Source organism: Chenopodium quinoa, unplaced genomic scaffold (assembly GCF_001683475.1).
Source record: "Chenopodium quinoa cultivar QQ74 unplaced genomic scaffold, ASM168347v1, whole genome shotgun sequence".
Classification (NCBI taxonomy): Eukaryota; Viridiplantae; Streptophyta; class Magnoliopsida; order Caryophyllales; family Amaranthaceae; genus Chenopodium; species Chenopodium quinoa.
In genome coordinates, this window is record NW_018742726.1 from 1,922,416 (window position 1) to 1,994,504 (window position 72,089).

At 34.2% G+C, this 72,089-nt stretch overlaps 6 protein-coding genes across 6 annotated transcripts; 1 reads left to right on the forward strand and 5 right to left on the reverse strand.

The window, feature by feature from the left end:
- Positions 1-12,403: 12,403 nt before the first annotated feature.
- LOC110723352 lies at positions 12,404-13,465 on the reverse strand. Its single transcript, XM_021902703.1, has one exon. The coding sequence runs from the start codon at positions 13,463-13,465 to the stop codon at positions 12,404-12,406; it is 1,062 nt and encodes a 353-aa protein (XP_021758395.1).
- Positions 13,466-21,968: 8,503 nt separating this feature from the next.
- LOC110723262 (transcription factor bHLH110-like) lies at positions 21,969-26,464 on the reverse strand. The gene is made up of 7 exons (XM_021902606.1): positions 26,040-26,464; positions 24,760-25,468; positions 23,935-24,066; positions 23,570-23,635; positions 22,643-22,708; positions 22,491-22,553; positions 21,969-22,367 (listed from the first exon to the last, which is right to left on the reverse strand). The coding sequence occupies exons 1-7, from the start codon at positions 26,213-26,215 to the stop codon at positions 22,194-22,196; spliced, it is 1,386 nt and encodes a 461-aa protein (XP_021758298.1). The 5' UTR covers positions 26,216-26,464; the 3' UTR covers positions 21,969-22,193.
- A 3,463-nt stretch (positions 26,465-29,927) lies between these two features.
- On the reverse strand, positions 29,928-36,613 carry LOC110723263 (cyclin-T1-3-like). Its single transcript, XM_021902607.1, has 7 exons — positions 36,293-36,613; positions 35,049-35,356; positions 34,731-34,812; positions 33,137-33,271; positions 32,868-33,043; positions 32,613-32,764; positions 29,928-30,869 (listed from the first exon to the last, which is right to left on the reverse strand). Exons 3-7 carry the CDS (start codon positions 34,782-34,784, stop codon positions 30,325-30,327), a joined length of 1,062 nt encoding a protein of 353 aa, XP_021758299.1. The 5' UTR covers positions 34,785-34,812; positions 35,049-35,356; positions 36,293-36,613; the 3' UTR covers positions 29,928-30,324.
- A 1,260-nt stretch (positions 36,614-37,873) lies between these two features.
- On the forward strand, positions 37,874-42,031 carry LOC110723264. Its single transcript, XM_021902608.1, has 2 exons — positions 37,874-38,694; positions 40,836-42,031. The coding sequence occupies exon 2, from the start codon at positions 40,839-40,841 to the stop codon at positions 41,625-41,627; it is 789 nt and encodes a 262-aa protein (XP_021758300.1). The 5' UTR covers positions 37,874-38,694; positions 40,836-40,838; the 3' UTR covers positions 41,628-42,031.
- Positions 42,032-44,963: 2,932 nt separating this feature from the next.
- Positions 44,964-56,945, reverse strand: LOC110723265 (fatty alcohol:caffeoyl-CoA acyltransferase-like). Its single transcript, XM_021902609.1, has 2 exons — positions 56,149-56,945; positions 44,964-46,169 (listed from the first exon to the last, which is right to left on the reverse strand). Exons 1-2 carry the CDS (start codon positions 56,611-56,613, stop codon positions 45,234-45,236), a joined length of 1,401 nt encoding a protein of 466 aa, XP_021758301.1. The 5' UTR covers positions 56,614-56,945; the 3' UTR covers positions 44,964-45,233.
- Positions 56,946-63,828: 6,883 nt separating this feature from the next.
- On the reverse strand, positions 63,829-67,935 carry LOC110723267 (putative disease resistance protein RGA3). Its single transcript, XM_021902610.1, has one exon. The coding sequence runs from the start codon at positions 67,692-67,694 to the stop codon at positions 64,119-64,121; it is 3,576 nt and encodes a 1,191-aa protein (XP_021758302.1). The 5' UTR covers positions 67,695-67,935; the 3' UTR covers positions 63,829-64,118.
- Between the last annotated feature and the right edge of the window lie 4,154 nt (positions 67,936-72,089).

Below are 72,089 nucleotides of genomic sequence, written 5' to 3' on the forward strand. Positions count from 1 at the left end.
GTCAGGCCAATCCCAGTGCGCGGGCGCGCAGGCAAATATCGCGGGCGCGCACGAGCAGCTACGGGTCTTTTAAACGCTTCTTCCTCTCCTCTTTTTGAAAGTTTGATGGTGGGTTTCTTTGGGTTTTCTCTCTCCTCTTTGAGGGGTTAAACCCTAACATCTCTCCATCAATCTTCACATAAATTAGGCTTAGATTTAGTTTTAATCTTTGTTTTTATACTTTGTAATGTAGATTAAGAGTAATTTAGGGTATTTTAGAGAGAGAAAGTGAAGAGCTTCAATGGTGGATTGAAGAAGATGAAGATGCAAAGTGACATTGTTTTGGATTCCTTTTCAATACTTCAATGAGCATTCTAAACTCTATCTCATTTATTGTTCTTTCTTAATTTCTTGCTTGATTAGAGTAGTTGTTTAGTTTAATTGCTTCTCTTTGTTCTTCTTGCTGGGTTTTGTGTTAGTTGTTCATGATTAGTGAGTAATTCCCTTTACTAAGGGATTGGTGATAGCATGTGGTGAATCTTGAATGTATTAGGCTAGACAAATGTTGGTTATATGTGATTAAATATACCTTGTAACCATGTTTTACTAATTACTCCATGTGAATGGCCAATCATGTGTTGTAATTGGGTGGATTGAACTAAGTTATGACGATAGTGTAACTTAGGGATATCCATTAGGTGATCGATTCTATGCAAAAAACCTTAACTTTCACAGCTTATGACGATAGTATGAGCATGTGTTAAGTTGGGAAAGCCTTTGACCCCGATAGGTGGTTAGATGGTATTGTTGGTATTGCCTTATATGAGATATTTGGTTTGCATGTAAACTCATTTCCATTGCCTAACTTTATTGAAGATCATTGTCATGTTTGACCCTCTCCCTTGGTGTTAGTTTAACTTAATATTAATCTCATTTGTTTATTGTTCTATCCATCCTATCTCTTTGACCTAGCTTAATTGGTGGTGGTGTTGATAGTGTTTATGTCGTCTCCGTGGTTCGACCCTCTACTTACCACTAAACTTGTTTAGTGTAGGTGTAGGTTTATAAATATTGTTTGGTTGAGGGTAGTTAGTCCAACGACCTAATTATCCTTCACCAAAATGGCGCCGTTGCCGGGGACGCTTCCATTATTGTTGTATTACCTTATTGAGTCTAGGTCTTTGCGAATATTTTCTTTTCTTTTTGTTTATTTTTTGTTTAAAAAAAAAAAGAAAAAAAAAGGGGAAATTCCAAAAATATTTGAGCTTTCTTATTTGGTTGCTATTTGTTTTGCCTCATTGAGTCATGGATCAATTTGTCCAAAATGAAATGTCATGTCCTTCTTTGCTCAATTTGAATATGAGCCCTTTTGGGTATACTTTAATAGGTTTGAAGACTTCTCTAATTACCTTGGTTGTACTTTATGGGAGTCTTGTGAGATAATTTATTGGGGTTTGAATGAGTACACTAGGGGGGTGGTTGAAAACATATTTAATGGTGAATTTCGAGCCACATCTTCGGATGAGGCTTGGGATTTCTATTTGTGGTTTGCTCGGGATAGCAATGAGCAAGATAATTATGATAATTGTCGTGATTTTTCTAACTCTTGCATAAACTCTAATGATGATTCTTATGTTCCCCATGATGATCCCTTGATGCATGATGGCAACCCTTCCCTTTTGTATGCTAATTGTGATGAGATGCATCCCAATGTTGATAATGTTCATGATATTTTTCAATGTTCATCAATTATGTGCATGAATTCCAATGATGCTTCACACACCCCAAATTCTCAAATGCATAATTCTTCATCTTCCTTTCCTTTTTCATACACGATTCCTAATGAGTTCCCCTATGTGTCTAATGAGCCTTTTTGTGAGGGTAATTCAGTGGGGAGATCGAAGGAAGAAGAGTGTATGGAGATGCTTAAGGAGTTTATGAGAAAACAAGATGAAGAGAGGAATGAAAGGGAAGCTTGGATTAAAATGATGGAAAGTAAAATTTCCCAACTAGCCTCATCCCAAGAGGATGCCTTTCCTTCTTCTCCCTCCTCCCATTTGAGTGAGCCTAAGGGTAATCAAGAGAGTGAGACAACTCATTTGGAATTTGAGAATGTGATTGAGGATGATGATTTTGAAAGTGATGGAGGGAGTATGGATGGTGAGATTTTTCATGACTTCGTGAATACCAACCCCTCCACCCAATTTGAGCCTCAAAACTCTTCGCAACCCATTGACGATACAAAATTGATGCAATTAAACATTGATTTGAGGTTGCTTAGAGAAAAGTTTGGTTTAGGTGATGATGAGATACCGATGTTCATTCATGGTGACTTGGGGAATGTTAACAATGATGATCATGCTCTTGTTGAGAGTGAAATATCCCAATTGGTGATTGAGAATACATCGAAAATCTTTGAGGGTATTGAAGATGAGTTGGAAGAGAAAGCTTGTGATTCAATGCTAGGTGGTGTAATTGAGGTGGTGAGTGCGATCCCAATTCAAACCCCTTCAACTTACATCCCTTTTTCAAGGAAGTTTAGCAATATTCCTTCTTTTCCCATCTCACTACCATATTTTCTCAAAAATAAACCAATTGAGGAGCCCCTTGCCTCTCTATACCACCATGCCTTACTTTTGATTTCAATGATGAGCTTTCACCTTCCAAAATGCAACTAAATGAGTTTGTTCCCTCTTTTTCTTTTTCTTATTTTAATTTTTCTTTTGATTTTTCTTTTGATTCTTTTATTTTTCTTTTCCCCCTCCCCTCAAGCATAGAGTTTCTTTCAACTTTGTGCTTGCTTGTCATATGAGCATCACTTATGCTCTTTTCATGAAATATTTTCCGATGCATATGACAAGCTTTTGCGTTCTTTGTCCGGTTATTTACTAATAAGGTCAATCTTGGACCTTAAACAAGACTTTCTCGGGAAGTAACCCGTGTTTTTATTGCTTTTACTTTTCTTTTATATCTTTTAATTTTGTTTTCCTCTTGTTTATCTTTGTATATAGTTACTTGATGTCTATACTTTTGCGCATGACCTTGGACCGGGAACCATAAGAAGTAACAAACCAAGGAATATTTGTAAATGGAAGTTGAAGCATCAAAGAAGAGTAATTTAATGGAAATGAGGAAAATGACTTAATTTGCGGGTTTCTACACCCACCTAACATTTTGGTTCACTCTTTCCATTCTCTTTTTTTTGTTGCTTTACCCTTTTATTTTCATATGGTTTGAAAGATAAATGTTTGTGGTTTTGTTGTTTCCTTCTTCCCTTTCTTGGTCTCTTGATTGCTTGATTTACCCCCCATACATACCAAGGTTTATTTTTGACTTTGGTTATTCTATATTTGGATGGCCATGAGTGCCTTATTGACTTGACTTTTGGTATGCATGGCTTTGTCGTTGATCATGCTCTCTTCTAGCGCAATTTGTATATACATTCTCAAGTTGTTCTTGTTTGTGAATATTTGTTTGTATGGAGTCTTTTCCTTTGAAAACAAGGCAAGTTTGCATATGTGTTTTATTCATTCTTGTTTTGGTCTTACTACTTTTGAGCTTATGTCCTTGAATGTTTTCCTTCCTAATTGGTAATGGTATGCACGGTTTGAGAGTGTTTTGGGTTGAGTTAAACATATTTTAATGCTAAGGTAGCGGTTTTAAGAACTTTGGGATACTTGTAGCCTTAATCCATGGTTGTGGTAAGACGGTGTCGCTCTCCATAGTGGATATGAACCCCTTAGGTCGGTAATTGCTATACAAATCCCGTGTGAGGTTTATTTGTTCTAGCCTTCATCAACTTTGTTGAGTGGCATATTTGGATCCTTGGTTATGCATTTTTCAATCCAGAGTTTGACTTCTATCTACCCGAGATCGTGACCGAACCCTTTAAGGGAGGACATAGGCATTTTTCATTTTCTTATCCTTCTTTTTGTTTTGTTACAAAATTGGTTTTCTTTTAAATTTGCCCCTCTTGCTAACCCTTTGAGCCTATTTCCCTTTCTTGATTTTGAGCCACATTACAAACCGAATGACCTTTTGTTCCCCTAAACCTTTTGTTTATGTGAAGCATGTTGGTTTGAGAATTGTTTTGTGTTGATTTTGAACGCAAATGAGAAAGTTGTAGTTCTTTGGTCAAGCAAGTGAGTAAACTGTGTTTCTATTCAGTGAAATAAGAGCAAATGCTTATGAAAAGTCGTCCTTACTCAAATAAGGTAAGGACCAAAAAAAAAAAAAAAAAAAACTTCATATCCCTCGTGTTTGAGCATTGAGGACAATGCTCCGTTCAAGTGTGGGGGAGTCCTGTTTCTTAGTCTTGTTAGTGTGTGTTTATTGAATAAGTGTGGGGGAATACCACCAAATTTTTAAATTTTTCAAAATTTTTCCCACCTTACACCCCAAGCATTACCCTTACAACCAATAAAAGACCTTTAGACCCTATAGAGTTTAGTCTTTATCGATGGAGGAAGATAGTTGTCAAGCTTATAGAGAGAGAGTGCATAGCCAAGACGTCGGGATAACCTTCTCATCGTTTTCATTTCTTTATCTTTTTCCGGTTCCTTCGAGAACCATGAGAAGCCCACCTAATGGTTGACTTGAAGCTAGTGGAGAGAACGCGGCTAGCTAGTTTGGGATGAAAGGTGAATTGTACGGCTCTTAGTTCTCTATGCTTAGCTTAGTCTATGTTTCTTTCAACCCTAAACATCTTGGAACGTGCATACCCTTATTTGTTTAGAAAGTTGTGCATTCATTGGTGCTTGTTTCGTTCCAAAAAGTCCACCAAGAACGTCTTGTTTTTGTGTTTATTTTATTTGTCTATGCATTGCCTTGTTTGTGTTGCTTTATGTGTAGAGTTATGGGTTAAACTCTTTGGAAACCCTTACGAGAGCACACTCGTCCTCATAGGCGACTTTGAGGTTTAAATGGCTTGTTGTTTACGCTAAAAACAACCGTGATTCATACGAAAGTGAGTTAGTGTATATTCTTTTTCACCCCTCTCCTTTTAGTGTTATTAGATCCTTTTTCTTTCTTTTTGTTTCTGCTTTTGTTCTTGCTTGAGGACAAGCAAGAGGCAAGTGTGGGGGAATTTGATAAGTGACATTTATGCCACTATTTAGATCCTCTAATCGCGGTATTTTTCTACGTTTGTCCCTTGTTTGTACCCCTTTTGCTCCGTTTCTCTCTTTATTATGTTTTGTGCTTTTCCTCGTGTTTTGTAGGCTTTTGGAGTTGATTTTGAGAGAATGAAGAGCTTGGAGAATTGGAGTTCATTTGAAGAGCTACAAAGGAAGTTAAGGAGCAAGCAAGCAAGGCCATGCGGACAGCGCGGGTCGCGCTTTCAGAATGGCGCGGGCGCGCCAAACCCAGCGCGGGCGTGCCTAACATTGGGGTCAAAAATATTGGAGGCAGAATGTAGGCGCGATTTGGGCGCGGCTTAGGCGCGGCGCTCCTAACATAGGCGCGGCGCTCCTAAGATAGGTGCGGGCGCTCAAGGGCCTGAACTCCAAAACTAACCTTTGTTCACTCTTTTAGCCATAACATTTGATCTACAAATTGGATTGAGGTGATTCAAGTTGCATTGGAAACTAGACTTAAAGAGCTTTCCAACGGTAGGTCGCACGCCCACAGAAGCCTCCTAGAACAGAAGTTATGCCGTTTGAAAATGAATGTCGCTGTCAGGCCAATCCCAGTGCGCGGGCGCGCAGGCAAATATCGCGGGCGCGCACGAGCAGCTACGGGTCTTTTAAACGCTTCTTCCTCTCCTCTTTTTAAAAGTTTGGATGGTGGGTTTCTTTGGGTTTTCTCTCTCCTCTTTGAGGGGTTAAACCCTAACATCTCTCCATCAATCTTCACATAAATTAGGCTTAGATTTAGTTTTAATCTTTGTTTTTATACTTTGTAATGTAGATTAAGAGTAATTTAGGGTATTTTAGAGAGAGAAAGTGAAGAGCTTCAATGGTGGATTGAAGAAGATGAAGATGCAAAGTGACATTGTTTTGGATTCCTTTTCAATACTTCAATGAGCATTCTAAACTCTATCTCATTTATTGTTCTTTCTTAATTTCTTGCTTGATTAGAGTAGTTGTTTAGTTTAATTGCTTCTCTTTGTTCTTCTTGCTGGGTTTTGTGTTAGTTGTTCATGATTAGTGAGTAATTCCCTTTACTAAGGGATTGGTGATAGCATGTGGTGAATCTTGAATGTATTAGGCTAGACAAATGTTGGTTATATGTGATTAAATATACCTTGTAACCATGTTTTACTAATTACTCCATGTGAATGGCCAATCATGTGTTGTAATTGGGTGGATTGAACTAAGTTATGACGATAGTGTAACTTAGGGATATCCATTAGGTGATCGATTCTATGCAAAAACCTTAACTTTCACAGCTTATGACGATAGTATGAGCATGTGTTAAGTTGGGAAAGCCTTTGACCCCGATAGGTGGTTAGATGGTATTGTTGGTATTGCCTTATATGAGATATTTGGTTTGCATGTAAACTCATTTCCATTGCCTAACTTTATTGAAGATCATTGTCATGTTTGACCCTCTCCCTTGGTGTTAGTTTAACTTAATATTAATCTCATTTGTTTATTGTTCTATCCATCCTATCTCTTTGACCTAGCTTAATTGGTGGTGGTGTTGATAGTGTTTATGTCGTCTCCGTGGTTCGACCCTCTACTTACCACTAAACTTGTTTAGTGTAGGTGTAGGTTTATAAATATTGTTTGGTTGAGGGTAGTTAGTCCAACGACCTAATTATCCTTCACCAAAATGGCGCCGTTGCCGGGGACGGCTTCCATTATTGTTGTATTACCTTATTGAGTCTAGGTCTTTGCGAATATTTTCTTTTCTTTTTGTTTATTTTTTGTTTTAAAAAAAAAAAGAAAAAAAAGGGGAAATTCCAAAAATATTTGAGCTTTCTTATTTGGTTGCTATTTGTTTTGCCTCATTGAGTCATGGATCAATTTGTCCAAAATGAAATGTCATGTCCTTCTTTGCCTCAATTTGAATATGAGCCCTTTTGGGTATACTTTAATAGGTTTGAAGACTTCTCTAATTACCTTGGTTGTACTTTATGGGAGTCTTGTGAGATAATTTATTGGGGTTTAAATGAGTACACTAGGGGGGTGGTTGAAAACATATTTAATGGTGAATTTCGAGCCACATCTTCGGATGAGGCTTGGGATTTCTATTTGTGGTTTGCTCGGGATAGCAATGAGCAAGATAATTATGATAATTGTCGTGATTTTTCTAACTCTTGCATAAACTCTAATGATGATTCTTATGTTCCCCATGATGATCCCTTGATGCATGATGGCAACCCTTCCCTTTTGTATGCTAATTGTGATGAGATGCATCCCAATGTTGATAATGTTCATGATATTTTTCAATGTTCATCAATTATATGCATGAATTCCAATGATGCTTCACACACCCCAAATTCTCAAATGCATAATTCTTCATCTTCCTTTCCTTTTTCATACACGATTCCTAATGAGTTCCCCTATGTGTCTAATGAGCCTTTTTGTGAGGGTAATTCAGTGGGGAGATCGAAGGAAGAAGAGTGTATGGAGATGCTTAAGGAGTTTATGAGAAAACAAGATGAAGAGAGGAATGAAAGGGAAGCTTGGATTAAAATGATGGAAAGTAAAATTTCCCAACTAGCCTCATCCCAAGAGGATGCCTTTTCTTCTTCTCCCTCCTCCCATTTGAGTGAGCCTAAGGGTAATCAAGAGAGTGAGACAACTCATTTGGAATTTGAGAATGTGATTGAGGATGATGATTTTGAAAGTGATGGAGGGAGTATGGATGGTGAGATTTTTCATGACTTCGTGAATACCAACCCCTCCACCCAATTTGAGCCTCAAAACTCTTCGCAACCCATTGACGATACAAAATTGATGCAATTAAACATTGATTTGAGGTTGCTTAGAGAAAAGTTTGGTTTAGGTGATGATGAGATATCGATGTTCATTCATGGTGACTTGGGGAATGTTAACAATGATGATCATGCTCTTGTTGAGAGTGAAATATCCCAATTGGTGATTGAGAATACATCGAAAATCTTTGAGGGTATTGAAGATGAGTTGGAAGAGAAAGCTTGTGATTCAATGCTAGGTGGTGTAATTGAGGTGGTGAGTGCGATCCCAATTCAAACCCCTTCAACTTACATCCCTTTTTCAAGGAAGTTTAGCAATATTCCTTCTTTTCCCATCTCACTACCATATTTTCTCAAAAATAAACCAATTGAGGAGCCCCTTGCCTCTCTATACCACCATGGCCTTACTTTTGATTTCAATGATGAGCTTTCACCTTCCAAAATGCAACTAAATGAGTTTGTTCCCTCTTTTTCTTTTTCTTATTTTAATTTTTCTTTTGATTTTTCTTTTGATTCTTTTTATTTTTCTTTTCCCCCTCCCCTCAAGCATAGAGTTTCTTTCAACTTTGTGCTTGCTTGTCATATGAGCATCACTTATGCTCTTTTTCATGAAATATTTTCCGATGCATATGACAAGCTTTTGCGTTCTTTGTCCGGTTATTTACTAATAAGGTCAATCTTGGACCTTAAACAAGACTTTCTCGGGAAGTAACCCGTGTTTTTATTGATTTTACTTTTCCTTATTTCTTTTAATTTTGTTTTCCTCTTGTTTCTCTTTGTATATAGTTACTTGATGTCTATACTTTTGCGCATGACCTTGGATCGGGAACCATAAGAAGAAACAAACCAAGGAATGCTTGTGATTGGAAGTTGAAGCATCAAAGAAGAGTAATTAGATGGAAATGATGAAAATGAGTTCATTTGCGGGTTTCACACCCACCTATCATTTGGTTCACTCTTTCCATTTTCTTTTTTTTTATTGCTTTACCTTCTTATTTGCATGTGGTTTGAAAGATACATGTTTGTGGTTTTGTTGTTTCCTTCTTCCCTTTCTTGGTCTCTTGATTGCTGATTTACCCCCTCCATACATACCAAGGTTTATTTTTGACTTTGGTTATCTATATTTGGATGGCCATGAGCGCCTTATTGATTTGACTTTTGGTATACATGGATTTGTTGATCATGCTCTCATCTTGCGCAACTGTATAAACATTCTCAAGTTGTTCTTGTCTTGTGAATATTTGCTTGTATGGAGTCTTTTCCTTTAAAAACAAGGCAAGTTTTCGTATGTGTTTTATTCATTCTTGTTTTGGACTTAATGTTTTTGAGCTTATGTCCTTGAAGGCTTTCCTTCCTAATTGGTAATGGTATGCACGGTTTGAGAGTGTTTTGGGTTCAGTTAAACATATTTTAATGCTAAGGTAGCGGTTTTAAGAACTTTGGGATACTTGTAGCCTTAATCCATGGTTGTGGTAAGACGGTGTCGCTCTCCATAGTGGATATGAATCCCTTAGGTCGGTAATTGCTATACAAATCCCGTGTGAGGTTTATTTGTTCTAGCCTTCATCAACTTTGTTGAGTGGCATATTTGGATCCTTGGTTATGCATTTTTCAATCCAGAGTTTGACTTCTATCTACCCGAGATCGTGACCGAACCCTTTAAGGGAGGACATAGGCATTTTTCATTTTCTTATCCTTCTTTTTGTTTTGTTACAAAATTGGTTTTCTTTTAAATTTGCCCCTCTTGCTAACCCTTTGAGCCTATTTCCCTTTCTTGATTTTGAGCCACATTACAAACCGAATGACCTTTTGTTCCCCTAAACCTTTTGTTTATGTGAAGCATGTTGGTTTGAGAATCATTTTGTGTTGATTTTGAACGCAAATGAGAAAGTTGTAGTTCTTTGGTCAAGCAAGTGAGTAAACTGTGTTTCTATTCAGTGAAATAAGAGCAAATGCTTATGAAAAGTCGTCCTTACTCAAATAAGGTAAGGACCAAAAAAAAAAAAAAAAAACTTCATATCCCTCGTGTTTGAGCATTGAGGACAATGCTCCGTTCAAGTGTGGGGGAGTCCTGTTTCTTAGTCTTGTTAGTGTGTGTTTATTGAATAAGTGTGGGGGAATACCACCAAATTTTTAAATTTTTCAAAATATTTCCCACCTTACACCCCAAGCATACCCTTACAACCAATAAAAGACCTTTAGACCCTATAGAGTTTAGTCTTTATCGATGGAGGAAGATAGTTGTCAAGCTTATAGAGAGAGAGTGCATAGCCAAGACGTCGGGATAACCTTCTCATCGTTTTCATTTCTTTATCTTTTTCCGGTTCCTTCGAGGAACCATGAGAAGCCCACCTAATGGTTGACTTGAAGCTAGTGGAGAGAACGCGGCTAGCTAGTTTGGGATGAAAGGTGAATTGTACGGCTCTTAGTTCTCTATACTTAGCTTAGTCTATGTTTCTTTCAACCCTAAACATCTTGGAATGTGCATACCCTTATTTGTTTAGAAAGTTGTGCATTCATTGGTGCTTGTTTCGTTCCAAAAAGTCCACCAAGAACGTCTTGTTTTTGTGTTTATTTTATTTGTCTATGCATTGCCTTGTTTGTGTTGCTTTATGTGTAGAGTTATGGGTTAAACTCTTTGGAAACCCTTACGAGAGAACACTCGTCCTCATAGGCGACTTTGAGGTTTAAATAGCTTGTTGTTTACGCTAAAAACAACCGTCATTCATACGAAAGTGAGTTAGTGTATATTCTTTTTAACCCCTCTCCTTTTAATGTTTTTAGATCCTTTTTCTTTCTTTTTGTTTCTGCTTTTGTTCTTGCTTGAGGACAAGCAAGAGGCAAGTGTGGGGGAATTTGATAAGTGACATTTATGCCACTATTTAGATCCTCTAATCGCGGTATTTTTCTACGTTTGTCCCTTGTTTGTACCCCTTTTGCTCCGTTTCTCTCTTTATTATGTTTGTGTGCTTTTCCTCGTGTTTTGTAGGCTTTTGGAGTTGATTTTGAGAGAATGAAGAGCTTGGAGAATTGGAGTTCATTTGAAGAGCTACAAAGGAAGTTAAGGAGCAAGCAAGCAAGGCCATGCGAACAGCGCGGGTCGCGCTTTCAGAATGGCGCGGGCGCGCCAAACCCAGCGCGGGCGTGCCTAACATTGGGGTCAAAAATATTGGAGGCAGAATGTAGGCGCGATTTGGGCGCGGCTTAGGCGCGGCGCTCCTAACATAGGCGCGGGCGCTCCTAAGATAGGTGCGGGCGCTCAAGGGCCTGAACTCCAAAACTAACCTTTGTTCACTCTTTTAGCCATAACATTTGATCTACAAATTGGATTGAGGTGATTCAAGTTGCATTGGAAACTAGACTTAAAGAGCTTTCCAACGGTAGGTCGCACGCCCACAGAAGCCTCTTAGAACAGAAGTTATGGCCGTTTGAAAATGAATGTCGCTGTCAGGCCAATCCCAGTGCGCGGGCGCGCAGGCAAATATCGCGGGCGCGCACGAGCAGCTACGGGTCTTTTAAACGCTTCTTCCTCTCCTCTTTTAAAAAGTTTTTGATGGTGGGTTTTCTTTGGGGTTTTCTCTCTCCTCTTTGAGGGGTTAAACCCTAACATCTCTCCATCAATCTTCACATAAATTAGGCTTAGATTTAGTTTTAATCTTTGTTTTTATACTTTGTAATGTAGATTAAGAGTAATTTAGGGTATTTTAGAGAGAGAAAGTGAAGAGCTTCAATGGTGGATTGAAGAAGATGAAGATGCAAAGTGACATTGTTTTGGATTCCTTTTCAATACTTCAATGAGCATTCTAAACTCTATCTCATTTATTGTTCTTTCTTAATTTCTTGCTTGATTAGAGTAGTTGTTTAGTTTAATTGCTTCTCTTTGTTCTTCTTGCTGGGTTTTGTGTTAGTTGTTCATGATTAGTGAGTAATTCCCTTTACTAAGGGATTGGTGATAGCATGTGGTGAATCTTGAATGTATTAGGCTAGACAAATGTTGGTTATATGTGATTAAATATACCTTGTAACCATGTTTTACTAATTACTCCATGTGAATGGCCAATCATGTGTTGTAATTGGGTGGATTGAACTAAGTTATGACGATAGTGTAACTTAGGGATATCCATTAGGTGATCGATTCTATGCAAAAACCTTAACTTTCACAGCTTATGACGATAGTATGAGCATGTGTTAAGTTGGGAAAGCCTTTGACCCCGATAGGTGGTTAGATGGTATTGTTGGTATTGCCTTATATGAGATATTTGGTTTGCATGTAAACTCATTTCCATTGCCTAACTTTATTGAAGATCATTGTCATGTTTGACCCTCTCCCTTGGTGTTAGTTTAACTTAATATTAATCTCATTTTGTTTATTGTTCTATCCATCCTATCTCTTTGACCTAGCTTAATTGGTGGTGGTGTTGATAGTGTTTATGTCGTCTCCGTGGTTCGACCCTCTACTTACCACTAAACTTGTTTAGTGTAGGTGTAGGTTTATAAATATTGTTTGGTTGAGGGTAGTTAGTCCAACGACCTAATTATCCTTCACCAATTGGTTGTTTTTTGTTGGAAACCAGGTGGTGGTTGGTTGTAGGTGTTGGATAAAGGTGGTGGTGGAGGGTTTTGTTGTGCTTGGGAATTTTTGTATGAGAAGTTAGGATGGTGTTTCCATCCTTCATTGTAGGTGTTGGAATAAGGGTCATAAGGTCTCTTTGGGTTAGAGGAGTAGAAAGCATTGGCTTGCTCGATTGACATCTCTTCTGTATTCTGCGAAATCTGTGGGCAATCTGGAGCAACATGACCCTGCACATGACATAACTGACACAACTCCTGTGGGGTGTTAGAAGTTCCTGCTTGGAACTTATCAAACCTGCTTGTTAGTGCTTGAACAGAACTAGTTAGCATAGTTAAAGCATCAACATCAAGTTTACCTCCCTTTTTCACAATGTTTCGGCCTCCAGGATGATAGTTATCATTAGCCGCCATCTTCTCTATGAGCTCCCTAGCTTCGGTGGGGTTCTTTGTCAAGAGAGAACCTCCTGACGCAGCATCTATATAAATACGGAACTCATGAGTCATGCCATTGTAAAAGGTTTGCATCAAAATCCAATCTGGAATGCCATGGTGAGGGCATTGTCTCTGCAATCTTTTAAATCTCCTCCAAGCCTCATAGAGAGACTCATCATCTGACTGCTTAAAAGTTTGTAGCTCATTCCTCAATCTTGCAGTCTTCTCATTCCCTAAAAACTTCACTAGGAAGGCTTCCACTAACTTGTCCCATGTATCGAACGAGCTAGTACCTTCATCTCTTAACCACTCCTTTGCCCTGTCTCGAAGTGAGAAGGGGAAAAGGCGTAGTCTGATTGCATCATCTGTAACACCATTCAACTTCATAGTGTCACATTTCTCCAAAAAGCTATCTATATGGCTTACGGGGCAATCGTGTGGTAGCCCTGCAAATGAATAATTGGAGATGAACTGTATGAATTGTGGCTTGAGCTCGAAATGTTGAGCCGTGACTGGTGGTCTTATGATGCTTGAAAGGACTCCGGTAGTCGTATCAGGAATACCGTACTCCAAAAGGGATTTTGTTGGTTGGTCTACCATGTTTCTATTGGCTTGATTTCTCCTTCTTTTTCTACCTGCCCGTCTTCTTGCGGTTGCTTCGATTTCAGAATCAAAAGGTGCTAGATCTTCTGAACCTGAGCTTCGTGTGGGCATGCAACAAGAAAACTAGAGAAAGAGTATCAAAAACACAAGAGAAAATAGCCGAAGCAACGAAATAAGCCTAGCAAAAATGAATCACAATTAATCTAATGAAACCGTTAGTCCCCGGCAACGGCGCCAAAATTTGGTAGGCGTGTCTCGTACCTATAAAAAATAACCTAACAGACCAATACTAATGTAGACTGGCAAGCAAGGGTCGGATCCCAAGAAACTAAGGTTCAAAAATAATTAAATAGACTCGAATTTCTACTAAGCAAGAATCAATTATAATCAATAACTAAGGGTCTAAAATATAGGGAAAATTCAAAAATAAACTAATTAAGATGATTAAATCAAGCAATTAAAAACATCCAAGATCTAGCTTCACCACAACTATTATTGATGCAATTGTAATTCTACCCTTAACATACGATTTCAATCGAACGGGGAAAAGTAAACCCTAATAATTACCAAGGATCTCTCTCGAGTATCAATGGCTTCCCTAACATACAATCAATCCTATTCTCATGGTATCATGCATATTAGAGACATTAAACACGTTACTCTCACTTTCCAATTATCAAACATAACTACTCTCGTGTTAAGAATCAAACCCTAAATTGATTTACTCAAACCCGTTTATACCCAACTCTCGTTGTGATAAAAACAATAGAATAATCGCAATACTATAGTTACGTCTAACCTAGCATCGACATAGTCACAATCAATAGAATTTAAAGATTTAATTCATGCATCAATAATAATAGGGCTACACCAGATCTTGAATTAAGGAATCTACTCACGCATGATTAAAGAAACAAAAACAATAATAAATAATGAAAACATAATTAAATAACAAAGGATGAAAAATAAATACCAAATCTTGAATAAAATTGAAGGTAGAAACCTTGAATCTTGAATATTGAATTACAAAACTTAGAAAAATAGATGGAGAACTAGTTCTTAATGAGAGAATAAAATATAATATGGCTTAATGAATATTCAAGAAAAACAAGGCTAAAAAGTATTTATATGAGCCTAAAAAAAGATAAGAAAAACGGCTAAGCCTTGGCGCACAAGAATCCCAGGAGGCACGGACGTGCCTCTTCATAGGCACAGACGTGCGTCTTTACGTAGCAAAATTGCTGCAGTTTCTGTCTTCCAGGCACGGACGTGCCTGATGCTGGGCACGGACGTGCCTGCTTCTTTACCTAGGCACGGACGTGCCTCTTCTGCTAGGCACGGACGTGCCTAGGGTCTTCCTTTGGCGCAGCTTCTGGCACAGAGGCACGGACATGCCTAATGGGGAGGCACGGCCGTGCCTAATGGGGAGGCACGGCCGTGCCTACCTCTAAAATGCCATTTTCTTGACTTTTCTTCAATCTCCAAACTCCATGGGCTTTGACTTACTTCGTGGATCTATAATTCATCCAAATTAGCTCCATTATTCCTGAAAATCATCAAAAACAACAAAACTACCCATAAAAGCATCGGATTATCCAAAGTAGAGCAAAATACGCCAAAACGGACTCAAATACTCAACTAAACTAACAAAACTAACTAAAAACCAACCAAATAACATACACAAAACACGACTTATAAAAAAAAAAGTCAATTAAATTTGTATAAAACATGGTGTTGGTTGAAGTATGCCAACAAAATAGGGATGGATGGGGTATATAAAGACATTGAACGATAGTAATTAACATAAATTATCATTTTTAAATAAAACCCCTATAATCATTAAATTTCTTTTCTTTTTTAAAAATATTTCATGAACAATAACTTTTGACATCAATATACATATAAAATCAATTTTTTTTTGAAAAGAAATTCAAGTTATTTTTCATTGTTTCAATTGATAATTATTGTTAAACTAACATCGTAATTCATAATTAGGTAAATTACTAAACCTCTTTACAACCTGGATTTGTAAATTACTTAATTTACCCTGTCATGTCAAATTCTCTCTCCTCTCCAGCTTTTTTCTCCCTAGATTTCCAATTTCTCTCTCCATTGAAGTAGATTAGCGAGCTCTTTCCTCCATTAAAGTTCTCTCTCATGCGTGGAAGTGTACTTTCAATTATCAATTGAAGCAGCGGCGCGTGTGAGCTCTCTTCTCCTCCAATGAATCAGCTCTGAGGTAGAACTATTACTGAAATTCGAACTTACACCAAGTTTAAATGGGATGGAGGAAAGAAGATGCTTGCTGATTGGTTTATGTACTGTATGTATGCTTCATTTCATACGTACTGCAAATCTGAAAATGCCTTACTAATTGCACCTTTATGTTCTTTCATTCTCCCTTCTTTCATTTTCTGTTCTTTCATTTTGAATGTGTGCTTGAATATCTTGTACGGAGTAATTCTGGTTGGTTCTACTGTTGGATGTCGTTGCTAGCTAATCTGAATCTAGTTGTGTTTCTTGATCTTTCATTTTCTGCTTATAGTTTGCCTTACATTGATTTTGATTATTGGTAATGTAGGAAGTTCCCCAAGCCACTGCTGCCCCAAATCTCCCTCTACTGAAATACTAGTATAATACGTATAATTATATCGTAGACATAGACTTAAGCGTATTACCGCAGCGTGATTACGCAAGGCTACTCAAAATACTTAACTCAATAACAAAACTTGTAGAGGAAACTCAACTTTCTTTTATTAATACTTTTAAAAATAGTAACATTGTTATGAGTACTCAAAATAAAGACGAGACCAACATTCCTAAACTAGGTGAAGCAAATTACGGGACTCCCATATGCTCATTTATGACTCCACCTGAAAATAGTCAACACTGCTTACCATTACGGTAAACAGGGCGAACCAAAACAAATAGGAAATACGGTTTAGAAAAATATGCTAAGTACGATAAGTGCAAGATAAGTAAATTCAATTTATTTGCAAACATGCTTTTAAAACCAATTCCAATAATTAATCCAATGAATTCCAAAAATCATGTTTCAAAACCAATTCTCAATAATTCAATAATTTGATGAAACGATTTATAACCAATAATTCAATATTTCAATAATCAATTCAATAAAACTCATTCCTCTTTTTAAAACCAATTCCTCTCCTAAGTGTACACACCCCCAAGCTAGTCTCCTTATATTGCAAGGCTATTCTTGAGGAAAGACTCGTTCATACAAAGTTCAAAGTCTTATCAACCAAATCCGCATAGTGGGATTACTAACAACATGCTTGTAAAGCTTTAATAAATAATTCAATAAAATTCCTCTTTGAATAAAATCAACCTTTATAATAGGTTAACTCAAAACTCCTTTTTATTTAATTCAACGTGCTTTCAAAATCAACCTTCTAATAAATACTTGAGAATTAAATCTCATATAAATAACTTTTCAAAATCAATAACTTTTCCTTTGAAAAACCTTTTTAAAAACTCTTTAAAACAATCCAACATATTTTTTTTTTAAAACCAAATTCCTTTAAACATAATAAATAATTTCAAAACATGATATTAAAATCAATCCTTAAAAGTACATTTATTAAAACAAATATTAAAATCAATACCTCCAAACGTACTTTATTTCATAAATCATGATTCAAATCAATTTAATTCAATCGCCAATAAAATCATATAAAACATGCTATTAAAACCAATCACTTTCAAAAGTATCTAGCCACCTAAACATACCTTGATTCCGAATATCAATCAACACTTCGCACTTTCAAAGTTCAATCACGAATACACCTTGCAATTAACATAACCATAAGATTATCACAACATCTTTAGACATAAACCCAAATCTAATGTGCATGAAATGTAAAACTCTTCTAAAAATAATACTTTAATATAAAATATAACTTTGAAATAGGTATTTACATTTTAGAAAACTAACCATGAAGAAAATAAGTGAATAGGATTAAAGAGAAATTGAATTTGCATTGGAAAGAATAGGCAGAACTTGCAGAGGTCACAACTCCTTCGATATAACTTCTAATTGGGTGAAATCTCAAGGTTTTTTTGAGAGAAACAATTTTCTGTGAAATAGAAAAACCCCAAAATTGACCAGAAGTGCCCGAAAATAGGCTCCAAAGATATACGGGTAGATTTTCTTTTAGAAAGAGGAGAAGAAAAGTAGGAAAAGGTTGAGGGAGAAGAAGAGTAAAAGAGAAGAAGAGAATTGAGTTTTTGGTGTGAAGAATATGAGAGGTATGAGGGGGTATTTATAGGCTAGTTCATGCAAGAATTATGGTAGGAGAATGTAGGAAGAATTATTGTAAAAAGAATTAAGGAATTATTTGAAGAAGAGAATGAAATAAATATGGAAAGTTTTGATATTAAGGTGATTAAGAATAATAGAATTAAGGAAAGTGTGTTGTCATGAAAAATAATATGGCAAAAAAAGATTAATTGGAGAATAGTCAAGGAAGATATAAGGTAGGAAAATAAGATGATAAAATATTTAGGAGATGGAGAAATAAAACTAAGGAAAATAAGAGATTTTAAGGAGAAAATTAAAAATACAATTTTCCAAAATAAATCACCCAAAATTTGACCATGAAGGCCAAAAATATTGAGCTTCCATAGCTCAAATTTTCGGATCCTATTAGTATATTATAGGGAGTCATTTTGCTAGATTTACAGAATTAAAAATAATCGTGTAAATAATATTTATTGTATAAAATAATTAATTAAAAAGATACCAATTATTCACTAAATAAATTAACCTAGAAAATTATATTTTCCACACTAGGAAAATCTGAAAATCTTAGTCAATAATTAGGAATTTTTGGACCTTATTAATTAAATAATAAAATATAGTTTAGCTTTAATTAAAATATCCGAAATATATAAATAATTCGGTTTTAAAAATAAAATAAATGGATAAATCTTATCCAAAATCCAAAACAGTTATTGAGTTTTAAAATTTATTTGGCGCCCAAATTCAAATATCATTTTGGCTTCAAAATTCAAATAGTAAAATAAATTACTAAGATACCCTTTTTAGAAAATATTAATTAATTAATTAGAAAATACGTTTCAAAAATACGGGGTATTATAACTGCATATTAGAAAAAATTTATTGAGAATTGGGAAGATATTTGTACTTTGTTTGCATCGGATAGAGCAACTGGTGACGGGGCTGAGCATCATGATGAGGCTGCTGCTGCAATGGACACTGAAATTGAAGGGGTTGGTACCTCCGAGAATTCTTCCGGATGATCAAACAAGAGGTTCAAGAGATCATCTAGCAGATGCAGTGAGTTGTTTTGCAGAGTCGTTCAAGGAGTATGTGAGCAGAGCGCAAGGGCCACCGAAACCAAGTTCACAAGAGATCTACAAGGTAGTCTCTAGTGTACTTGGGATCTCGCGTCACCAAGTCCTAAAAGTGTTGAAAAGGTTCATGAATGGGACGGTTGATGAGTTTGAAATATTAAAAAATCTACCGGAGGGGGAAAAATTAGATTGGGTTCTATTATGTATTAATGATTAGCAACTTTATTTAGATATTTGTGAACTAAAATTACTAGCTAGATCTAGATGTTGATATGTTGTCTTTTTGTTCAGAGTTTGCTAGCAATATATACCTGGTTTGAAATTTCTTGTATTGCCAAACAACTATTAGAATTTGAAATTCAGGATTTGAAATTCCTTGTCTTGCCAAACAACTTTTAGAATTTGAAATTCTAAATTTGAAATTCTCTTTCCCAAACACGGGACTCGGAATTGAAATCTAGAAATTGAAATTCTGGAATTGAATTCAACTATTTGAAATGAAATAAGTGTGTCCAAACACAACCTAAAGTAATTTAAGATAAATGTAATAAAATTGTGCTTTATAATTTATAAGGGAAAGATTATGTAATTACCAAAACAGAGTACAATTAGTTAAAGCTTTTCTCCTAGGTGCTTTATAATTTATAAGGGCAAAGGTAATAATCATAATAGAGTACAATTAGTTAGAGCGTTCCTTCCACTAGTAGAAAACATAATTGGGTACCGATTTTTAAAAATCGGTACCAAAAACACAAATTAATTATAGTTTTTCTACTACAACCAGTATTGAGGTTCAAATTGTTTCCCTTCATACAAGATCTTACTTCCTTAATATGGATCAATAAATCTATTGAATATAAACAAATATTATTCCACTATATACAGTAATATTTTAGAGAGAGAATAAAGAATGAAGTATACATCACTCCATTGATAAACATTAATTTACTATCAATTTTTCAAAGTGTTTTTGGGTGAATATTTCATTTGCCAAAATTTTCTACTATTAGTTCAAAATAGATGATATTGAAAAAAAATAATTATTAATATTTGGATTTATATATATATATATAAAAAAAATTGGTTTCATATATTCCCAGAAATTGATTTTGAAAACCGAATAAAAAAAATAAAATTAAAGCTTATCTTTTCAAGAACTAGCAACAAACTCAATTTGAAATTAGGTCTTATCTTCTAAATATTCTAGAGCAATTAAACCTAAGATTTCTAAGTTATATATATATATTCTAAATCCCAAAATTGATCTGCCGTATATCAACACTCAATAATAATACCCATCTCTTTTAACCTTTCACAAGTCATCATTCTCGATCGATCTTTCAACGGTAAGCCATGGTTCTTCTTCACCTTCATCCTTCTTGATAACAATTGTCAGCCAACCCATTACGAACTACACCTTCGTTCATTGACCTTGAGTTATATTTCTATGGCTTCTTCCGATTCATAGTTTTCCATAGCTGTAACTATAAGACGATTCTCACAATTATAGACATATGGTTAGGCGAGCAAAACCATGGTGGAAAAGATGAGAAACTATCTTATAAAGTGACAAAGAGTTTGCAGACTTCTTTTTGTTTTTTTTTTAAAAAAAATAAAATAGTTTGTCAGTAAGTTGGGAAGAGTAAAATTGTTTTACTCGTAATATATATACTCATGATATTGGTTTTATAAAAACAAAAAAAAAAAAATTAGGCATTTGTACTTTTTTATTGATCCTAATTTTGTTTAGTACTCCGTAGAATATCTCACCAATATATATTTCCTAACAAATATTAGGCATTTGTACAATAAAGAATTTGACAAATAATTTGAGATTTTCAATCATTTTTTTTTGAAACCGGATTTTCAATCATTTGATGTAGGTGATATTATTACTCTAATCTTTTCTTCTCTTGTTTTGTAATTTTAATTAATTTTTTGAATAGTTCATGTTTTGTTATTTAGTGTACGAGTAAAATGTAAAATCATTTGTGGCAAACACAAATAGGTAAAAGTTCGTGTAACAGAAATTAACAAAAGGGAGGAAAATTAAATATACTTCAATCAAATGAATATCTTAATAGCTTGCCAAAAGCTTGAAATCCTTTCACAACATTATACACATTGCTTGACCACTTCGTAATTATAATGCCTTTAACCTCTTTAATGTATGGCTACAACTAAGCCACTTAGTTTTTATTTATTTATTTATTATTTTTTTTAAATGGAACCTTTTTTTTTTTTTTTTTTTTTGAAATGAAACTATGCTACTTAGTTTATGCTCTATATACCTATCCAAAATATCTTACTCCGTATTACAAGCACTAATGTATATACAAGAACCTTCGGCTACTTTTTTTTTTTCCTTCCATATTAAAGGTTATTATCTAAAGTTCTAACGCTTGGGTTCTTTAATCCTACCTCTGCTTTTTTTTACATGAAATAAATTAAGGGGATATTTTTATGTGAGACATAAAAAATATATTTGTACAAAAAAAAAAAGAAAAATTGAAACGGAGATAATATGTATGAATTGTACCAATTTAGCTAGATCTTTCTCATGCTTGTCTTAAGACATATGGTTTATCACAAATAGTAATTTTCAAGGCCCATTGGGGTGGCCCATACTTTTCAGTCTTATGTAATTTGGCCCAATTTTCTGTTTTAATTAATATACAGTACAAGTGTACAATTCCATTATTTTAACGTGCGTGACATACTTGTAACATACAAGTAAAAATTATATAAATATCAAGGCAGATCTATCAACCATGTTTTAACTCACATATAAATCACAATATATCAATATTCATCAAAGGGAGTATATAAATGTTGCTAAATTTTATGTGTTATATTATTTAAAGTGTTATATTTTTTAAAGAATGAGAGAAGTATATGCTTTCGGCACAAATAAGCATGCATATCATCTTTACGAAAATGTTGTATGAGGGACATATGAGGTGTCCTTATGGACAACACTGCGAAATTACTTAATAGACATTGATCGATGGGGCAGAAAATGAGCCTTGACAATAGACCTAATCTTATGGTTAATGAGTTATATATTTTGTACAATTGCTACCATTCTTATTAAAATTATACGAGTATTTAAGCAAACTATACGAGTATTTAAGTATCTAGCCTCCATTGACTAATTAAACAGTAATAAAAAAGAATTTGTACTTTACATTGAGATAAAAATTTGACAATAGTAACACATTAATTATATATTATGCCTTAGAAAAATGGATCAAACGTGGTCTATCTTGATCTTATGAATTCATTCAAGATGACCAAGTTTGCTCCATTAATCATACTAATAACATAGTATAAATAATTACTACATACTCGTATATATTTTCTCTTTGCGCATTTTAATTATTTATAATTAGAAGCCAGCAGGATTAAAATTAGGAGATGGCCAAATACCACCATTAATGGTAGCATCGCTTGCTAAATTAATATAGGACATGCATGATTGAGGCACAAGACATAACCCTCGGCTTCTTAAGTCGTCTGTTAATATTGATTCATCACTCACACAAAATTCATCATCTTTAACCTGCAAGAATAACATTAATTCATCATGAAATTTCAATTTATACGTATATTTTGTTTGTCCTATAAATTATATACCTAGTTACGTAGTCATGCAATAAATAAAACATGCATATATAGATCTTACCCTTTGAGTAGTATTGGAGCTTTTGTTGTGAGATGATGACTTCATGTATGGAACACTTAGTGTCTGCATTAATAACAATGTTTTACGTATTTAGGCCTTGTTTTTTTCACCTTAAAAATAATAAGTATACGTAGTATGTTTGTTGTTCGTACCTCAACTTGGTTTTGGAGGAATTTGATGTATCCAATCGCTTCCATCAATACGGAAGCTGTATCTGTCTGCCAACAATACCCACGTACAAGTTTTCGTTATAAGAAACAAATCTTAATCCCAACGATAATACAATGGAGATTAAAAAAAAAAAAAAAAACATGTACATTGCATTACAATAAGGAAGCTTCAATGATAATAATAATTGTCATATAAACAGGCATAATATCAACTGTTAATTAATTTAACACAATTTTGTCAATAAAATGTTCATTTCAAAGCTTCTTTGAACATTGTATGACAATGAGTTCAACGTTACAAATCAACATATCAAATTGTCCTTGCAAGTTACGTACTTGCATTACATATATATCACTTCATATAGGTATAGGAGATTCAATTATTTCAGAAGAACTTTAGCATTTTTATATGAAAACTTTAGTAGAAAATATTGCTAAATGTGAAAGAAGTTTATTGACGAACATTATTATAAAGTTCCTACGTACTAGTTAAATTTGAAATATATAAAGCTAGTTAAATGTGTTGAAAAAGCCAAGGCTTTTTTGTAATTTAGCGGTTTATAACATGTAACTTTCAATGGATGTACATATACATAAAGATGATACAGACTTTTGATAAGCTAGGTAGCTTTAATTTTGATAAGGTTGTTGAGTAACTTTAATTTTCTTTTTAATTAACTAGCTTTAATTTTGAAAAGTTACTTTGCCAAACACATTATCAAATCAATAATTAAGTTAATAGACTATCAATCTTTCAAATTCGATAAAATGACTTGCCAAATGTTACCTCTTCATCTACATTATTCAAATATATAGAAATATATTTTGACTCAATGAAATGATTGATTAATTTTAATTGCAATGATGCAACAATTAATATAATCATAACGTTAAGTACGGAGTATATACCTTGCCAAAGGGTGCCACTAGTTGTTGAAGAGCCGCGATTCTATCTCCTAACTTCTCTTTCCTTACCTGATTAATACACAAACATGAATGTTATACAAGTACATAGTTTAACACCGTACATAAGATACATCTTTCTAAGAAAATGACCACTAACATACGTAGTTATTATTGTTGGAATTTGTGTAGTTAAGAGAACCATTTGAAGGTTCTTATCATGCATTAAGGATAACATAACAAAAATCACAAATGCTATTTAACTGACTAAATTAAATTTAGAAAGCGACATATTATTTAGTAACCAAGCAAATCCGAAGTGCTAATTGAGAATCAACATGCTTAAGCTAACCTTGCTATAACCTACATACCTTAAAAGGAGGGCAAGAAGCGCGTGGTTCGAACCGTGGTTTTTTAGATGGCATTTGATGAGTTGATTGTTGCTCCATAATGTAGTTCTTTGAATCAGCTGGGACTCCATTATTATTGTTAAAAGATGAAAGCTTTAACCAAAAGAACTTAATCAATATCTATAGACTACCCACAAAAAGAAATAAGTAAACCACATAAACTTTGCAAGAAAGGAAAAAAGAAAAAGTCTTAAGGTTCTGAAAAGATAATTTTTTTTTATATCATTTCAATGTATAAAGCTGAAGGTATCATTCATATAAAAAAAAAAAAGATAAATCAGCAGGACCATTCTTTTTCTCTTTCAATAATCTAAATTATTCAACTTTAATATATAAAGAACTGTAGCTTTTTCTATTTTACTCATACAAATTATTAGAGTAAATAACAATTGATTGGTCCTATTTATTTTATTATTTCTTTCTTTTTATATATTGTCCTAAATGTATATTAATGTGTCATTATTATTAAAGTATACTTAGAACACTAATCCACGCTTATCAAAGGTGAAGAATCATTAATTTTTAAAGTTAAACATACATGTGTTTTGTTTGACATTTTGACAATGAACATATCATAACTTATAGTACCATATAAATTAGCTAAAAATAAAACAAAAATAATAAATAAGAAGTAGAATTATATAAACTCCCTTTGTCATTTTTTTGTTCTTCGCCGTATTGAGGAGAAAATTGTTACTAAAAATAAAAAGACCGGAAAAACAAATAAAGACAGAAGAAATATATGTATATAAACCAATTTGTTATATATAGGAAAAAGATACTCACATTATTATTAGGAATGTTGCAAAGTTTGAGATCATTAGACTGTTGCAAATCATGATCAACGTTGAACCGAGGACTACCTTCAAACAGCTCTAGGAGATTATTACCCGAAGAGGAATGATTGTTAAGAGTCTCTCCACTTAAAAATCGAGCAGTAGCGAATAGATCGAAACCATTTTGAGCATTATTAGCCATCTGAGGATCAATTGTGCTCGAACTTGAAGATATTGGTGAAGACATATTTTTGTTGTTGTTGTTGTTATTCATGTTCGAAATATTTACACTAGGAAAAATCTGGCTGAAAGTAGTACTAATGCTTTTATTAGTATTTTGAAATTGTTGTATATTTGGTTGAAATGTTGAAGGCTGATTATGAAGATTTCTATTATTAGAAAGCATATGGTTTTTGAAAGTAGGAGATAATGTGTTCTTGAGAAGAAGCATTTCACTTGGTGATGAAGTTGAGGAGCTTAACATGTCACTAAATTTCGCGAAAGTAGGATTATCATGGTGATCTGAGGAGGTTGATGGTGATTGTTCTTCCTTAATTTTGTCGGCGATATGTTGATGATGATGTTCTTGGTGAGGAGTAGATTGATTAATGGTAATATGATTATTAGGCCAAGGAAAACCTACTTCTTGTATTAGGGAATTATTAAGAGAAGTAGGAGTATCTTCACCACAAGTTGCATGGATATTGCCATTATTGTTCCTGCCAATTAGAATTAACAAAAATTTAAGCAAAACCTCTAAACATAATTAATGAAAGTGAATTTCTGTAAATTTAAATTACAAATTCTTGGAAGTAAACTTATGAATTATGTGAAAATTTGTTAAATTGCCTATGAATTATGTGAAAATTATTACACAATAGTAACTATTCTATGTCTTTGGAAAATTTTATCTTTAAATTAGATCCATGCATAAAAAGATAGGAGATCAAAAGGAATCCAACAAAGAAGATATAAAGTGTACCAAAACATGATGAAAGACAATTGTAAAACCCTAGTTCTAGGAAAATGCATGTAAGATCTAAGCACAAACTAGCAAGAGAGGAACCCCAATGCGAAGAGAGATTTCTCTTTCACTTCGGACGACTGAGCTTATCTCATATGTATGTACAAATTTCAAATCAAAAGATTAAAAGTTCACATCCCACCTACTTCTGTATATTATTTCATAGAAAAAAAAATCAACAAAAAAATTTCAATTTCTTTAGAAAAAAATGATATACATAAATTTATGCCAAAGTAATTATAATATTAAAAAAAAAATCAACTTACAAGAAGAAAGTTGGAGTTCTCCAAGCATGGTCATTTTCTGCAACACTAAAACATGGAGAAGGCAAAGAAGGTGGATTATTAGAAGAAGACTCTGCAATAAGTTGATGATCTTGAAGATGATGATGATGATTATGTTGCTGATGAAGATTTGAAGATTCCATGCTTATATCACACATTTAAGTAATATTTGCATAATAAAAGTAAAATATAATTATATATAAAAAAAAATTGGGCTTTAAAATCCCAAGATTAAGAGTGTATTAATTTAATCTCCTTCCCATAATTCTGAGCTCCCTCCAAACAACAAGAATAGTTTCAGGTGACTGCCACAAAAAACCCAAGTTTTTATGCATTATATTGCTTTTTAAAAAACTTTTTTCTCATTTCCATAATATCCTCTTTTGTGTTTTCAACGCCTCTTAAAGTACCCTATTGAAAAGAAAGACAGCTTATTAGGAGGAATAACTCTCTCCTAGAGGGGCCATTTAGGAATTTTGACAACATTTGATTAGTGTAAAGGATATGTAGATTAACATTGATGTGGATGTTACCTTACTATGTTGGGAAAGTCTTTAGATTAAGGTTGTTAAGAAATCTATGTTCAAGACTAATATGTAAATGTATATGTCTTTGCTTAGTACATACATATCAAATTTTTATCGGGTATTTGATTGGTGGCGATCGAAAATTTATTCGGGGCTAGTGGTGTAAACAAGTCAAGTCGAGTATAATCCTATTTATATTCATGTTCAATTAACTTAAGTCAGTCTGAGCTTTCATTCATGCAATTCAAAATTCCGTTTGAGCAAGGTTCAACGTGTTTATGAGGATATAGGGTTCGTGAACAATTTGTAAATAGCTCATTATTAATTAATTGAGTCGAGCTTATAAATGAGATTTTCTTATAAACGAGTTGTGCATGCTAATTATAATCGAGCATAAAAACAAATTAACCCTAGTTATGTACTAAGCATAGTCTAGCATTTTACTAAATGAATAGTTTAATTAACTTAACTACTGTGAATAGTCAGTAGCTTTATTAAACAAGCTTGTTCATGAGCATAAATAAACTACATATCTTGTTCATGAGCTGCTATGAACGAACATATTTATGTTCGTGCTCAACCTCATTTAGGAACTGAATGAGCTTCAAGAATTGTGGGGTTCAAGCTCAGCTCATCTATCAAATTTTAAAAACCAACATAAATGAAAGCACTTGATTAATCTTAGGTATCCAAAGTACCAAAAAAAAGTTTTTAAATTAAAGTAATATTTTCCTTAATTAATCCACACATGTAGTTACTTTTATCATTAGAATATAGTTTCTCTCTTTATTTTGTTTTTCCAAAAATTTATTCAGGTAGGTTGTCTAAATTATGTACGAAGTAAAATGATAAATGTACCAATTATTTCCGGCCAGAGAGAGTATCAAGTTTGCTGACCCATAGCTACTTGTTTCTTTCTATCAATCTCAAACTTTGTTTCTTTTGTTTTATTCTTTGTTTAGGAGATCCATGGATCAATATTGTGTAAGAACTAAGAAGGGTTATTCTTTTTGGCAGACTGCAATAACAGGAAGATGATTACAAATTAGCTAGGTTATCATCATCATAATTGACCTTCCCTTCAATCCCAAGGCTTTAATGCTAAGCTAATGATGGCTATTGGCAGCCTTGCCCTATTTAATATCCCTACTCTCTCACTCTCAATCCAGCATGTTTATAAGCTCTGATTACCTCTTAATTGTGTATTATATCTAGCTACTTGAATTATTTATAAAATGTGCTTTTTGATGGATTAGATAATAATAATAATAATAATAATAATAATAATAATAATAATAATAATAATAATAATAATAATAATAATAATAATAATAATAATAATAATAATAATAATAATAACCACATCTTATGCTTGGTCGGTTATGAAAAAAACTATAGGAGTAATGAATATAGCTAGTAGCTCAATGGAGTTAACTATTAAATCCATCATGATTATATAAGCTTAGGGTAATTATGGCTTGTCTAAGACTTGATTCGTTAGCAAGATTGTTACTTTAACACTATTTTAAAGCTAGGTGTATAGTTACAATGCAACTTACAACATGGATGGCCATCATTTTGATGCATTATGTTTTTGTATGTTAGTAGCATTATTCTCAATTTTCCTAAAGGTAAGCAGAACTGCCTACTGAATTGAAACCTCGCATATGTTAATCCGACTCAGATCAAATCAGTAGACTAGACACATAAAAAAGGGTCGAGGGTAGGGTAAGAGAATAATTACCATTTGCCACCCTAAAAAATTGTTCCTAGTGAGGTTTGAAACTTCAAAATCAAAGTTGGAAAATACAATCCTTCGTAGGTTAGCAAGCAAGAGTAAGAAACAATTAATAAAAGCTATTGTAGGAAGATGAAATATATGATCTTTGTGGATGATTGTAAGAGTTAAAATCTTGATTCATGCAACTAATCAACATACGTCTAATTTAGAAGTGAGACTTTGGATTTGTTATTGTTGTTACCTTGTTGACATTTCGCACTAATCAAACACGCATACATTATCATTCTTAATCATAATAATAGGTACGCCTTAGTATCATAATTCTAAATTGTCACAAATTAGCACATATACTGGATGATCAGATCATTTTTGTTTGTAAAATTCTAAATTCACAGGTTAAAATTTAATCTACATATAAATTCCTTTAATAAGAGGGAAAAGTACAGTTAATGAGTTGATTAACCAGTTAAGTAGTGAACTTAGTGAGATAAGACAGATAAAATCAGTGGACAAAAGTTAACAGAGAGTAGAAAGTGGGATAGAGAAACATGACAAGGAGGGGTATGGGCAACTTTGGCTTTAAAATGCTCGCCTTTTTGCTTTTACCCTTCATTGTTAGCCCCATTGTCACCCATCCATCTAGTTGCACCTGTGCTGTATTTTACACATTTTCATTTCAGTCTAATAATTTATATATGCGCCCAAAATAAAATCATCTCAATGTAACATACAAGTATATTAAATAGTACTTGTTATACGTGGATGTGTAATATTGAGTAGTGATCAATTAATTTCTTGATTAGACCATCTAATATTGATGACTTTTGAGGTTAAACTGACATATAATAATAAGGAGATAATTTTTTGCTTTTGAGAGTGAGAAATAGTTACTCGGATATATAGTAACAACATGTATGTGGCCGACAATTATTTTATTATTAAAGTTTTAAAAGGTTGAGATCAAGGTTCATCTATTTTATTTACCTTTGTGGCTCTCTACATCCAAAAAAAACAAAATAAATATGAGTAGAGATCAGAGAATAGTTGCTAAACCCATGTAAATTAATTTACTAAACAAATATAAGTACGACATAGAGACAAATATTCTGTTAGAACTTAGAAGTTAGTACATTAGGTCATCAACTTTGTCAAACTCTCAAGATTCATTCCATGAAGTCTGCTTCCGACAGAAGTGTTTCAGGCGCATTTTCTTGTTTTCTGTACTTTTTTTTATTTTTTTTTCTTATTTTAATTCTATTGAGATCCACTGTAACATTTGCCGTTAAATATACGTACAAACTTACAAAATAATACTTCGTACTTGAGTGACTGCTAGACTGCTGGTATGGTGTTTGCCCAGCCTACAGGAAAATATAAATAATGTCGTATCAGTATCTGTCAATTTACCAACTTAACTCACTTGATAGGACTCTTACCTTAAATTCTAGAAATACGAGTCTCGAATCTTACCAAACGATAATGGTGCTTGTAAGTGGGGAACTTGGGATCCCTTGGACCCAAAAAAACATTGCATGATCTTAAATAGATCTTCATGTTCCGCAAAGTCGGAGACACAGATATATTGGTGGAGAACAGAAGACAAAAACCAAGACAGTTGTATGATATCCCAAACAAAATATTTTATGATGGAAAATGCTCTAACTCATATATAGAAAGTTTTGCACTATTTATGATTACAAATGATCAAAATTTAATGCCAGACTTGAAAGCAGGCATAAGCGCATAACCCATGGATAAATATTTACATCCATATTTGTTAGTATACATCAGTTCTACAATCAAGGTTTCCCAGAATTCCTGCAATACTCGTAACTGAACAAAACGAGTTTACAAAGCTTTGCCAATTTGCTGTTTCTGGACAAGGGTACTAAAACCACCCAAATGAAGCCTTAAAATTTTAATGAATTGATACCTGTAAAATGAGAGGCTGAGAGCTGGACAATTCAAATTCCCCCTCAGACAAAAATCAACTTCTACTTCACTCTTGAAGCACCTTCTGTCTCTTGGAAGCGGCCACATACTCAAGTTCTACTCCTTTCTCCAGTTCACTCTCAATTAAGAGATCGCCATCCAGGTCGCTTTCTGTTACTGCCACAGCCTTATATTTAGCACATTTTACACGCCGGGTTCGTTCAAATGCCCCTTTGAGGCGGTCCAAATCAATGTTTCCAAGTGCATCATCCCCACGAGCAGTTTTGGAGCTTGTATCAACAGTCTCACAGTCAATGACACTACTAACTCCACTACAGTCACTTGACTGATGCTCTGATGCTACCTTCACTGGAAGATGGTTGCTTTCAACTATACCCTTCAACCCATACTTGTATGTTTGAGGTTTCTGCTCTCGAGCCACTGGAGCAGCTTTCTCCTCAAGACCTGACTCAACCGTTAATCTGCTTTGTGCACTCTGACTTGTGGAGTTTTCAGCTTTCAGAGTAGATGGCTTGATCACATCAGTAGGCACTTTTGGTACTTTTTGTTTTTCATCGTGCTTAAAATACCGAAGCATTTGCTGCGTAACTTCTGAGAGAATGCAAAGCAACAAAACAGTACTCAAACTTCAATGAAGATGAATGAAACATAGAGAAACTCCATTAGTTTTGCATCTTATAGGGAAGCAAGAACCTCCCATGACAGCCTCTCCCCTCAAAGCATTGCTTCCAATTTTTACTGCTAATCCTGAGTATCAAATTTTTTTGCATTGATACCATTTAGCAACTGACATTACTACTTTGAAAGCATTTGTTTCCCAAATATAATAACTTCAGATAAATAATTAGTTTTCATCAGATTCAAGCCAATAATAGTTTGAACATGGGCACTGAGACAACACCAATAGCTACAAAGTAATAAACACAAAACTTTTAGCATGTGCACGGACACATCACCAAAAAGAAATGAGAAAGTTAATACTGCTATACAGGTCTGCCCGAGGAGCTACTTCCTGCTCATTAGTTGTTTAATTGGAAGACCCTTGATATAAGAATATGTGCATATTTTAGTAGATGAGGTAGCTATTTGTAAGTATGTATAGAAGACAAAAAAGCACACTTAGGGAAGACTTTTGGTTGACTTGGGAAGAATAGATTCGCAGTAGACAATGTTTCCATCCTAATTCCTTGTTTTGGTATGTTATTATAGAAAACAGTGGGCCTTCACTCTAAAATCCATGTGGTGTTCACTGAAACCCAGGAGGGACAGTATCGGTTCCATCAACAGAAAACCTCAGATCAGCCATCGTTCCTACTCCTCCTAGCCACATACACCACCACCAATCCCAAAGAGAGGAGACTGCTAAGGAAAAACTACTGACCCAGGACAACCAAACCCGCTACTGAGTCACTTAAACATCATCTCCAACCAAACTGTCCTCTTTCACTTAAAAACAAATTTGTTCTCTCTGTTCCATTATGCAACCTATCTTTCCCCCTCTTGATAAAATTGTGTTCAGAAATTGAAGAGGGGCAGGATCTGAAGTGGTGGCTGCTACAAGAATGGAATATTCCAAAGCATTTGGCAAGCCAGTCACAGTTCCGGTCAGCCCAATCACTTTCTCCGAACTCCTAGTAGAAAGAGAAGGAGATCTGCCAATATTTTGCCTAAATTTGCTTCTTCGAGAAATGATTAATCACCAAAGAATAGAAAGGTTCATCAAAAGCCAAGCTTCAGGCCATCCACATTACAAAGAAGTCAATATGATGGCAGTAAAGGGCTCCAAGGATGGTTGAGGCCTTGAGGGTCCAGAATGGTAAAGTCAGGAAGGAGAAAAGATAGCAATAAGACTGGCAGGGAAGGGAACCACAGGAGAGAAAAAAGATAATTTGGCTGGAAATTGTTGGAGGGGATAGAAAAATAAGGGAAGAGAAGAGCAAAGGGTCTCCTCTGTCATAATTAGTTGCAACTTGGGAGCATATTCAATTTATAGGTATAGAGCATAGGCAAGAAAGAAAAAGGCAATAGGGTTCTGACTAAGCAAATAAAAAGCTCAAGTGCTCACGCGATTTTTGCAATCTTCGTTTAATATCCTGCTGTCTCATTCTGTTACCAAATGCACATACCTTTCTATCTCTAGCAATGAAATGGCAATTAATTAAGAATCACAGCATTCCAAATATTTTCCCAATTTCTCAAGGTTCTCTAAAACAATTTTATCCAAAATTTTTAAGATTTGGGTGATGAATTCCTTTCCCAAAGTTCCACTGGCTACTCACTGTTTCTACAGCAGGGAAAAAAAATAGAAATGATGACAAACAAATAATCACACACCTTCTAGTTGCTTAGGTGACACATCAAACTGCAGCCACCAAGCCTTTCCATCAACCATTGGCAGTTTGAAATTAATAAGCTTGGCTGCAACTGACAAGGATCCAGCAGCAATGTAGTGTGGTTTATACTGCAAGCATAACGTCGTTCTAAGCCTACAAACCAAAGTCCCAGATTATTTGAGAAACATTGAGATACAGATACCAATTTTAGCCCAATGGTGAGCACAGATGAGTTATCAAAAAGGGAAATTATTACCATTCATTCACAAGATTCCAAGCTGCTTTTGCAACTTCATTGTTTGAGATCTTTAGCCTCTTTAAAGCACCAACAAGTGGGCTAAATGGGTGTTGAATTGCCATATCAAAGTCGATTGTCACTAGCAAAAGATTCTCAGCAACTAGAATTAGCTCCTTCTGCTTATAATAAACTTCCTACAAGATGAAAACAAGACAGATTTCAAATTCTGCAACACATAGAAAAATAACTATCGTAGTCAATTTATGGACACGAAAGGACCAACATACCCGTCGTTTGATTCTCTCAGAAGCGGAAGGATCCCATTTATAGACTAATTCATACGCCACCAAGACAACATCCCTCAACGGACGTAGGTTGTCCTCCACTTTGGAAGCAAGAAACATGCAAGCAGTTGCAACTGTCTGCATATGTACCATCACATTTGTGAGGACAGATCACCCACTAGGAACAGTAGTGTGGCAAAAGTCTTTTGAACACTACAATCTCCAACTGCAATTGACAGTCCCTACTCCCTATACCATTAAAATTTTCTATGCTTTTTGCTCACTTGCCTTATTAGATATGACTTTCACATGATAAATGACCGTTTTTGTAGAAATACAATTATTAGACAAATTCGAAAAGGAGTCAAGTACATATAGATTATAGCAATTGATTAAGAAAGAAGCCTTATTGATGAGAAGAATTTGAAGAAAAAGAAGTTTTTTCTTAATATCATCTGCAGCTGCTTCAGCCTTAACTACTCAACTCCTTGTGACTAAAACGGTAAAACCTCCTCATGTAGAAAATTAATTTTTTTAATGAATGAAGATGGGTTCTTTAGGTCATTGATTGCATTTTTTGCAACTTTGACCATCAACTGGGAAAAAAGTTTGGTTAGATTTTAAGGGATATTAAAATCTACGGACAAGGTAGTAAACACTATGAATTTATGGGATGCGGGGTATTGATCCCCATACCTCTCGCATGATAAGCAAGCGCTCTACCAAATGAGCTACATCCCCTTATTTAAAAGAGGGTGGAGGGGGAGAGGAAATGATGAAAACAACTCCAGGAACTCTAAGTAAAAGGACCCTTTAGATTATTCCAAGATGAATATAGGTACAACCTGACAATACAATTGTATAAAACTCATACTAAAGACTAGAAACCAGTTTCAAAGAGATTCTAGAAAACACTTCTAAAATCATTTTTTTAAGTCACAAAAGGTTTCATATCTGCCACAATATAAGGTGCAAAGTGGGGGGTAAAAGAGCAAACAGTCAGGTTTAACTATCAAAATATCACAAGCCAGGACATTAACGTACCTTATTAGAAAATACTAAAGTGTGGATATCATAAATGTGCCAAATTTTCCTTTACATAATCGATCGAAAGAGACACTACTAATATCTCTTTTAAAGATATTATAGAATAATGTTGTGGCCTTGTGGATTCATGAGGTCGCAATATAAAAACAAATGAGACATATTTTTATCCAGCAGGGATGAAACATAAGCAGGAAGTAAAAATGCTGCATGTAGCTTTTGTAGATACTTCTAAAAGATACAAGTATATTGTTATCATGGTCTCCTTTTGAAATATTTGAAGCATAGATCATACAGAGACAACGCAATAAATAAGCAAAAGAGCTTGAAAGAAGAAGAGAGGAACACAGAAGAGGGAGTATTAAAAAAATAAAAAAGGAAGGGATGAGGTAGTATTTCTTGGTAAATTATCCTCCACTATTACTATCTACTATGTTACTGAATAAATACTACATATTACAATAAGACAAACAAGAACCCTTTACAAATTTTAATTTACAGCTGCATTTCCTATATTAAAAACAAACAGGTCAAATCAGGATTGCAACATTACCTGCCAATCATTCTTAGCATGAGATTGGCGCATATAAAATCGATGACAGAACATTGTTGCAGTTGCCGTAGTGACTGGGCTCCTGAAATGTATTATATCACACTTAGATGAAGAGTATACAATATAGAACTTGATCTTAAATTCTAATTAAAACCTAACTAAGAATACAAACACCGAATTTCAATTTGCCATTACCCCCTTTAGGCAGAGCCTTAATTAACAATCCTTGGAAGTTGAATATAATTATCCAAAAGATGTCCCTAAATTGGGCAACTAAACTTTATAAACTGTAAAAATGTATGCAACAGATGAACTTACACTCAAAGCTTCATGCCAAGATCTTTAATAAATGAACAGTATAATTTCCGCAGCGAAGATTCCCTAGCCCTGTCAACCCCGTCCTTCCTAGACGGTGAACGGTTGTCTATTTCATCTTTGGTGAAGTACCAGCCTCGCGTACCCAGATGAACGTCAGCAGTAAAATCTTTACAAGTGGCATTATTGCCATTCTGAGAAGGATTCACTGGCATTTTCACTTAAAGAGGCTCCTCCCACCACAAATCTATAGGAAAGACGCCTCTAAAGTAACAGCTTAATTGACCAAGAGCTTTCCACTAACAAGATAGCTGCACAATTTTGAAAGTAAAAAATAATCAGAAGAAATTACATCATCTACTACAGCTATACTCCGTAATATAACTTCAAGTAGCAAAAGACCCTACAGACTCGACATAAAGTTAATTACTCTAAGGGTTACTGCTCCAATTCATCCAAGGAAATCTATGCAAATCTAAGGATACCTACAGAAAGGTAAATTATGGAACCAGTACTTATCATTCGTTTGGTTGTATATTAATGAAATCAGCATCTACTCCGTAGTTTATAAAAAACAAAAAACAACTGCAAAAGTGTATTCAAATTTTCTTCTTATTTTAGATCAACTCTCCAATATATCCCATCATTATCTAAGGAAATTCAACGGAAAGCTACATAAAACCAAACGAAATTCGACAAATATCTCTGATTTTACAATTCCATAGTTTTCTCTATAACAGATTAATTTACGGCGAATCGACTAAGACAAAACTTCCCAAAAACAAACTTCACTACTCCTACTCTTCGTCCAATTTTAATTATCTCAATATACTCGTCCATGATTTCCCTAATGAATAAAAAAGAAAATCCAATCTTACAGAGTTACAGACAACATGAAAAATTGAAACCCTAATCGTCCTACAACCAGAAAAACGACAGAAAATTATTTCTACGAAACCCTAATTCACCCAACACCCAAAATTCGACCAGAATTCATCATGATTTATAATATAAACACAAAATTCAGCAACAATTCATGATAAAAGCGAGAAAATCGAGCCAAAAATCATAGAAACCTAGAAATCGACAACATAAACCAAATTTAAGGGAAAAAAATTGCATCTTTATATAAAAAAAACATTGACACATATAATTCAAATGAATTACTTGACAAATATAAATAAAAACAAACACATTAAAGTAAATAAATAAACTAAACAAAAACATATTGAGAGAGATAGAGAGACCTGAAGCTGCAAGAAGATGATGGAGATTGCTTTAGGGGTTATTAACGGTATCTGTTAAAATAAACAAAACAGAAACATGTTGTGTTTTTGTGGGATTAAATAAAGATATTCCAGTTGACTAAGAAGACTTCACACGTTTTTCAGATTTTTTTGTTTTTTTTAAGTCGGTAACTGACATTAACTCAGGTGATAACTATTTACCTAGGCTTCCTTTTTCGAATTTTTCATCGTGTATCACAACAAAGTTTTATAAAATACACAAAATCGTCAAGATGTACCTTTGTATTTCATCTCATGAATGGAGAATGTTATAAGAATAATACATAAGATGTTACTATGTGATCAATATTGTGAATCGGATTAAAATACTCACATTTTTTATGGGAGATTACAATCATGAAACTAATATGAGCTTTGATTTGATAAATCTAGATTCTTTGGAATAGTGGCATGTTTTCTCACTAATTTTTGAAAAGTAAATCAAGTAGCGGATTTGATGACATGTTCTTTTAGAAATCTCAATTTTTTTTTTTCTTACAAAGAGATCTCAATCTTGATACTAATATCAACTTTGATTTAATAAATATAGATTCTATTTTTTACGTTTTCTCACAGTTTTATGGAAAGCAAATCAAGTCGCGAACTTAATGGCGACAAAAGGATCTCTCACCCTCAACTCTATCATCGTGATTTTTGTCCTTTGGTCATTCCCTCTTTCTTATTATTGGTAAGGATGCTTTAAGTTGACCCACTTCTTGAATAAATCATTGTAACTTCGATTTACTTATTACAAATTATTATAAAATCACTATGCTCACACTTATTCATCCACGAGCATCAAGAATGATGCTTTAAATCGATGAGGATCTTTAGTGCCTCACACTAAATTTGCATGACATATGTGTGACATCATGTCGTGCATACATCACACACCAACATAATACATATATGTTCAAGTGAGGTAGCAAAAAGAAAAAAAAAAGAATCTACACATATATCAAGTGAGGACTCACGTCATCTAATTTAAAATGTATAGTTGTATCGTACCAATATCTTCTTACATAATTAAGTCTTTTGTCTCATTATAAATTTTATACTCTGTAGTATTTTAGAGATTATTACATATTTGTTAAAGGAAAACAAGGCTAAAGAGAAACAAAACTGAAGGTTATGGTTCACGTGCTTGCATAAGTGAGGAGATAGTTGCAAGAATACACCATCATCAACTAACTAAAATTTTGTCTATAGTTTAATTTTCATCTTCCTACCCAAACAATGTCTTATGAACTATAACGTATTCATGTCAATTTGCTTGGATGAAAATTTAAAATTTTTCTTCGTTACTATATTATAGTTCTGCATTAACATGTGTTATTATACTTATTCCGTATCTTGTTAAGCTGTTTTTTTTTTTTTTTTTTTTTTTTAAATTTTTAAAAAAAAATTTTAATTTTTTTTTAACAACGGTCTAAAAAGGAGGTTAGCTCCCAACTGACTCAAGACCACAATTAAAACAAGGAGAGGGCTTAACTCTCTTAATTATACTAACACAAGACCTAAAGTAAGGTAAGGACCCTACTAATCCAACACCTCTCACAAGTTAAGTCAAGCCAGCTCCGCAGGTCATCGCTTGAGAATAGAGGGGGAAGGTACTGCTCCCAAGCATTTGTAGTTGGTGGGGTTCAAACTTGTGACCTCCAAGTCACAAGGTAAGTTTCCCACCAACTCCACCAAGCATGCTAACACATATACATGGTAACACAAGAACTCGCACGTCACACACATTCCACCAAGTATGTAGTATTCTAGTATAATCAAAGGGGGATTAATTACTGTGTCATCTTTTAAGGCTACTAACTCATATCCATATTTAGCACCAAAAAATAAAAAAAATAAGATAAAAATCCATATCCATATTAGTATTCATATGGATCGTATATATTCTTTATGTACTATATCTACAAACTACATCAATATCCGTATCCGTATCCGTACCCATACTTATACCCGTATCCATAACAATTGGCCTTGCCCGCCTGCCCGCCCCCGCTAAAGTAAGGTTAGAACTCTCAAATGTCTCAATCCATCATCCCTTTTCCACCAAACAACAATTGTCCCACTGGAGTCTAATTCTACCATTGTCTCATATTATCAATCTTGTCAAAATTTCCTCAATCTGAAAATCCCCAACAAACCTATTTGATCACAACTACAACCCAGAATTTCATCAATTCAGGCATAAATAAAACACAATTTCTTATCCACTTTACTTCTTATATCCAACAAATCCCTAATTTGAACCTTCAATTTATCTAATTCAGGTAATGCTCAGTTATATGGTGTTTGTGGATCTGCTTCAAGCAATACAAATCATCTTCCGGGTGTGGAATTGACCATCTTAGGTACCAATTTCAATTCTTTCTTGAATACTTTAATTTAAATATTATTCAGAAACTGGAATTGGGTTATGATTTTTTCTCGTTTTCATCGAACTCAATCACCAAGTTTTTGTGTTTAATTTACGTTTTCATGCACATTTTTTATCAGTGTTTGACATTTGAAGAATTTTCTGAATTTGTCAAGAAAGAAAATTTGGTAATGTACTTTGTTTGTTGTATTGCATGGGGTTGATAATTATGTGCAATTGGCAGCATTATTGTTATGGGAATTGAGTGTTTGATTAATGATATAAACCTGGAGGGGTTTAGGTTTATGCAATTTGGATTTGGACAATGCTTAAAGGCACTGCCTTTTTGTCCTTTGGGGAGAGGAGGGAGTAAGTCAATGAACGAGAAATCGATTGTGATTATAGTAGATAACGGAGGTATTGAGTGCAGGTGCGAGGCGAGTTGATGGATGCAGGGATAGAGGGGTAGGGAAAAGATTGATTGAAGAAGTTGCTTTGGTTGGGGGAAAAGATGCAGGGTTGTAATATGTCTAATGGTAGGATTGGAGATGGACTTGTTGTGGCAGCTAGGTTTTGAGATTTTTACTTTTTGTGGTTGGAGTAGAACTAACATGGAACTTTCAGACTATGGGTATGTATGTCTATTTTGTTATTGAACAAGTGAATCTTGGGAAGGTTTGAGTATTGGAGCTTGTTTGCTGTTGTGTGCTTTTGTACCCGATTTATATTATAGGCTTAATTATAGAGATGTTGGAAAGGTCATGCTTATAATTTAATAGGAGTTATGCTTTGTTGGAAAAGAATTTTGATGTCCTTCAAGCTCCTGGAGGCCTCTTGATCTCTGTAATATTCTACTGTAGTTAATTGTAGAGTTTTGTAGTTTATGGGAAGTTTATATGCTGTCAAAACAGATTTTGGAACATGAAGTGTAGTTAAGTAAATAAGGGTGGGAATTGTGTCATGCTATGCTTTCAATTCATGATTTGACAATGGATTTTACCGTATAAGAGAGCTTGAACTCAGTTATGTTGGTATTCCTTGATTTCCTTGGTGAAGAATAATTGGACATGGATATAGTTATAGCATACCGTCGGAAACCCCTTGGTTTTGACAAAGCCTTGCTGCAACAGTTGGTCATTGTTGCGTGTGATTAAGTTTATTGAAGTAAGCTATTTTAGTGCAGATTTAAATGCTTTTTCTCATAAAGATACAAAATACGGGGACTACCTTGTCAATTAGAATAACTTTAAGTAATGGATACAGGAAGGGCTGTGCTGATATTCTATCATCCAGTCTGTCTGCATACTCAAAAGATGATGCTTTATTTTGATCTTCCCCTACCTTTTATATGGTGTACATCCCATGAATATTCTCTTCTTATGAGTTGCTGCTGTGACATAAAGTTCAATGTTGATGAGCAGCTCACTTCTTTGTTTGATTGGCTAGGAATAAGGTCCCATACATCTTGGCCTCGCTGGAGATGACCTTATAGTTGCATTGGCATTCTAAACTGATGCTTTGGGAGAACATAAGGGACCTATATTGCTCCTAGAATTATTGTAAATTGGAACTGGAGCAGGTCCTTTCCTTGTTACTCTGGATTATTTTCTCGTCCTCCAATATTATTATGGACTCTTAACAGTCCAACTTGATCCTAGTTGAAGTTGAATACTCAAATTTGTGTTCATTCAGCTGAAAATGCAATATCATTAGGCTGGTATATGTGAGGAATAAAAACTTATTTTATAGTATTAGATCTAAAGTTAGGAATGCCATTTCTCAAGGTAGTGCTACTGATCTGTATTTAAGAAGAGAAGGTTGTTTGTCTGTAGAATGGTCAATCTCTTTGAGACCTTCAATTGTACAATCAGTAGCTGTCAGATAAGCTATGTGATATTTATGTCAGCTACTACTTGTAACTCATAGAAAGCCCAGGAGTCAGAGAAAAGATTTTGTACATCGCATAGGTTGTGAAACTTCTGATCTTTCATTCTCCGTATCTTTTCTCCTAAATTTCTTTCCATTTATGGTCTTCTGGAAGTATATATACAGTATATCAAAATTTCCCTATTCATTATATATAGATTTGCTTTTGAGTTGGCATACTGTTAACTTTTCCAATTTGTGTACTTATAGTAAATGTGTGAACTCTCTCCTGCTGATGGCTTTGTTGAGATAAATGAGAACTTGGGAGATATGATTAAGTACGTGGCAAACGAACCTTCTGTAGGACTCTATTACATCCAGCAGCATGCTCAGAGTGCAGTGCCTAACATCATCAGGCTCAAGAATAACATCTTGGAGAAGTCGCATGAAGTGAGTTTACACACTGAAGATTTGGAGGATTCTGTAGCTATGACAAGGACGATGAAAAAATGTGGTTCCCCTGTTATTGATGCAATGATTCGAGATATTAAGACATCTCTGACCATAATGTCAACCAAACAACCAGTTAGAGGTGTTATCCAACCACGCAATTCAAGTTATCAGGCTGGTACGGCCGGTTCCTGGGGCTCAGCATGGGCGCGCTCTGCTATTAGTGACCAGAATGATGTTGTGAAATCAGGAAGTTACTTTTCAAGCGTGTTCCAGTCTGCTAAGGAAAAGGCAGTTAACTTGAAGTGGGCACAAGGTACACAACTCGATGTGAAGGAGCCATTACCTTCTGGAAGCAATAGTTCCACTCAGGTGGGGGAAAGTGATGATTTGCCTATATCTAGTCAGGTTGAAAATGAGGTAGTTGAAGGCGGTAATTTATCCATAGATGGAAAATCTCAACTTATATTGCCCGAAGCAATAGAATATGATGAGTTCAAGGCTGATAGGGAAGCCAGACTAGAAGAGTGGTTGGATGATTCAGGCAACGTTCTTCAAAATGAGAGTGGTGAGGCTGACGGAAATGGGCCTCTTCGGCTTGACAGTTTATGATGATGTCTCTGGTCACACCATTTTATCTTGATAATATTGACATATTGTTGATCACAGTGATCTTTGAACTTGAAGGTAGATTTATGTCTGCACCATCTGTTGTATCCATATGATACCTGTAACATTACTGACAATTGGCCTTATTTTTTCTTATTGTACAGTTTAGAATGTGTCACTATGTTGTAATAACTGAGGACGACATGTAGCTTAGCTGGTGCTCATCCCGACTTACATGGCTAAGTCCCAGCCTCACTTCACCCTTCCCTTGGGTGGTCACTTACTTGGTTATCTAAACATAGGGTCATAGGATACCAAGTGTTAGCCGCTTCCCTGAAAAATAAAATGTATTTTGAGGTTGGAGTTTTCTTTCAATAAAAAATGGTTTGTGAGTTTATGAGACTGAACTATGAAGTTACAAAATTCGATGCATGGAAATGTAGAAGTTATGGAAGAAAGCCAGTGAGGTCCTTGGCACTTTCATTCTGCTATGATGTTCATGCCAATGTCTGTATATGTCATTTAACAATCAAGTACGAGTAGCTACTTGTATTCAACATTTTACCAAAAATCATCGATGATTTTTAAAAAATGTAATCAATGATGATTCACAATTAACTTCTTGTAGAATAATGATTCTATTGTCATATGCTCATAAGAGTCATAACCCATATTGGTGTTTAGCAATGGTATTTTGATTTTGGACATTTACTAGCTTCACAAGTTACAATCCTCGCTAGGTAGGGTGATAAGAGTATCTGAATCCTCAACGCACAAGGAAACCTCAGTCATTTAGACACATAATTGAGAATCATTAGTATAACAATAAGGATATATCGTGTATACAACCTAAATGATGTCCAATCATGAAGTTGGGGATAATGAGAATCGACCCCCAATATATCATCAATCCCACCGTGGCAGAATAGTGACGAAGATGCTCCCTGAGTCATCCTTGGGCCAACTAAAGAATGTATATAGGTTCCTAGCCACTCCTTTCCGAACAACCAAGGTATATAAGGCACCAATCTTAGTCGTGAAGAGTGGAGCGTATCTAGACTATCTATTAGCTGACTTTCTTAGCACAACGTGAGGTGGCCATCTCAAATAAAGATGCACATGGTCTATAACATGAACAATATCATTCAAAACTAAGTAGAGTAGAAAGTTATCGTCTAGATCAGAGGCAGCGCTATAAATGCTAATACCGGAAATGTCTCAGTGCAATTTTGTTAAATTGGGTCCTAAAATCATTTCTTTAAGGAAATTTTTTTTACTTAATTATAAATTTTATGATAATATTGAAGAATAGATTATTAATTAACAAGCTATCTCTTTAGTTTGTATAAGTAAATTTCAAAAAATGGGGCCCTCTTATAATTGTTTCACTTAGGGGCCCTATACGATCGACCACCCTACACATGCTCAGAACCACCCCTGATCTAGATTAAGGAATTGAAATAATGATATTTCTTGTAGCTTCTAATGGCTATTAAAAAAAATCGTCTATTGATAATGTATCTCTAGTTTGTTACTTCGTCCCTTGTCTCTCAGTTTCCTTCCTATATAATTGCAACAATTTAACTAGCGCACAAAGCAATACAAACTTTGACCACAAACATATGCAATTTGCATTAGTAAAAGGTGTAGTACTTTATTAAGAAAATTGATAATTGAAAATTATACATTGAGGCTAATGCAACATATTGCACAGTAATATTTGATCTATATACCCGTAGTAAGAAAATGTGGTCAATAACAAATGTAAGAAAGGTATAAAAGTTAAACTATTGTAAGTTTTCAAGACGAGTAAAGTTGATGTTAGGCATGATAAACGTTACAAGGGCCCTACTGCCCTACGGAACAAGGGCTCTGCAATGCCTCTTCAAAGCAAAGGCAAAGGAAAGGTACGGAAGAGTGCAATAATGAATTCCAATTTGGAGTTCCACCTTATATTATATGCCCTACATACGCTTGAATAATTGCACGAATAATGTTTGATGTTTTTGTTATTATATTAGCCAAAAGGGGAAAATATACCAAAATAAATGGTACGTCACGACAGTGGCAATGATATTCTTGTTGAACACAAATCTTTTAAGATATAAAGGAGGGAAAAAAAAAAGGATGGCTTCTTAGTCACAAATTTATATTGCTGTGATCTTTGCTTAAATAATTAGGGCTCTTTTTTTTTTTTTTTTTTTAATTTTTTAATTTTTTTATTATAACAACCTTGACTTTCCGATATTAAAATCCAAAGTTTAAGATTATGTGGGTCATAATAAGGAAGCATTTTGCTAGATGGCAGTGACCTTAATTTAAAGGGAATGTTAATATATTTTAAAAGGTGATTACTTTTGGACCTATGACATTCATGCAATGATCTAAACTTGTTTGAATACATTATATAGTTGGCTTTATGATTGATAGTTTATAAACACAATACAATATGCTTACATTAGATTGTTTCCGCTAATTCTGTATAAAAAGATGTTTATAGTGTTCAATTATTTTAGATACAGTAGAATGGTAATTTAATGTTAGTTTACATCTTTAAGAAGAGCAAAGAAGTGGCCTTGAATGTTAGGTTGAGAAAAGTCACTCTGATATTTAAGACTTCGTTTGGTATCGCTGTGGTTTTCTGTTTATTTGGTTTTTTGTTTTTCAAAATCATATAATATATGTCATTTAAGAAATAAAAAATTAGTCAAACTTATTAAAATCATAATAATTTTGAAAAATGACAACAGAAAAGTGAAAACACATTTTTCTTATTTCCCGTTTATGATTTAAAAAAAAAAAAAAAACTGAAAATAGAAAACGATGTCAAACAAGCCCTAAGTTAGTGTATTGATTTGTAGCAAAAAGTTATAAATGAGAGCGGGTGTTAAATCAGGCTTATAACCACATATACATGCTAATAGGTGGCAATTTAATTTTTTATTTTATAATTATTGTTTTTTTAAAAATATAATAATTCAAGTTATTATAACGAGACACTTATATAAGGCCCATAGGTACAAACGACCCACTTGTTGGTAAGATCATACTGTACCTTACTCTATAATAACTAGCTTATTCAAGTACTAGTCAAACATGTGTGACACCTATTAGGCTATTAGCAACTTATATGAACTTCATATAAGTTCGCCCCTACCTATTAGCAACTTATGAATTATGTTACAACATTGAGCAAAAAGGACTGAAAATGACTTGATTTTCAGACGACCAAACAATATGGGGTGTCCAACTAAGATGGAAAGTAAGAAAGACTAAAAGAGTACTTACCAAAACTCCAAAGATTCTCGTCGGCAACACAATCCACCTTAGGATTTCATATGAAAAAAAGTTATGGCAAATAATTTGTGCAACTTAAACTTTTCAGATGGTTTGATTTGTTCAAGAAAATGCTTTCAAGTACAAAACTCTACAACTAAGTTGAGGATAATTTTATTACTTGCCATTCCACTCTTTAAGTTATAGGGAGCAAAAGGGTAACCAAGGTGCTTCCACATACAATGCAACCTTAGCTTATATTACTCACTTAGTCACTTTATCAAATAATTACATGTTAGAAGAGGAAAAGGGTGGTGCAATATAGATACAATCTTAATATGTTAACCTATCTCCATTGTCATGATAGCCATTCAACTCGATATTTTGGTCACATTCCAAAAATTGAGTCATGTAAAACTCGAACTTTTCAGCAGTTTTTGGAGGCAACGATACGAGAACTCTCACAGATTCGGGATCTTTAGCTACGGGTAGAAATAAACAATAAATATCACTAGCTATGGGACCCATATGTGATGGTTTTCCTGACCCGAAATCCAAATCTTCTAAACTCAACTTAGACCATTGAGAAATCACCAATGTTACTGATAGGTCAGTTCTTACCTTTTTATCTTCCAACATATCTATCATAGATCTTATACAATCGTCATTTAAGCACAACTTAGCTTGTTGGACCAACTTCACCCCATGACATAAGTTATTGGTGACCAAATCCTTTACCGTTGTCTCAGCACATCCAAGCACAAATCCATTCCCATAATACCCTTGTGGCAACTCTGGCTTTACCCTTTTTCTAATGTTAACTGAGAAAAGAAGTTTAACATTAAGCAAATGTGACAAGTTTAACGATTTAACCCACGCTTGCCACGTGTGAGATGCAAGGGCTTCAAATGTGGTACATTTTTGTGATGGAGTAATTTTACTTTTTAATTTAAGAATTTGGGAGGGGCTAAATGTTATGGATGTGGCAACAAGGGGTTGAGACTGTAAATATTTGTTGAGGGCAAAATGGCCATTTTCTCCCATCTTAGGGGTAAAGTTGGTAAACACTGGATGAGAAAAGGTAACTTTTGATGGGGTCCTAGGTTTTAACACGTGTCGATCGTGGAATGGCTGGATTGGTGGATCAGAATTGGGATTGGAAGTGATGTGGGCCCAAGCATTGAGAAATTGTGATGTGCCAATGCCATCACATAGGCAATGATTGATGGCTGTGCAGAGGATCATTCCACCACACCTGAGATTAGTTACCTGCATTAGAGAGAACAAGGTACGTGTGTATGTTATCTTTGATGCACAAAACTAGTTATTGACCTGAGCAAATTCCGAGTCATTGCATATAATATAAGAGACACAAATATATATAGTCATATAGACAAATTAAAGTTGAAAGTTTCAAACACTATATGATTTGTTGAGTGATTAAGATAAGACGACTACATGAAATGATGAGACAAGATATCACTTCTTTGTCTTGAATTTCAGACATACTATAGTTTATAGAACACTTAAAATTTTTCCTTAAATTAATTTATTTTTTAGACATCAACTTCACTTTTACATTATTTATATACTTATATAAAGTTTAATAATTATTATAAATTTATATTTAGAATCTGATATTACCTAAATATATGTAAATTAGTCTGAGTATAATTTAAAATACCAACTTATGTAAACTAATCATTACTTATTTTATTGAGGATAGAGAAAACACAAATTCACCAACCAACAACTAGTGAAAAGAACAATAGAGGAGCTAGTGACACTAAATCCAAATGAGCAAATTTTGCACATGAAATGTAGGGTCATACATGGCTTTATTGTTATTTTCTTGAATAATTCCAAAGCAATAAAATAAAAAATAAAATTGAAAGAGATATAGTGATATTCATACATTATTATTTTTTAGGATATGATATTTAAATCAAAAAGGATTTCGCAAAGGGTAAGAAAGGGGCAAAAGAAACAGAAAGCCACGCCATAAATTGCGAGCTCATCCCATCTTTCAAATGATCTTTTTAGTTTTCCAATCAAAAAGTTAATCATTGTTCCCGTTCACATCACTTTGCTAATAATAAATTAAATGGATTATATAGTACTCTTAACTACTTGCTAATGGAATAAATATATATTTTATTAAATTCTAATCATAAGATTATTCAAAATTTTGTTCTTTGCCAATGAAGGATTTAACTTGTCTATAGTGATGATTGACATACATATGTGCTACGTCTTATGTCATAAATTTTTTTTTAAAAAGAAAGAAAGATGAAGGATACACATGCTAGATTAAATAGATAGTGATCCATATAAATGTTGCTTTACATGTATGTATAATTTGTTATGAATTACTTTGTATTAATAGTCATGTATATGTTTTAATTTGTTAAGGAGGTTTTTTTTTTTTTTTTTTTTTTTTTTTTTTTTTTTTTTTTTTGTATGTGTGATAAAATAGTACTAGTTTGTGATTGATGTCTTCAAAATATTCTTACCAATAAGTTCAGATCAAGTAGTGGGGATAGTGTGGTGACGATTCACCTGTTTCATTTCAATAGCTTGTGTGTGTTTTCACTATCTTATTAAGATAGCCTAATTGCCAATGTAAGCATCATTCAATTTGCAAATTGACATACTATTATATAGTTAGGAACTCTTAATTTATTCTTAAGTAGTTAGATTAGACTCATTTTACAGTCAAACTAATCAGTAGATAAGTTGCGTATACCCCTTAAATCCTATAAGCCTCACAAAATGAACATCGTCGCACATGCATACAAGTGAAGACAGAGATTAAGGATTCGACAAGGAAATGTGACCTAGATTGATTTGAGGATAACTTAGGGCAAGTTTCATTTCCAAACACCTGTTACTAATCTTCTAAGCAATAAAGATGCTCGTGTCTAATTAAAAATGGAGCAACTTTTTGGTGCAGCATGCCACACTATGCGGCAGGGGTTATTCGAGTTTTTTTGTCAGGGGTTACCCGAGTTTTTTGTTAGGGATTACCCGAGTTATTCAGTTAGAGGTTATTCGAGTTACTCGGTCAGGGGTTACTTGAGGCGTTCGGACAGGGGTTAGTCGAGGGGTTCGCTCGGTCAAGGGTTACTCGAGGGGTTACTCGGTCAGGAATTACTCGAGTTACTCGAGTTGGTTAGGGGTTACTCGGTCATGGGTTACTCGGGTTACTCGGTTAGGGGTTACTCGAGTTACTCGGTCAGGGGTTGTTTAAGGAGTTCGGTCAGGGTTACTCGAGTAATTCGGTTAGGGGTTACTTAAGGAGTTCGGTCAGAGGTTATTCGGTCAGTCAGGGATTACCCGGTCAGGGGTTACTCGAGGAGTTCGATCATGGATTACTCGAGGGTTACTTGGTTAGGGGTTACTCGGTCAGGAGTAACTCAAGTAACCCCTGACCGAGTAACTTGAGTAACCCCGGCAACTCGAGTAACCCCTGACCGAGTAACCCCTGACTGAGAAACTTGAGTAACCTCGGCAACTCGAGTAACCCCTGACCGAGAAACTCGAGTAACCTCGGCAACTCGAGTAACCCCTGACCGAAAAACTCGAGTAACCCATGACCGAGAAACTCGAGTAACCTCGGCAACTCGAGTAACCCCTGACCGAAAAACTCGAGTAACCCATGACCGAGAAACTCGAGTAACCTCGGTAACTCGAGAAACTCGGGTAACCCCGGCAACACGAGTAACCCCTGACCGAGAAACTCGAGTAACCCCAGCAACTCGAGTAACCCCTGACCGAGAAACTCGAGTAACCCCTGACCGGAAAACTCGAGTAACCCCGACAACTCAAGTAACCCCTGACCGAGTGATAACACATTTATATACTCATTTTTATATGTTTTATATGGGTGTTTCTATCATATTTTCTCTATATATTTAATCATTTAGAGCTATTTTTCTTTATATATTGATATTGCTCTCCTCGTGCTTTCTTTCTTTGTTTTGTAGGATTTATGCCTAGAAGAGCACATTTGCAAGCTAAGTTGAGTTAGGAGCATCTAGAAGATTATGAGTTTGACATCATGTGATCATATTCCAAGCTTGAAGTTGCATTTGCATGAGCATAGTGTGGAAATTGCTTAGCCTTGGCCTGGTCATGGCTTGTTGCATTAAGCCTTGGGTTGGTCGTGGCTCCTCTGTTTGTGCTCAAGAAAAATACACCAATGCAGTAAACACCACGGGTAGGCCGTGGCTCGGCTTCAATGGCCACGGGCAGGTCGTGGCTAGCTTCAATATAATGCAGCATTTTGGATAAGTTTTTGCCGACTTTGAAGACTCCTAATTTCACTTTACTTCCTTAATGCTAATGCTTATATATAGCCTATCTTTAGGGGTTAATAAAGGGGGTTCTGCCGCAAGCAACCATCCACTTGATTAGAAATTTTTAGAGTTTGTTATCCTACTTTAATCTTTTAATTATGTTTGAGTAGTATTTTATTCTAGGGTTAGGTTGAACCCTAGCCATGGTTGATACTTGATTTTTTATATTCTCAATTAATTTTTTTTTTATTGTTCATGCTTAATTGATTGTGCATATGCCAATACTAGATTAGAGATAATTGGTATTGTTATTATTCCATTGTCTTGACCGCAACGGAAGTTGGATTTTGACGGATTTGAATAGATTAATTAAGGGTATGAAATTCTCCACGGAAGTAGGTAGAATGGATTGTTAGGAAGTTAGAGTGCCTGACTTAATGTCTTTAATTTGCATGATTCCACAGAAGTAGGTTTGATTGTTAATTAAGGAAGTCATTGACAACTCGGGAGAGATCTTTGGTATTTTATAGGGTGTGCCTTTCCTTGTGAACATATAATTGATTGATTGGGGTAAGAATTTGTCTTGTATTGATTATGCTAGTGGTGATACTTAATTCTAGATGTTTTTATTATTTGATTTTCTTTTGTTAGTAATAGTATAATAATTCCAACCCTATATCTATTTGACTCAACCATTATTATTCATAGTAACCCAATATTGATAATACCTTCTCTGTGGGATCGACCTTGACTTACCCTACTACATATTAGGAGGATTAGTTAGGCTTTTATTATTTTTGTGGGTGTGCGACCGCCTATCAAATTTTGGCACCGTTGCCGGGGAAGGTGACGGATTGATTTGGTTTGCTTAGAATTAATTAGTTTGAGTTTGTAATTATTTTTATTTCTTTTTGTTTATTTGTCCCTTGTTCATATTGTCATTTGATCATGGATTGAAATCAACACAATGGTGAGTATTCTTATAATTATCATCAAGATAATAATGGTTATATTGCTTGGGATTATCATATATCCGATTTTGATGCCTCTTATCAAAATTCCCAAATTTTTTGCAAGTTCTATGATTTTTCCCATGATAGTCGATCTTATGAGAGTTATTATGACCCCTCTCCTCAATATGATTCTCGAAACCACTCACAAGAACCCAAATCCTCTCTTGAACTTGCTATTGAAATTTTTTACAGGTTTGTGATAGATCTTCTAAGAGTTTTGAAGAATTGGAGAACTCATATCATAAGTCTTATGAGTATCAATGTGATTACCCGTGTTCTCAATTTGATTTTCAATTTTCTTGTCAGCCCCAACCATCTAAATCTAGATTAGAGCTTCTTTTTGAAGAAAGTTCTAAAATATGCAAGGACATAATTGAATCATCTGAGTCAAGATTGAAGCTTATTTTTGCAAATTTCATTGAGCATGTTAACTTTAGTTTGGTGCAACCAACTGACCAATCAATAAATTTACAAGCCCAATTGAATTCTATTCAACAATCTCTTGATTGTCAATTAATGTATGATGATGATGATGGCTTAAGGTATGATGAGAATGAAATCCATGTAGAGGAGAGTAGTGATGTAAATTGTGAGAATTTGAAGGAAGCTAAGCATAACATTTGTGAATTTGATGTTAAGGAGCCGAATTTTGAGGATTATAAGGTTGAGAGATTAGAGATTAGTGAGTCTTTATCCAAGACATTTGTTGAGCCTCATATTCCCTTCTCTAGGAAGCTTGGCCTTTTTCCTTGTTCTCCCCCTTTACATCTCCCATCTTTCGCCCTTTCAACTCCATCAATCCATGATAATTTTGGGAATAAGGATTCTCATTTGGATTTAATTAATGTACATATTTCTTTTGTTTTTCCAAGTGAGTCTAATAAGGTTGTAAGTAATTTTTCTTTTTCTTTTGAGTCTTGTTTTTCTTTTTGTATTTTTAGCATGGTCTTTAGTATTTTGTGTATTCCGTCTTTAATGTTTTCCTATCTAATATTTTGTGAGATGCATACAGATGCATTTGACAAGCTTCTAAGGGCTTTGATGAGTTATTTCAAGAGGCGACCCAAGTTTACTAACATTTTTTTCTTTTAGTTTTTTTTTTTTTTTTTTTTTTTTTTTTTTTTTTTTTTTTTTAAAAAAAAAAAATTAAAACTAACTTTTAGCTTTTATGCAAGTGATGATCTAAGAAGAGCACCTCCTATGGTTCATTGCGATTAATTTCTAGGCGCTTGATCTTATTTCAAGAGGTTCACTTGCGGGTTTTCACCCACCACACCATTGGTATACTATTTCCTCTCTCTATATTTTCAAGTTTGTGAGAAATAATCTCTTTCTGCCATTTGTTTTGTTTTAACTTGATTAGTGTGAATGAAGAATTTGTTTATACCATGTAGTATTAGACGTCGTCCTTGTCCTATTTGAATTTCCAAGTCAACTTGTGAATTGAGTAATGATTTTAAATAAAAAATTTTGTCATAAGTTGATTGCCATTGGATTGATTGATTATGTAAGATGGGATAAATCCTTTATTGGTGATGCTGGTTTGTCGTAAGATGGATTCGCTTTCCCTTTGTGTGATGAGGCCTTAGTGGAGGGCCACGAACCTCGTAAGACTCCCTATCACTTTTCCTCCTTCTTGATTGCCTAAATTAGGACTTGCATTTTAGCTTCCTGAGATCGATGACTAAATTACATTGGAGGACATGATAGAGGCATTCTTCTTATTGTTTAGAGCTTTCATATTACATCATTAGGATTTTTCTTTTTATTTTCACATCTACCTCTTACTAGCCATGTTGAGCTTACATTATTTTCTTTACTACCTTACGTTACAAGCATGGGGTTTTACCGTGAGTTCAAGTATTGAAAAGTGGACGTTATTTTCAAGATTATTTTATAATGATGTGCTATTCAAGTGAAAGTTGAAAAAGAAGAAAAAAAATAAAAAGGTGATGAAAAATAGTGAGAAGAAAAGAAGTTCAAAATAAAAAAAATGAAAAAAAAAATATTGAAACAAATGAGAAAGATTGAGTGGAAGGGTGGAAGATGAAAAATAAGATTTATTGATGTTTAGAAATATGTTATTTGAATTTCTAGTTGGAACTTTTGTAATTGTTATATCTCACGGTCGGAGGTGTTTTGTGTTATTTCCTCCACTAGTTTATTTTCTTATCACCACATTCCCAAATAACATTTTCCCACCTTATCACCCTAGCCCACCCTTTAAAAGTCCTTTTGATCTTCATCATGTGGTTTGGTCCAAAAATGGTGGAGGGCAAGATTTTGTGCAAGTCCTGACGAGGGTCATCAAATCATGAGCTAATATGGTTGAGCATCCCTAAGGAAGATTCAAGCTTGGGGGAAGGAAGCGGTAAGATTGGTTGGCCATCAAAGGTGCTATTAAACTAATATTTCATCCATGCTTGTTGGCTTGTGATACTAAAGTTTATGAACAAAATGTTTTTTTTTTAATTTAATTTTAATGCTTCTCACTTGGATGAACTTATTGATTTTGGGAATTCATCACTTGTTTTGACGTGTTTTGCTTGAGGACAAGCAAAGATTTAGTGTGGGGGAGTAGTCAACAAATAACTAAACGTATTTTAGCTGTTTTAGGTTAGTTTAGTCGTTAGTTTTTTTTAATTTGTTTTTTTTTATTTTTTTTATTTAGGCTTTGTGGGTATGCCTTCTGAAAACCTTCACGAGACCATACTCATCCACTGGGGCAGCCTAGGGGTTTAAAGGGCTTGTTGCATATGCTAAGTGCAATCGTGATTCCTACGACAATGAGTATTAGGATTTACTGCATTCTAGGTTAGTTTTATTTTCTTTCCTCGAGGACGAGCAAAGGTTAAGTGTGGGGGAATTTGATAACACATTTATATACTCATTTTTATATGTTATATATGGGTATATCTATCATATTTTCTATGTATATTTAATCTTTTAGAGCTATTTTTCTTTATATCGATATTGCTCTCCTCGTGCTTAATTTCTTTGTCTTGTAGGATTTATACCTAGAAGAGCGCATTTGCAAGCTAAGTTGAGTTAGGAGCATCTAGAAGATTATGAGTTTGACATCATATGATCACATTCCAAGCCTGAAGTTGCATTTGCATGAGCATAGTGTGGAAATTGCTTAGCATTGGCCTGGTCGTGGCTTGTTGCATTAAGCCTTGGGTTGGTCGTGGCTCCTCTGTTTGTGCTCAATAAAAATACACCAATGCAGTAGACACCACGGGTAGGCCGTGGCTCAACTTCAATGGCCACGGGTAGGTCGTGGCTAGCTTCAATGCAGCGTTTTGGATAAGTTTTTGCCGACTTTGAAGACTCCTAATTCCACTTTACTTCCTTAATGCTAATGCTTATATATAGCTTATCTTTAGGGGTTAATAAAGGGGGTTCTGCCGCAAGCAACCATCCACTTGATTAGAAATTTTTAGAGTTTGTTATCCTCCTTTAATCTTTTAATTATGTTTGAGTAGTATTTTATTCTAGGGTTAGGTTGAACCCTAGCCATGGTTGATACTTGAATTTTTAAATTCTCAATTAATTTTTTTTTATTGTTCATGCTTAATTGATTGTGCTTATGCCAATACTAGATTAGGGATAATTGGTATTGTTATTATTCCATTGTCTTGACCGCAACGGAAGTTGGGTTTTGACGGATTTGAATAGATTAATTAAGGGTATGAAATTCTCCACGGAAGTAGGTAGAATGGACTGTTAGGAAGTTAGAGTGACGAGCTTAATGTCTTTAATTTGCATGATTCCACGGAAGTAGGTTTGATTGTTAATTAAGGAAGCCATTGCCAACTCGGGAGAGATCTTTGGTATTTTATAGGGTGTGCCTTTCCTTGTGAACATATAATTGATTGATTGAGGTAAGAATTTGTCTTGTATTGATTATGCTAGTGGTGATACTTAATTCTAGATGTTTTTATTATTTGATTTTCTTTTGTTATAAATAGTATAATAATTCCAACCCTATATTTATTTGACTCAACTATTATTATTCATAGCAACCCAATATTGATAATACCTTCTCTGTGGGATCGACTCTGACTTACCCTACTACATATTAGGAGGATTAGTTAGGATTTTATTATTTTTGTGGGTGTGCGACCGCCTATCACCGAGAAACTCGAGTAACCCACTGCCGCATGGTACAACAGGCCAAAATTGAATTATTTATAGAATATAAGTTGCCAAAATATTTTGCTTAATGTGAATATTATTATATGAGATTTTGAATGAAAACAACAATGTTTTGGATTATAATTTAACTCAAAAAATGGAATAATGCATGGGAAGAAAGCCCCAAACCATATTGAAATGTACTTTAGTATGTGACTTTATGATAAAGATTTTGTGTACTTTTATGTTTCTGGCAAGAATATAAGCATGTGATATTTTGGACATTTGAGAGTAACAAGGTGAGAGAATGGACATCCAACATATGAAGTTAACGAAATAGAGGAATCAATAATCATGTCAAAATAAAAGGTTGCTTTCAATAACGTATTATATGAAACTTAAGTCTAAGTAATATAAGCCTAGGTATCATTGGAGCATGTTTTTTTGTGTATGTTCTTTGGTAAGTTTTTGGAGGAACGATACCTCCAAATTCATAAAAAAACCTACCAATCTTTTTTGACGTTGTCATCATTCAACATGAATTGAAAGCACATAAAAGCTCATCATTGTTTGGAATTTTGTTTATTGTGTAAAATATGTTAGATAGGAATAGTATGATTTGCTAGTTGTATAAGCGAAAAAAATAAAAATATTGGCATTATTCGTAATAATATATAGTAGAATCAGTACATTATGAGAAAAGTATTTGTATTTAGACAAACTATTAGCCATTGTCTGTAACTAAGAATTTGAAGTAATAATTCAAAATTAATGATTGAGGAATTACGGAGTAGATTATACACTCTACTACTAATACATACTAATATCCTTTTGCTCAATTTAATTCAAGTAATTGTAACAAAACTTTAAATTAACCAAATCTAGCTCAAATCCACTCCCATAGAAAAAGAGAAAAGGAACTAATTCCCTAGAATAGTTGAATTTAGTAACCTTAGAATATATGTTAATTAGAATATAGCTAATAACTACTTTACACTTGAAAGCTTTTGCATTATTATTTAGATATTAGTGTGAAAGTTATCCGGAATCTTTGTTACATAGTATTAATAATGTACACTTTTAAACTATACGAAGTACTTATTTTAGTTTCCACAAAAAAAAAAAAGAAAGAGAGTACTTATTCTATTTATTTCACATTAGAGTATGTAATATATATAGTTATACTCTTATTTTACAAAAATTCTTATATTACCACCCCATATATTTTACTTAAGAATGAAATCGTTTAGTCTATCTAGTTTAAATGAGTTATAACTCCTTTTGCTTGTTATAGAATATTAGAAATATTAACATTCCCGTCAAAAAAAAAAAAAAAAAAACTTTATTCAAAAAATATTTAACATTATAGAAATGATACTCCATATTATTTAACTTTAATTACAAGTAATAGTGGAGTTACGTTGCATCAATTTTTCTCAGTTCTTTAACATTCCCTTTTTTCCTTTTTTATTTTATTTTTTGCTCTATCAAAAATTGAAAATTAAAATTGTTGGCTTATAATTTCTTCTCATTACTAAATTACTATGTTGGAGATCAATTGTTGAATCACCCCAATGGAGTGTGGAGTAGTGTATAGAAGATCTACATGACTAATAAGCTCTCGAGTACAATAGTATACGTACACTAACAAACGTGGTTAACTAACTTAGGGTTATTTTAACTTATTTAATTTGAATAGCTCCGATTATCTTAAGTATACCCGAAAACACCTAAGAATTCGTAATTAAAGAAAAAGGAGAAACGAGTCGATCAAGATCATGATAGGGGAGAGATGCAAACCTGAACAACAAGAGGAGGAACATCCAAGAAGCAAAGAGCATCAACTTTGTAAAGAAGTTTCCTCCAAGACTTATTAGGCTTACCACAAAACTCCAAAAACTCAACAACAGATAAATCTAAATAAGCCTCAGCAAACAAAGCACCTTCACCATTACAATCAACTTCAAGCTTTTGGTAATCACTACTTTCATGAGTAGTAGAACTAGCACTAGCTCTCAACCTCCCAGCTAGAGGGTAATACTCGGTAAGAATCCTCGAAAGCGAAAGCTTCAAGCTTTCAACACAAACACCTTTCTCGTACAAGTAAAGGTATTTAATGGAGAATCGAAGGAACTTTTGATCGTCGAGATTTGAGAGATAAAGAGAATGGGTTGGTGTAGAACGATGTGGAGTGATTAATGAGGGACTGTTAGGGTGGTACTCACAATCTGGGATTTCTGCGGATTTTTTAGTGTCCGCTGTCATGCTTATTGTTTTTTCAAAAGTTTTTAGAGAGAGAAAGTAGAGAGAGAAAGCGAGGGGATTGAAGGTTGGAGAAGAGATGGAAGGAAGGAAGGAAGGAAGGAAGGAGGGAATTTGTAGAGGAGGGAAAGAAAGAAATCTACGGTTAGATATGCATGTTATGTTATGTTCATATTATAGCTAGTGATATTGTCATGTACGATGAGATTCCACTACGTGACACTTGATAAGTAGGCGGGGATAGAGACTAGAGAGCACCTTGGGGAGGGGTAGGGAATTGAACTTAATAATAATGCTCGGAAACTATTGAATACTGAGGTAGCATCGTGTATGGAATGGGTACTTGAACTGATAGTATATATTGGTTCGAATTTTGAGTACTTGCTTGGACTTTTGTATCGGATATATTATATGATGTCCACTTTTGAAAAAGCACTAAACTACATCAATATTATTAATAAGATTATCACGTAATTTCAACTAAATTAACTACACAATCCTATTATTTGCTTAAACCTTAAACTCCTATACTAAATTGCTTACTTAATTAAATGATGTGTACAAATTAAATTTATGTGGAGGACTGGAGAACAATATGATTTGCGGGGTTCTGCCATTGGACGTAATGCCTCTTGTTAGATCTTAGCTTAGAGCATATTACAATTGTCGTTAAGGATGCTATTATATAATGAAAAATATTCATGTTGAGATGGTGCGTGAATTAGTGGTATCAACACCCTAATAATACAAAATTATATATATATATATTTTTAAAAAGAGAGTCACGAGAAATTGATGTTGGCAAGATTTGATCGATCACACAAAAAATATAAGTACATATAAATAATAAGGAAAGAAAGATTCTCATTTGCACCAAAAAAAAAAAAAAAAAAAAAAAAGAAAGAAGATGGGAAGTTGGTATATCCACGTTGAGTAAATTTTTTGGGTGCAAAATGGAACAACTTAGGAACTCAAAATGAACATTTCTTGAATTAAATCATTCTATTACTGAAAAAAAATAATGATTTTGTGTGTGTGTTTGGGGTACACTAATTAATTAACTTGGCTTCAAAAAAAATTGATTAACTTTGCTGTGTATGTCTAGGGTGTACACTAACTTTATTATACAATATATTAAGGCACCTAATTAACTAGTTTGGAGTGATTTTAACCTGTTTTGTTTATCTTTGTGCATTAGAAATTAATCTTTAATGGGTAACTTTTTAAAGAGCAATAATATTGTTATCTACTCTTATATTGAGAGAAACTTCATTTGTAATAAAATATACTATTAGATGACTTTTATTTTATTAGGTACATTAAAGTGACTTTTAATCATTTTTTAAATAATACTGTAATTTTATGTCCGTCTTACAATATTTATTATACGTATAAGAGTTTATGAGTTTGTGGAGTTAAATGAAAACTGCTTAAACTAACATAGGAATGTGATGTGAAAGAGTAGTTATGGTGGTCCAAATTGAAATGGGGTGGTCTTCTAATTCTTGATTTTGATGATGATAATCACTTTAAGTACATGTTTTGATAATTACATAAGCACTCTTGTAGAGTATATTATCGTTAATTGTTGCTAATCCACGTGGGTTGATTATATTTTATAAATCCTCCAATACGTGGAAGCCTATAAATATGGTGAAAAATAGGTTAATTTCTGACAAGGACAGATCTTCTTAACCAACAAAATCTAATACCATATCATGCCAAAGTCACGCGATCGACCACTCTCATCTAATCATAAGCCACATTTGGTATTTAGAGTTTGTTGAATCATTATACTACTTGAGGAGTTGAGGGGGCTATAATTTTGCCTACCACATTCTAAGTTTTCTATTTGATCTTTCTTATCTTATCTGTTTGAATGGAACCACATTTGTGATGACTGTTTAAAAGAAGAAGACTTGTGGAAGTTCGCCAAGTCTTTAGACCTTTATTTCAGACGAGAGACTCAAATTTGACTATTACGCACCTAACATGTCTTTTCTATACAGAGTATAACTTTTCTTTCAATAACCAAACATGTTACCTTGTAGACTCACGACTAGACATCGAAGGGATCTCAATGTATTATTATTTACCCATACATAATTTAAATGAATGGACTTTTAGGGAGTAGGGCTGGCAATTCCTGACTCGACCCGAACTCGACCAGAAGTTATTAGAGAAACTTGAATCCGACCTAAACGAACTTAAATAACCCTAATAAGTTTTACACTATTTTGATAGTTTTTTAGCACAATCTGAAATTGACCTAAATCTAACCCGAATCTGACCCATTGACTTGAATTGCCACCCCTATTAGGGAGGGATAAGACCACACTAAATAAAGATAATAATTATATTTATGAAACCATCATTATTATTATTCATTAACTTCATGGAACCATGATGATTTTCAAATGCATTCTTTCCTGAAATAGCAAAAACCGTGCTGGTAGCATAACAGTTGCAGGAACAATAATATGATGTAACACCACCACGCGAATGTAATTCGCCTTCATTTTTTGTTTTTCTATTTTCGGTTTTATTATGTTTTGTAATCACTACAATAATGTGAACCGTACCATGTAACTGTGCAAGGAATTCACTACAGTGGTATATGGTAACAAGTTAACAACCTTTTCGTTGGGTCCTCTTTTGAATTTTGAGGCCTAACTCAATCTTTGACCAAATTAATCTATAATTTTCTCCATGATAAATGAAATGATACTAGTTAATTAAATGCTCATGTAAGTTACAATTCCTTATTTTAATATCAGATTGAATCAGAATATATTATATTATTTCTCTCAATAGTAATGCATATACAAGTATTATGATCTACATATATACTAATACTCCGCAAACTAATCTTATAAATATCGCATAAAATCAAAGTTATGCATATGAGATTCTAACAAAGTAATAGTATAACAGGATGATAAATGAAACTTCAATATGAATTTTCTTTTCGTAAAGATTTGTCTCAATTCCAAATAAGAATATCAATGGCATATTATTTCAAAGAAATCTAATTAAAATAATACATCGTGACCAATAACAAGTCGAATGCTGTTAATCTCCAATACAACGAATGTCAACGTCACTTTTATAGCCACCTTTCAAATCCAAGAGATGCATGCTTTATTAAAGATTATAATGTCATACAATGTCTACAACATATACACAGGTATATAGCACATCTCTCTTAAGCTCATTATGTCAAAAAAACCAAAAAAATAAAAATAAAATAAAATAAAATCTTTTTATTTAATTAGATTTCTTGATAATGAGGCCTACATAAAATATTACGAGTATTTTACTCTCTTCGTATCTAAGTAAAATTCTCATTTCTTTCCAATTGTATGTCGTTTCTGGCAAAAGTTTCAATTCTCATTTGGGTGAATCTATTGTAAATCAATCTCCAAGTTTTTTTCACTTCTCCTTAGAAATATAATAAACTCACTCCCAAGACCTAATTTTATTTAGTTTCAATCAGTAATTTTTAACTACAATACCTTTACAAAGAGAACATATGTCTAAGCGTCTAAGGAGAAATGTGACTAAATTTGATGAGGGAGAGAGTATTTATTTCTATAAGTTAGCTCAAATACTTTGGGTGATGCAATTGGCATCATTTCAAAATTCTTATTTCTTTTAAGTCAGTATAGGAATACGCTTGTTGGAATCCAATTCCTCGACAACAAATTTAAAAAGAAAATTTTATTGATGTGAAAGAAATTGTTTTTTTATTTTAATTATTTTTAAAGCTAGAATAAGATAAGATCTATGCTTTTAATTTGATTACATAATGGAGTATATTTGTATGCAATATGTTTAGTTGTTATGTAATCCAAAGTTGATGGACTATATTTGAAGTGGTAGCATGCTTATGTGCAAATATATTATTTAAGTTAGTTGAGTTGGTTAAGTGCAGTGCTATCGCATCAGATTTTGATTACCACATAATTGTGGAGATAAGCTGTTGAATAGATAGCAGTCTTCACTTTTCAAGCATAAGAGCAAGATTAACACAGCCTTGTCTTAAGACTTAAATCTATTGCCACATTATTTATTAGCTTAAATTTAATTATTTTTTTTAATTTAAAATTTTGTTAAGACTCCTTAAAACTCAATCAGATTTATCTCTTCATCCCTAAGACTTATTTTAGATTTCTTTAAAATATTCAATTTTTTTTTTCCTTTTAACATATTATATTTTAATATTAAAATTCACATTATGCAATATAGATGATGCATAAAAATTGTTCTCAACAAAAAAAAAAAAAAAATGATGCATAAAAATAAATTATAATGGAATTACATGAAATTAAAAGATTATAAAATACATGAAAAAACCTTTTTAAAAAAAAAGAAACACATATTGCATTTAGAAAGTTGTAATGTAAAATAAGTTGACTAATGTAAAATTGATCTGAACCCCAAAATAACTTTTTAAAACTAATTTTTTTATATTATATATTAAAACTGTTTATACGTAGTAACATGTTTTATGTTATTGAAAATGAATACAGTAAAATGAAGGTCCAAAATCCAAGGATGGGTATGGGTGCTCTTCAAGTTTTACTAGTGAGTCTTGTTGCAGCTGGATGCATACACTTTGTTTCCCAAAAAAAAAAAAAAAAAAAAAAAAAACCGTATATTTACAATTTTTTTTTCTATATAAATCAAATAATTAATGTTTTTAAAAAATATAAAAGTTAATTAATTTTTTTTAATCGAAACACCCTGTGTTTTAATGTGTATAAGGTAAAAACACAGTGTAGAAGTGTTAAGTTGAGTCTTAAGTTGAGTCTTGAATTTTCAAGACTCCACTTGAGATTTTGCTAAGACCAAGCCACATAAATGCATAAAAAAAATAAAGTCTTATCTTAAGACCACAAAATCATAAATTGATGATGTCACCTAGAATCTTAATACCTAGGGTTAATCTTGCTCTAACAGCTTCTCCCGCATATACATCTCAAAGTGTTGATTTGAAACTTTGAATGCTCAAGGCCGAGTGTCAAGGGTTTAGCAATTTAATTTCATATTTCTATTTTAGACATGTTTGGTAAATGACTTTTTGGTTGATTTTTGGTTTTTTTTTTATGTAGTCAAATAGCTGAAAAAATATGTTTGATACTCCGTAAATAACTTTTTGGTTGGTTGGAAAATTGACTTTTAAACCAAAATGGAAAAAACTTACTGGAACAACACAGTTTTAAATGAAACGTTCTTTTTTTTTTATTTATTTTTATATTTTTTATTGCTTTTACAATGTTAAATGACCTTTAAGCCAAAATCAAGTAACTACAGGTTTGTTGGCATTACTGTGGTTTTTTTTTTTTTTTTTTTTTTTTAAAGTCATATGATATATGTCATATAATAAATCAAAAAGCAGTCAAACATAATAAAATCATGATAATATTGAAAACTGACAACAGAAGAGTGGAAACACCTTTTTCTTGTTTCCTGTTTTTGGTTTTTTGTTTTAAAAAAAAAAACAAAAAATTGAAAACAAAAAATGATGCCAAATAAGCCCTACAATGGTAAAAGTATTATCTTTTTAATTTTCGCTTCTAGCTTTTACAATTTACCTCTAATTAATAACTAATAAGAATAATTAATACTTGTAATCAGAATAATCATTTTACATAATTAATAAATGATAGTTCACTATTCATAATTAATAATCAAATAAGTCATCATATCGTTTATAATTAATTTTGGTAATTTTATATTCCTACCACCAACAACCAATATTTGATTTCACCAAACACATTTCTATAGCCAATAGTCAAACAACCAATACATAAAGCTAGTCAACTAGCAAATTAAGTTAAACATCCAAAAGTCAACGACTAATTGTCAAATACGAGTAAGGTAGAGGTGATCAATATCGACCCTGCCCGAAAATAGGGCGGGTTTGGGTAAGCCTAAAAACGCATTTTTAATTAAAAACCCAAACCTGACCCAAAAAGCCCGATTTTTTTTAACGAGTTTGGGCACAAGATGGCAATAAGTCTTAGCTGCACCCGCTTGTGCAGCTAGGATAGCTGCACCACTCTCTATAAAATGAACATTTAGTTAAAAAATATGAACACTTAAAAAATATAAACATTTAATAATAAAAAATAAACACGTGAAAAAAAATTGTCAAGTTGAACATCTAATAACAGCTAACAGCGAACAATTAATTGTCAGGCCTTTACATCCATCTTTATGTCATACAATTTCTCTTCGAAGTCCTACCTCTAATATAGTGCTCGCACAACATAGTAGGGGAGCTAAAGTAAGCTAGCTTGGTAGAGATTGTGATGAACTCATCTTCTGATTTTAAAGTCACAATTTTAAATTCCACCATTTACTACTTGGGAGTAGGGATGTCAATGGGGCACGGCTGGGCGGATGTTAGCCTTCTCATCCCCATCCCCATTTTCATACTCACCCGGCCCGGCCCATCTCCATCCCCGCGGCGGGTCTAAAATTCATCCCCATCCCCGCCTCGACGGGTACAGCTCCAAAACCATCCCCGCCCCACCCCCCACTTAGATATCCACCCCCACCTAATCCCCAGCTAAGACCCGCCTCCCAAATACGCAATCCTTCATAATTAATAAAGATTGCAAAAAGAAAAAAATTATTGTTAATATTACACATTTTTTTGTTTATAATATAAGTGTATTACAAAGTATTATATTTACTATTTTATTTTGCATAATTTTTTTATAAAATAGTATAAAAGTATATAATTTTGTTTTTAAAAATATATGGATGTGGGGATGGGGCGTGTACGAAGTGGACGGGTGGGGATAGGGCGGGTGGGGCGGACGGGTACAACCTAAAATCCACCCCCGCCCCATCACCTATGGCGGGTATGGTTTTTATCCCCATCCCTGCCCCATCACCCGCCAAACCAAGATCCATCCCCGCCCCAACGGGGCGGGGATGGAGCGGTTCTCCTATTTGACCCGTCTCACTGACATCCCTACTTGGGAGTAGGGTTATCCTCTAACTTCTTCCTCTATTCTGAAATGTTAACTTGTACGTGTAGATGAACTAATTGACTTGTGACATATTCTGGTTCATTAGGGTCTTTCCCCTTACAACAAATACAAATAAATATATACGAAGTAATTAAAACCATAGTAGGGGATCCACGAAGAAATAGGTTAAATTTGTCTTTTTTATGCTATAAGTTGGGGGTAAAACTGTTACTTCAAAAATCATATACTTCTTAATACACAATTTGAAATTAATTGATTGTCCGTGATCAATTACAATTTCACACTATTACACAACCCTAAAATAAATATATTACATGCAAATGATAGATGATCACATTGACTTTCTTTGTGAAGCCAAACAATCCTTCAAATGAAAAGAAATGACACACCTGTACAATTACACCTAATCATGGTGATTATGTCTTCAAACAACAGAAGTAGGAGGTGCACAGTGCACTTATTAAATTTGAAAGTTTGGCTTGGTGAAGTTGCAGCAAAGCTCTATTTGCATGTAAAGCAAGCAGAAGCTGTTGAATGACTAGTGTTGGCAGAATCGAGCTCCAAATCAGCAACATGACTAACCATTTGGCAATACCTTCCTCCTGCGTCCTCGTTGCATTGTTCTGTGAGTAGGGGGCAGCCTCGAATGCGCAAGTGCTGGAGAGAGGCAGGAAGCCCGTCTTCTGGCAAGAATTCAAGTTTGGGGCAATCCTCGAGGTATAGATCCTTGAGGAGTGTGAGGCTTTTTAGATAGTTTCGACTTGTGGCATGAAAAGATTGCAACTCATTACAGTTGTTGATGATCAAGCAGTCAATTGATGCCGGAAGCCCTTGTTCAGGAAATGTCACCAGGTTTTCACATCCTGAAACTGACAGAAACTTCAAGGAGGTGAAGTTTTTCAGCGAACCATCTTCATGTGACAAGGACTCAAGATTTTGGCAGTTGTGGATGTGCAAAGTGCGCAGGGTTGGAAGATGAGGCAATTTGGGTATTGAGGCCATGTTAGAAATATTGGAAATTGTCAGCGCGGCCAATGAGTTTGAACTTTGTATTGCTTCTATCAATCTCGTACCATTGCATTTATCTAGCTCCAGATTCTGAAGTCGTTGGCTTTGCTGTGGAACCGGTAGTGTTGTTAGTAAAGGACACCTGCTTATCTTCAACTTCTGAGGGGCAAAGCTTTCTGGCAATTTCTGTAGCCTTGGACAATTCACTAAATTCAATTCCAGGAGTAGAATATATGAACCTGCTATATAACTGCCATCAGCTTCTAGGCCTCCTATCTTCTTTGTAAGAATCAGTAACTTAGGCATTTGCAAGGTATTGTTGTTTTCCAATTGATTCTCTAATGAATCTAGTTGTGTAAGCTTATCAGCACCCTCATGACTACTGTCAACAACGATCCCCATGAGTATTTCACTCCAATCCTCTAGCAAATCATTGTCAATAAGAGTCAAAAACATCAAATACGGTGTCACTGGGAGAGCCTTGAGAGCATGACATTGCTTGATTTTCATAACCTGGAGGGTTATGAAGCTTTTGCATGGGAGGTTCCGCAACTTTGGGCAGTTGCTAATAGTCAGCCTTCGTAATGAAAGATATGGTGTAGTTTCTGGCCATTCTTCCAACTCTAACATTCCTTTGATGATAAGCTGTTGAAGGTGAGGTAACGGACCAAAAGATAGTGTTTTGCAATTTGCACAATTCTTCAAGGAAATCTTGTTCAAGTTCTGGAGCACTCCATTGCTCATCCAAGTTGGTAATCTGTTTCCTTTGTAGTGCAGTATCTGAAGTTCTTGGAGACCAGAATTAGGTTCAAGATCCTCAAGGACACGCTCTTGTGCTGATCGATCTTGTGGACTGCTGGCATCCTCCTTGCTCCATTCAAGTATTAATTTAGTTATGCCTTGCTTTTGATTCAATTTTGCTTCCTTAGAATTTTCTGCATTTTCGAGTTTAGAAATGTGTAGCATACCTTGAAGACTTTTCATTCTCTTCAACTCTTGGATTCCGTATCCACTATCACGATGAACATGGAAACAGTGGAGATTGTGCAAATTAGTCAAGCCTCCTAAACTTGGAGGCAATCTGGAGCATTTGTACCAAAACATCTCATCCAGTTCCAGATATCGGAGATCTTTCAGGTTCCCAAGATCCTTGGGCAATTCCTGAAGCCAAAGACAACCAAGGAGTTTTAGTATTTGCAGATTAAGGAGCTTGCAGATACTTTTTGGAAGAAATTTAAGCTCAGTTCTTGATAGGTCAAGGAAATGCAGCAATTTCAACTTCTTAATTGATTTTGGCAGATGAACTAATTTGGTTGAACTGAGATCTAGAACCCGCATGTACTTGAGAGTTTGAAACATTTTGTTGAGGGATTGACCAAAATCACTGGTATAGCTGGAGGGCAGCAGTAGAGTTCGTAGTTTCTCAGCTTTGAGAATCTCAAGAGCAGGTTTCTGAACATCTTCACAGAGAAATGATACATGAAGGTAACTATTCTGTTCGCCAATAGTTGTCTCCTCTTCCATTTGCTTTGAGGATTTATCTGAGACATGCTGTGCTAATTCAAGTATAAGATCGTGCATCCTGTACCTCTCATTGTCTACAAAAAGCTGAAAGAAGGATCTACTTTGCAGCTCGTCAAAATAATCACCTCCAATATCCTCCAGTGTGTCTGTTGATCGACTGGACGGATGCGGAATGTAACCTTCAGCCATCCACAATTTGACAAGTTCATGTTTGTCAAACAAATGGTTCTTTGGGAATATAGAACAGTATGCAAAACACTGCTTTAGGATAGAAGAAGGGAGATGATTATAACTCAACACCAGGGCTGGCAGAATGTTTGAACGTCCAAATTCCTCATTGGACTCATCTTGAATCCAGATGCTGTTTTTTGATACCCTCCTCCAATACTCAAGCGATTTCTCGCGCATTATGGCAGCCATAGCCTTCACTGGCAGTGGAAGTTGGTTGCATTTTTTGATGATATCTTTACCAATCTTTATCTTTTCTTCTTCTAAAATATTGTCACCTAGACAGAGCTCTTTGGTAAATAAGTCCCAGCAAAGCTCTTCAGGCAACACTTCCAAAGAACATGAACGGGTTGCACCCATAAGTGCTCTAACATCGTGACTTCTGCTCGTAACCAAAACTTTGCTTCCTCTTGGACACGACCTGAGGAAAGTATGAAGGCCTTCCCAGTCCGTTTTCTCAGAAATCCATACATCATCCAGTACAAGCAAGAAAGGCTTTCCGTCGAGGACTTTGAGGATATTAGACTTAATGGATTCTTGAGAAACACTTCCGTGTTCCATTTCCGTGAGTCTTTCAATTATCTCCTTAAGAATCCTATCCACACTGAAATCCACAGAGACGTTTACCCACGCTGCATTCTTGAAATAGCTCGACTCGAGTTTCTTTTTGAAGACCCTCTCATCATTGTAAGCGAGCTGAGCAAGAGTTGTTTTCCCAAGGCCTCCCATTCCAGTAATGGGATAAACGGGGACACGGCCATTATCATGAGATGAATTTTCAGAAATCAACCATGTAACGATCTCTTCCTTCTCCTTATCCCGGCCAACAACCCCGCTTTCCCGTCTATTATCTCTTTCACGCATTCCCAACCAAGTGGCTGGCTCTGCGCTCCCTTCCCCCCACTCATCTTTTTTTATATGATATTTTCCCCTTTGTTTGTCAATTTCATCTATACTTCTCGCGATCTTCTTAATGTCATTTGCTGCATTTAATCGAGAGCTTAGCCAAGCAATTGGGGCAGGGTGGTTCTTCATCTCTCTCAAAGCAGCCTCAGTAGCATATGTTTCCAGTACATTCTCCACGTCGAGAGCTGCACCTCTAAGCTTGGTGAGCCAATCTATTAGCTGCTTTGGTTTTTTAGAGCAGCGTTCAGCATCCGCAAGCACGGCTGCTATGGATTTTAAGTTGCTTTGCAGCTTTTCAATCTCATATTTCACTCCATAAACATCATTATACTTTCCCTTGCCAAATTTGTAGGTCTCCTTTGTGATTTTTTCAACTATGGGGATTGCTAGGAGTGTGACCGGGTCAGCCATTCACACGATTTTTCCTTTGTTTAACCGTATTAAACGATTATAGATGACTAAGTTAGGAAGTGTACGTAAGGGAGGAAGTTTAAAGTTTAATCTCAAGCCTTGAGAAGAAACTGAAAATGAGTATAATAAAAACACAAAAACAAGTGTATTTAACGGTGCAGAAAACACTATCTGATCCGTGGATGAGGATATTAAGGTAAAGAAACAAGTTCACTTAGAAACAGCAGACTAGAAAAAGACCCACAAAAAAATGCTGGACTGTGTTTACTTATATAGATATTTTGGAACAGAAGCAAGACGAATATTATATCCATCATAAGGTAAGTGGCATGAAATTGAATGTTGAAAACATAAAGAATTATTAATGACGATGTCAACTCCTTTTCTTTATATCCAACTGGAGCTCAAGTTGTTCAACTTGAATCAATGTAATTGACCATCAATGCATCTTGTGAAAAAAGTGTTATAATAATCCATTTATCTACGTACTTATCGCGACCTGGGTAAGCCCAGAAATACAATTATAAGAATCGGAATCTGTTGTAACTTGTAATGTGTTTTCTAAATAACATACTCTTTCTGTCTCAAATAGATTTATACACTTTTCTGTCTCAAAACTAGCTCTCGTCCTCTCGAGTATCCAAGGTCGTGGTTATTTTGATTATTGTTTAGCTTCCTATTTTAAAAAAGAAAAAGTTAAAATGTGAATATATATTTTAAAAAAGAAAAAAGTTAAAATGTGTCAATTATTATAAAACGGAAGGAGTCTAGTAGAATTAATGATTGTGTTAGTGGCTTATAGGTAGGTATAGTAGTATGAGTATATACAAATGTTGGATATCAATTAGTAGAGGTTAATAATGAAGATGTCTAGTACTCCCTCCGTCCTTTTATTAGAGTCTCATTTCTCATTTTTCACGGGAATTAAGGTTTTTGTAGATTCCTTAAACCATGTGACTGGAAATACCTAAGTATATTAAGTGCATTAAATAACGAGAGAAAAAAGAAAAAAGAGGTTAATAAATACCAAAAAGAAGAAGAAGTATCTAGAAAGAAGAATAAGAATGAGGAGAGAGAACATATGTTGGTGGATTAATAAATACCAAAAATATTTGGCACAAAAAATCAATAAAAATTGAGGATAATTTGGGGATTAAATTAGGAGAATGAGGTTAAAATTGTAAAAAAACCACTTACTAAAAAGGGAAAGATTATTCTAACAATGGGACTTTAGTTTTGATTTGCCAAAAAAGGAATAGTGGACTCTTATAAAAGGACGGAGGGAGTACAAACTAGTTGCTGAAATCAATATAATAATAATAACTATAACTATATATATAATAACTATATACTAAAAGACACACCAGCAATGACACGTGTCATCGTCTGGTGTGTCCTTAAATATATTTTTTTATTTTTTTTTTATTTCCATAGAGAAAATATTCTTCTAAGTAAATTTTAATGATGTAAAAAAATTGACTAAAATGTAAATAACCTTAATTGTAAAAATAATTATTATTTAGCTAGATCTTTAATTATAGAAAGAATAAAATACAATAACTTCTTTGGGAAAAATCTCATATACGTAGTAGATTATCAACATAAGATTCTTAGTATAGTACTTATTTTTGTTAAGTGAATTACCTTGATGACCAATATTTGCTTAAGAACATCAATCAATAACAATATAATTTATTGATTGATAACTATTAATTATTATATAAAATATTACCAAAATAAAATTTAAAATATATTAATTAGAGTTCATATCAGGAGAAAAGTTGAATAAGAAATAATATGTTGTCGAAATAATATGTAATGATATTATTTTAGGTTGTACAGTTTTGGTTGAAATAATAGAGTGATTTTAATAGTGTATACAAAGGAAATTTATTCGCAAAGTTAGTACATAACTTTAAAAAATTTCATTTAGTTAACAAGAAAAATAACATTTTAACAATACCACACCAAAAATTACCGTGCATGGCACGGAACCTAAACTAGTAGTAAGATAAAAGGCTCTCCTTTTTTGATTAGTTTGTTTTGACACTTATTATGTCACAAGGTTTTTAATTCTTTTTTGATCTTGTTTTTTTTGGTTATATACTACTCCGTACATCCCTTGATGATAATTTGATAATTCCTTATGGACAATTTTCACGGGAATTAATGAATATAAATAAGTAGTAAAAGTACATTGAAAAGATAAATTTGCATTGGTTATGCAAAAATGTAGAGAGAGAAAGTAATAAAAGTACATGGAAAAACAAAATTTACATGGAAAAGTTAAATTTGCACACATATTGTTGCAAATTAGAGGGAATTTTGTAAAAAATTAATATTAATGGTTGTTAGAAAATGCAAATGGGGTGAACATTTTGGGATTAAAATTTAGTCAAAAGGGACTATCAACAAGGGACGGATGGAGTAATTGTTACGGAGTATTTTATTGAATGAGTAAATGAAATAGAATAAATGTACGTAATACGGAGTAATATAATAGTGGGGTGGATAGGGTTTTTTTTTTTTTATTATTGAATGAGTAAATGAAATAGAATATACTCCGTACGTACATATTGCGAAGTAATATAATAGTGGGGTGGATAGGGTTTTTTTTTTATTATTTAACATAACTATAGTATTCTGTACTATATAAAGAGAAAGGGCTTTTTGGGTGATAAATTTGTTTTTTTTTCCTAAAATGCCCTTCTTAATTTGCAAAATTACCTCTCTTATCTACAATTAAAAATTAAGAATAATTTATAAAAAAAAAATTACCTATCATAACTACTCTATAATAACTGCTCCATTTCTTCCATATAAACTCCTTCTAAATTTGCTCATTTGTGGTTTTTTTTGTTCTTCTTTCTTTCTCATGGTTTTAGTAAATTTTTTATCTGCATTATTATTAGTTTCACAACTCCTAATACACATGGTTGGCTTTTATTTTTATTTATTTATTTTTTTTTTTTTTTTTTTGGTGATTCTAGGTTGATGGCGGGCGTTAATTAATTTTTTTTCTTCCATTCTAATTTCTTATATGGTACTGTACCTCTTAACTTGTGTAATATAATGTAAGAACTAAGTAAGATTTAACTCACTTGATAAAGTTTTTAGTTGGGACCGTTAGAAGAAAATTTAACACACGTAATACAACACTTAATCCTCTTGGAGTCTTGGATACATTTGAGGTCAATGAACACGAGAGCCTATTATTATACCCGGCTGTACCGTACACCCGGAATTATTTGTTCATTCAATCAACAAATGAGAAAAAATATTATTTACTTATTTGTTGATTAAATGAGCAAATGACCCCGAGTGTATATAATAATTTCTAATTGAACACGCTTAATACAGCAATTGCTTAATTATCATTATCTTTTGCTGAACACCAATAAAAGTTAGCTAAAAGTCTAAAACCCAATAGATTCCTTTTTTTTTTAACTCGGCCCTGCTGATATAACAATTACAAACTTTACTTGTACGTATAATTCTATTACATACTCTGTATTACTTCTTGTTGTAGTACTCCGTACTTGTTAATTATTGTTCCAGGGTTTTTGAAGTCCCTCGGGAGAGTTACAATTCTGGGAATGGGCGCCGATCGTCTGTACCTGCAAAACCACGAAACTCCGGTTGGGTGGAGTTCCGCCTCCGACGATCAAGTTAGAACGTCTCCGGATGTATAAAAGTGCGGAAAGTAAATGGGTTTTCTCTCTAATTCAGAGAGAATTCTGCAATTAATATTGCTCGATTTTTTGTGTTTGTATTTATGAGTGTTTTCTGAATCCCCAATAAATGAGGAGTTTCCTCTATTATAGCAGATGAAGATCTGCTCCCCTATTAAGGTTACAATGCCACGTGTCAGCATCCGATTGGATCCTGCTGGGCCTTTCTGGGGCTAACACGTGTCAGCTTAAGAAATAAGAATTTTGAAATGGATCACGCCGATAATTACTTCAGCTGCTATGAGGCGGCATTCAAACCCGGCCTCCGGTTCCCCCTCCACAACACAATCAAAGCCATTCTAAGGGGTTACGACCTTGGCGTTTGGCAGCTCACACCCAACTCTTGGGTGAACATTTTGGGGTACATAGCCACCTATGAAATGCAGGACGTGACGCCTAGCTGGGAGGCGTTTGCGCACATGCACTATCTTAGCCGTGCCCCAGGCAGCTGGAATGCGTGGTACACATTGACCACCCATCCGGAGTACATGATAACTTTGGAGAAGCCATCTAAATGGACCAGCTGGAAGAGAAAATTCTATATGGTCTCTTCCCCTTCTGCGGCTGCGAACCACCGGCTGCACCGTTACAATAACAACCCGGCTCTATTGGGAAAGAAATGCGCCCTCCCCAAGATACCAGAGAAGTCTTGGGATCAGATAAT

Bases quoted from the DNA above. Each gene is read 5' to 3' on its own strand.
- LOC110723264 (XM_021902608.1), top strand. From the start codon at position 40,839: ATGTGTGAACTCTCTCCTGCTGATGGCTTTGTTGAGATAAATGAGAAC.
- LOC110723352 (XM_021902703.1), bottom strand. From the start codon at position 13,465: ATGGTAGACCAACCAACAAAATCCCTTTTGGAGTACGGTATTCCTGAT.
- LOC110723263 (XM_021902607.1), bottom strand. From the start codon at position 34,784: ATGTTCTGTCATCGATTTTATATGCGCCAATCTCATGCTAAGAATGAT. The intron at 33,044-33,136 runs GTATGTTGGTCC...TTCATCTTGTAG, and splicing joins CTGAGAGAATCAAACGACGG to GAAGTTTATTATAAGCAGAA. The intron at 30,870-32,612 runs GTGTGTGATTAT...GCATTCTCTCAG, and splicing joins GTCACCTAAGCAACTAGAAG to AAGTTACGCAGCAAATGCTT.
- LOC110723267 (XM_021902610.1), bottom strand. From the start codon at position 67,694: ATGGCTGACCCGGTCACACTCCTAGCAATCCCCATAGTTGAAAAAATC.
- LOC110723262 (XM_021902606.1), bottom strand. From the start codon at position 26,215: ATGTGTGATATAAGCATGGAATCTTCAAATCTTCATCAGCAACATAAT. The intron at 24,067-24,759 runs GTGAGTATCTTT...TTTTGGTTAAAG, and splicing joins GCAACATTCCTAATAATAAT to CTTTCATCTTTTAACAATAA. The intron at 23,636-23,934 runs GTATGTAGGTTA...TGTATTAATCAG, and splicing joins CTTCTTGCCCTCCTTTTAAG to GTAAGGAAAGAGAAGTTAGG.
- LOC110723265 (XM_021902609.1), bottom strand. From the start codon at position 56,613: ATGACAGCGGACACTAAAAAATCCGCAGAAATCCCAGATTGTGAGTAC. The intron at 46,170-56,148 runs GTTTGCATCTCT...TCTCTAATGCAG, and splicing joins TTCCTCCTCTTGTTGTTCAG to GTAACTAATCTCAGGTGTGG.